Source organism: Desmodus rotundus, chromosome 4, assembly GCF_022682495.2.
Source record: "Desmodus rotundus isolate HL8 chromosome 4, HLdesRot8A.1, whole genome shotgun sequence".
Lineage (NCBI taxonomy): Eukaryota > Metazoa > Chordata > Mammalia > Chiroptera > Phyllostomidae > Desmodus > Desmodus rotundus.
The window spans coordinates 149,255,260-149,327,348 of NC_071390.1; the positions used below are offsets into that span (position 1 = coordinate 149,255,260).

At 41.6% G+C, this 72,089-nt stretch overlaps 1 protein-coding gene across 2 annotated transcripts; it reads left to right on the forward strand.

The window, feature by feature from the left end:
- Nucleotides 1–15,290: 15,290 nt before the first annotated feature.
- KDR (kinase insert domain receptor) lies at nt 15,291–57,115 on the forward strand. 2 transcript variants are annotated; one of them, XM_024573712.4, is made up of 30 exons: nt 15,291–15,477; nt 19,209–19,302; nt 21,273–21,469; nt 24,764–24,894; nt 25,126–25,294; nt 25,889–26,028; nt 26,699–26,876; nt 28,301–28,415; nt 28,501–28,664; nt 30,535–30,691; nt 31,756–31,879; nt 32,378–32,486; nt 33,159–33,479; nt 35,413–35,559; nt 35,886–36,017; nt 38,294–38,400; nt 38,824–38,959; nt 39,324–39,428; nt 40,761–40,874; nt 41,581–41,669; nt 42,242–42,395; nt 44,322–44,419; nt 46,642–46,764; nt 46,917–47,028; nt 47,300–47,399; nt 47,804–47,909; nt 49,024–49,175; nt 54,365–54,464; nt 54,947–55,032; nt 56,791–57,115. In XM_024573712.4, the coding sequence occupies exons 1-30, from the start codon at nt 15,411–15,413 to the stop codon at nt 57,011–57,013; spliced, it is 4,050 nt and encodes a 1,349-aa protein (XP_024429480.2). In that variant the 5' UTR covers nt 15,291–15,410; the 3' UTR covers nt 57,014–57,115. The 2 variants fall into 2 exon arrangements, with proteins under 2 accessions (XP_024429480.2, XP_045038915.2); XM_045182980.3 differs by lacking the exon at nt 15,291–15,477 and adding an exon at nt 16,504–16,586.
- Nucleotides 57,116–72,089: the final 14,974 nt, after the last annotated feature.

Consider the following 72,089-nt stretch of genomic DNA (forward strand, 5'->3'; position numbering starts at 1 on the left):
AAGCATACAAATTGGAAAGAGATAAAGCTGTCTTCATTTACAGAAACATGGTAATCTACATAGAAAATCCCAAAGAATCTACCAAAAAGTTATTGGAACTACAAGGGCACAGGTAATAAGAACAATATAAAACATAAACTGTATTTTTATATAGTAGCACAAAGCAATTGAAAATTAAAACAAAAAAAAATAGTAGCATATGCAATGATATCAAAAAACATGAAATACTTTGGGATAAATCCACAAAAATATGGTAAAGACCTAGATGCTGAAAACTATAAAACACTGATGAGAAAAATTATAGCCAAATCCATGGTGATTCTCTGTGACTGCTACCTTCCAATAGTTGAGCCCTGGTAGTGGCGCTCTCCCACGGGGAATCGGTCTGAACCGTGTAACTGGTAGGATAGTGTGGGCGTGACAGCACAGGACTTCTAATTCTACGTCGTAAATCGCACTGTGGCGTCCACCTTTGTGCCTGGGGTCACTCGTTCTAGGGAAACCAATTTCTGTGTCACGAGGACACTTCAGTAGTCCTGTGGGGACTCCCGACACTCAGCAAGAATCCGAGTCCTTCTGTCAAAAGTCATGCAGGTCACACCAGAAGTAAGTTTTTCAGCCCCAATCAAACCTTCCCATGAACCTAATTCCGGGGCTAGATCTCGACCACAGCCTCGTGAGAGACCTGGAACTAGAACAGCTCAGTAAACGGCCCCCAACTTCTGAACCCACACTCATGAACTACACAAAACCCCAGGATAATAAATGCTTGTCGTTTGAAGCCAATAGCCTTTAAAGTCATTTTCTCTGCAGTCACAGAAAACTAACACAGGTTTTGGTACCTGGAGGTGAGGTGCTTTGTGAACGTTTGGCATGTGGGAGTGACTTTGAATGGAGTGGTCAGAAGAGGCTGTAGGGCTTTGAGGAACGTGGTAATAAAAGACTGAAGAATACTGAGGGGGTGATCGTGTGATTTTTACCCTTCACGCTGTTAATGTGGTAAATTATATTCATTGATTTCCATGTGTTAAACCATCCTTGCATCCCAAGGACAGATCCCACTTGGGCATGGTGTGTGATTATTTTAATGTGCTGTCGAATTTGATTTGCTAGTACCTTGTTGAGGATTTGTGCCTCAATATTCACCAGGAATATCAGGCTGTCGTTTTCTTGTGCTGTCTATGTCAGGCGTTGGTATCAGGGTAATCCTGGCTTCATACAATGAGTTTGGAAGTACACTCTCCTGCTCAATTTCTTTGGAACAGCTTGGGAGGCATTGGAGTTCATTCTTCTTTAAATGTTTGGGATAATTACATTTCAGTTATGTAAAATGAATGCTTTGCAGAGATCTACTGCACAATATTGTCCCTGTAGACAAAAATGTTCTATTTTACATTTTAAAAATCTAGTAAAAGAATAGATCTCATGTTAAGTGTTCTTAATACAATAAAAAATAAAGTAAAATAAAATAAAAAAAGAAAATTGTGGCTCAGCATGGCTAAAATGTCCAGGTAGCAGAGCTGAGATTCTAATCCTAGTTCTTCTGGTACCAAAACTCCCATGCCTTTGTACTGCACAGTACTGTATTTTCCTTTCAAACAAACCTGGAAGACTGGGAAAAGGAAAATGTCTTTAGGAGATTCCATTTGAAACTAAATACCACAGATTTTATTAAATAGGAATCAGATTTAAAAATAGCAATTGCAGGCTGTACCTGTAAGCTAATGTGAATTCCCTATATATTTTGAGTATTTTCCCCCTTCCACAGCTAGGTAGAATATATTTTGAAGGATTTTTCACCCTTTTAAGTCATAGGGATAATTATTAAAGATCTTATTATGAAAGAAGGACCCAGGCTGAAGAATTGAATAGGCATCAATAAAAAAAAATCAATCAATCAATCAATGTGAAATAAAAAATATTTGGACCAAACCTTGTATATCAAATCTTCTTCACATAAAATTGTATTAAGCCATTAAAATATGTACATGTAAAAAATTATATGAAGAAAAGAATATTCATGAGATTTGAGTATGGTCTTAAAGGAAAATACTAGATATGAGGCAGGAAGTTTAGCAGAAAGATCTAAGATGTTGTCTCCGAGCTTATTTAGTTAAACAATTGGGCTTCTAGGAAACTTCAAGGTCATGGTTTCCCAGCAGCCTGAGCAGAAGTGCAAGGTATAGAAACTCTTATCTCAAAGAGATTTGTGGATGTGGATTTTGACTTATAGAGTGAATATCAAGCAAAGTTGTAAAAGAACTACAAAGTTTTTAAAAGAATCATAGACAACTCAGACCGGTATTCAGTTATTGTTCAAATTTCCTGATTACTTCACAATTTTAATTTCTTTTCTTTAATTTAAGGACACTGATTTGTGAAGCTAAAATTATGCAAACTTAGTCCCAGCTCTTCCATTTATTCGTGGTGTGGGCTGCCAAAGGTGCTTAAATTTTCTGAACCTCATAGGATTGGTTTGAAGATAAATGAGATAACATATAAGAAAATACCTTGCACAGCAGGAGTTTCGTATATTTTAGCTTTTAAAATGAATTATTATTGGAAACTTGTGACTTTTCTGGGGTCAAGATCCTGTTTTGACACTACCATAAAACACAGGAGGAAGCAAGGAATATTACAAGAGAACTACCCCATGCTGTTCGAGCAGGAGAGAGAAAGCCAAGCACTGCTCTTCACCTTCTCGTACCCATCTGGGCAAATGAGGTGTTGAGTGTAGCCTTTAATAGCTTTCTAAAAATTCAAAATTTATATCACATGTTTATTAATATTTAAAATACACATCGTCAAGAAAATATTCAAAAATATGAATACAGAGTAATACATAAAATCTCTTCTATCCTCCCATTCCAACCTTGATCCTAAGGGGTAATTACTTTTAAGTTCGATGTGTGTCCTTCAAGAATTTTCATCTTTGCATATATGTATGAAAAGTATTATGTGACTCTTGCAGAAAATTGGTCATCCATATTTTTCTCACCAAGGAATAGTCACTGTTAAATTCTGATGTGTATGTTTTTAGTCTATTTTCTGTGTACAAAGACACACATCCAGGTATTTTGAAACTTTTAGAAACACAAACTCATTAAAAATTTTAAGGATGGTTCTGGTTCTGGGGTTCTCATTTTAGACTGTGAATAATTCTTGTGACTGGATAGACGAGCTAGCTCTATATGTTGCTCCAATTCGTTGGAGTTTGGCTTTGACTCTGGGAGCTAGGAAGGGTGAAAGGCAGCATCATGTACTGCCTTGATTTCAACAGCGTTTCTAGATCAGAGAAACTAATTTCAATGATTCATCATTCTTGAAACTCAGTTTTGGTGTCTTCCTCCCTCTCAAACTCCCCCAAGCAGTTCTTTCATTCAGAATTGCAGTTAACAAAAAGCACAACTCGGAAGAAGCAGGAGACTTGCTTCAATAAACATAAAAGCTTATCTTCTGTTTGAAGCTAAGATCAGGGAAGCTGTAAATCTTTCTATCAAAATGAATTGTTGTTACCAAACTGGTGACTTCAGACTCTTTCATACCTTGACATTTTCTTCAGCAGCAGATAGGAACAATTCATACTATAAATACTGAATTGTAGTTTGAAATACTCAAGAATACTATAAGACCTTTTATTTTATTTATTTATTTTAAAAATTTGTATTGAATTCATTGGGTGATGCTGGTTAATAAAATTATATAATTTCAAGTGTATGATTCTATAATACATCACCTGTATATTGTATTGTGTGCTCACCACCCAAGGTCAAGTCTCCTTCTATCACCACTTATCCCCCCTTTACTTTGTCCTACCTATCCCTATCTCCTCCCTCTGGTCATGAGGCCTTTTTATATTGTAGGCACTCGTTTGGAAGACTCACCTTGAATCACAGCAAATATATTAAAATGCATTCACATCTCACATTACATATATTTTTGGTTGAAGAATATTTAAAACTGTTTTTAATAACTTTGAGTTTGCTAAGGATAAATTATTTTGTTCTTATGAGTTACTTTTTACATTTCTCCCATATTTTTGGTACTCTTGGGAAAGCTCACAGTGACTATAACACACAATGGGTAAAGTGGTCCTGGAGCTATAATGAATGTTCTTATTTCTAAGTTTTGGAAGGACCTTTTTTATTCTCATAAACAAGAGTTTAACAAGAGTTTAATGTGATTAGAACCACATTAGAACACACACACACATACACACACACACACATCTATGGGTCAGGTTTTCCTCCCAGAGATTCAGATTTAATTGGTGTAGGATGGTGCCAGGTACCAGTATTTTTTTTAAATGCCCCAGATCCAGGGGATTCTAATGTATAGCCAGGATTGAGAACTACTGGTTTAACATTAATAAATACTCTAGAAAATAAATAAAATAATAAATGTTTAATAAACACTCTAGTAAAAAACAAGAATAGTATAGTACATTTAGTTCATGGGTAATACTTTTTAAATGTCTAAATTTCTATTGTTTTCATAGATATGTCATAATTACCTTGTTATCAAAAAGAGATGGATAATTTGCTGAATAAATAGGGATTGCTTAGTAATTTGTCACTTGTACTTTAGGAGCAGACCTCTGGGCACAGAGTATGGGGCAAAACCTCATAGCGTTGACATTTTCGGAAGATTGTGACAGTCACACGCTAGAAGAAATTCGATGTTGCCAAGTGTGGTTGTGGAGAATCTTTTCAATACTTTTTCAAGGTGCAAATAATCAAGATCTGTCTTCAGCGGCTTATGACTTGTTGGCTGAAGACAGGAAACTTGTTTGTATAATCTCTTGAGGGCCCCCACAGTTCTAGGAGTTCCATCTCAGGAAGAACAGCATCAAGGAGTCAATTGACACACCGTCCCATAAGAACTGTTGTTAGGAACAACCCCAAATATGACCCAACATTTGTTTCTCATGATTTTATTCTTTTATGATTATGAGCTGAAAGACATTAAACATTTGAGATTGGAGATCAGGTTGGGAAGAAGAGTATTGGGGATTGGAGGATAGTTTTGGCTGAAGATATGAGATTGACTAATTCTCAAATATATGATTCTGGAAGTCTAGCCAAGAGATGGTCAGAACTTGGATGGTTCATTTAACAGAAGAACAAACTAGAAAGAACAGATGTTAGGAAAGAAGAATTGTTGGCAAGATTGGGTGATGCTCTGAATGAGAGGGCTGAAAAACAAGAAGTGGCTTTTAAGAGATTGTTTTTACGAAGGAGTGTATTTCATTGAGAGGTGAACCAGCATAAGAGTTTGCTTTAGAATGTAGCTTTGGATTTGTTCTGCATTGGCTCAAATCCTGGCTCCACCCCACACAAGCTACATGGCTTTGGGCAAGGTATTTAAACTCTCTGAGCCTTAGTTGCCACTTCTACCAAGTGAGGATAATAATAGTACCTACTTTATAGGTTGGTGGTGAAGATTTAGGGAGTCAACACCTGTGAAATGCTTACATTAGGGCCCAACACATGATAACTCAGTTATTGTTATGATGATACCAATGGATGAAGGGGAAGTATTTCAGAGGAAGAATGAAAAATATTTGTCTTCAATTGACTGGAAGTTTAGAGGAAATAATTATGAAAACTACACTAAGCCTGCTCTCTATCTCACAATATAATGAGGAAGACAGAAATACATATCCAACTAAATCTGATATAAAGTAGGATATCATATTCACTACACCAGATACTGAATAATGGGTTCTTGGAGTGTGGGGAATATAGTGGTTATTGGTTCGTTGTCTCCTTAAGATCTATTTTCCCTTGTTTTCTAAAAAATTCTTCACAGTTTTCTTTGGGAAATAGTCCCTTCCTCATTTTAATGGTGTGGTTTTGATGCTATAGACCACACTTTTAATTTCAGAAGCAGATTAATTGATCTAAGCCTATTGGCATCAATCCTGCCTGCTATATGGTCTGAATGCTTGTGTTCCTCTCTCCCCCAATTCATGTGTTGAAATCTTGGTAGGTGGAGTCTTTGGTAGATGGTTAGGTCATAGGGTAAAGGGCTCATGAATGGGATTAGTGCTTTCATATAAAAGATCCCACAGAGCTCCCCAGCCCCTTCTGCCAAGAGAGGACACAAGAAGAAGTCTGCAGAAGAGGGCCCTACCCTGACCATGCTGGAATGCTGATCTCAGACTTCCAGGCTCCAGAACGGTGAGAAATACATTTCTGTTGATTATGTGCTACTCAATCTGTAGTATCTTGCTATAGCAGCTGGAACAGACTAAGACACTGTCCTACGATAATTGATGTAGGAATGAGCAAATGAGATGAAAAATATTTGCTGAAGACAAAGAATCTTCCTCGTTATTCCTCAGGGGCTTCTGGCAAAGAGTTTTCTCTTTCTGCGGACAGTGTGTGTAAGTCCAGCCATTTGTTTTGTACTATGACGAGCGTGTGAGGGCTGAAGTCAGAGAATCACAGAGAAAATCAGCAGGATGGCAGGGTGAGACTGACAAAACTAGCTGAAGCCAGCCTGTAACTTACAGTATGGGATCTTACACACACAAGCCAACTTCAGTCGGTTTTTCTGCTGCTTAAAACCCAAGGAATCCTGAGTATTGTATCAGTGGGAGAGTATTCAGATGGGCTGGGCAGGAGGGACAGGGGAGGGGGAGACGTCTTGGGGTCTGGTTTTAAAGGAAGGCCAACCTCCTAGAGGCAGATATTGGAGTAAAGCACATTTTTCTTTTCTTTTTTTAAAGATTTTATTTATCCATTTTTAGACAGAGGGGAAGAGAAGGAGAAAGAGAGGGAGAGAAGTATCAGTGTGTGGTTGCCTCTCTAGCGCCCCATACTGGGGACCTGGCCCACAACCCAGGCAGTGCCCTGTCTGGGAATCGAACTGGCGACTCTTTGGTTCACAAACTGTGTTCAATCCACTAAGCTACACCAGTCAGGGGGGAATAAAGTACATTCTTAACTGAAAGAACACATTAAGTATGAGCCTGAGACAAGAGAGAATAAAGCATTTTCTGTAAGTGGCCAGTGGACCCTATATGACTGGAATATTGAATATGTTTATGGTACATTGGAAGGTAAGCTGAAAAAAACAGCAAATGGGCAAACAATGAAGCCTTTGAATATCAGCCTTAGGTGTTGGGGCTTTATGCTGTGTGCAAACGTCAACTGTCAAAGATAAAAGACAGGCGAACCTTGTGTGTTAGGAAGAGAACTTTGGCAGCAGTGGGATGAATGGATTGGAATAGTCTAGGACAAAAGCAAAATGGTCATGAATCGGGACAGGCTGAGAATGAAAATAGGGAATGGATATGAGCGATGTAAATAATGGCCACAAGATTGGATTTGGCTGGAGGGGAAAGGCAGGACAATAACACAGCTGCAAGGCATGGAGTCTCTGAGTCCGGAAGGTCTCTGTGCTTGACAAGGCTGAAAAGCCGGTGTAGGAGTGGGGACACAGAGTTCACTTTTGGACACTTTGAACTTAAGACATTGATAGAACATACAACATACACATGGAGATGTCCAGGAAGAGTTGGAGATCAGAGTCTGAAGCTATGGTAAGAAATCACAACTGGAAAGCACAGTTTTGCCAGTTGTACCGACAAAGAAGATAGTTGAAGACACAAAGGGGAATGAGATCTCTGAGAAAGTCAAGGAAGAAGACAAGGGATGATGACCCAGAATGGATTTGGAGATGCCCTATGTTTAGGGCTGAGCAAAGGAGCTTAAGCCACTGAAGGGTCTTGGCTGGATAGCTGGGGCTGTTCAGTGTAACAAGCATCAAGCTCTGCTATGGGGCTTCAGGAGGAGGTGGGCAATGGGATGGCTGCTATGGAGATGCTGGGCAGAGTCAAGACTGAGAAGTAGTTACTGTGTTTGAGGAGACAAGGTGAGGGATGACTTCTCTTTCAAAACATTTTCTGATGAAGGAAAGAAAAAAGTAACAGACAACTAAGTAGCTTTAGGGAGAAGTAGGGACAAGGTTTTTTATGATAAGGAAATGTGTTCTTGTATACAATCCAAAGGCCAATTTATTGTGCAATATTTTCGATGTGTTGCTTTGTTACTGGACTCATTTTCTCCACATCTGGAACTTCTATTTATATTATGTGGTCAGATGCATGAAATGACTCCCTTCTGGCTTTTCATCTGCCTATAACCAGCCTGACCAATTTTTGGATGATTATCAGTTAGATCTGAAGTTGTATTTTTCATTTTATTTATAAATTTCTCCCTGTGTGAGGTGTTCCTTGGTGAATTGTTGCATTTGGTTTTATTATGTGCACCAAGGTAGTGAAATATTAGAAATGAATGTTCAGAAACACTCCCGGAGAGAGAGCTTTTATTTGCGCCTCAGGGGAATACTCACCAATGTTTTGGAAACTCTGGAGACTAAATTTATATACAAAAAACATAAAACTCTTCTGCTGTCATTGACTAGCAATGCTAATGAAGTAATATTATCAGAAAACACTACCTTTATTCTGTAAAAATGTGAACAACACTGCAAACTAATACAACTAAGCTGGAAGTTTATATATATGAGGGGCGACCCAAAAATACCCTGGAAATATCTTCTGGAGGATGGGCCCCTTTAGTATAGGCATCCCCGGCTAGGTGAGTGTTCTAGGAACCCATCTGTATCAGTGTACCAGCTGGAATTGTTGTGAGAGGCTGTATTTGACTCCAGTGAATATTTTTTTGAAGGCTCTTTCAACGCATTTGCCCATTTCATGATGAGTGATTTACAAGCGCACCTGCCCACACCACGCTGAGTGTTCAGCAGTTTTTGACCAAAAATGCCATGACCCATGTGCCCTACCCTCTCTATTCACCCAATCTTGCCCCGAGAACCTTTTTTTGTTTGTTTCCCTGGATGGAAAAAGTCCTCAAAGGGAAACGTGTTGCCAGTGTGGAAGAGGTGAAACAAAAGGGCAGAAGCACTAAAAGACATCAAAATCAAGGAGTTCAAAACTGTGTTGAGCAGTGGAAAAAATGTCTCGATAGGTGAACTGCATCAAATGGAGAAAACATGTAAGAATAAATACACAATTTTTATAAATAAATTCTGGTTTTTGGGGGGGGTCCCCCCTCATATATCCTTCTGTGAGAGATGAGTAACTTGTAACAATTTGCTTGGAAACAAGAGTGATTTTCTTTTTTCATTATTTGGCTCTTGGAAAACTTGATAAGCTTTTAAGAGGGGAGATGGTATTAATTTGTTGGAAAATGGTTACAATCTGCAAAAGGCACAGCCATGAAGTTCAACGCACACATTTCCTATATAGTCCATGCACATTTTAGAAATATTCTTTTCTTTTCCTTCATTACTCAAAATCAAAAACAAAACTCCCATCCCCACTGCTTAATAAATGAAGGACTTGTTCACTGATTGTAACTATGTTGCTGTTGTATAGTTCTATTTATTCCAACAAGTTTCTCTCTGTAGATAATTGTGATGGATATGCAAGAGGCATGTGATTCTGGGGGGTGGGGAAGGGAAGAAGAAGGAAAGAGCAGAAGAAAGGGAAATGATGAAAATTATTTGAAATTCATCGATGTATTGAGAAGTGAGTACGCACAGAGACTGTGTTAGACACCAAGAACACAAAATAAATTCGACTGAATTCCTGCTTTTGAGGGAAAATCAAAAGTCATAAAACTACATGACTATATTATCATCTATCATCTATCATATTATGTAAGTGCTTTGTGTCTATAGAAAAATGAAAATAATTTCCTAGTTCTGTAAATAACAAAATAGTCCATATTAATTTGCCTAAAATAAAGTATAAATTCAGTACATTCCTGGATAGTTTTATTAAATGTATGACTATTATTTAAATATCAACTTAAAAATGATCATGTAAAGTACATGATACATAGCTAGCACATATATTTTTAACCCCATGGTATCTTTCATAACAACTGTATTTAATTAGACATAATCATGATAAGTCTATAGTGTACAAAATACTCTTTACTGAATAAGCATCATCAACATATATTTCGGCACTTTCATTATAACTTAACCATCCTTCTAAATCCAATTACCTGCTCAGGTAAGATTTAATCTCTGTCTATTTCTTCTGAATGGGTCTCAATTGAAGAAGACAGCTGGATAAAAACTAAAACATATCAGTTGGAAAGGGCATGGAGCTGGGTATTGAAGGATGAATACTAGTTTTCAGGAGAATAAGGACAAGAAAATAAGCCATAGGAGAAAAGTAGTCCTCCGGATGCACAAGTACTTAGGTGTATAGGAGCAATTGCTTTTCTTCAGAGGAAAAGACCAGTGTTCAGCGGTTGGGTAGAAGGTCAAGATCCAGTTGGGTTGGGATTCCTGGGGAGGCAGTGGGAGGATCTAATTATTTGCCTTTCATTCTTCCTTGGACATTTGTCCCAGAGTGATTCTCAGTGACTCTTGGCCTTCCACCCACCTAGGAAAATGAAAGTGGTTACCAGGAGGAGGCTGAGGAAGCCAGTTGTGCCAATTCACTCAGCCTCATTCCTTGAAAGAAGCCAGTCCTCTGCAAGAAACTGTCAGTACTGGAGGGGTGTGTCCTGGATGTTTCCATACTTCCCTGCTATTCGATCCTGGTTCCACCTCTTCATTTCTAAATCTTATCTCACCTCAGCCCCGCCTCTGAGAATACTGACAGTATCTTCTCCATTCAGTCCCTGAGAACCTTACAGTAAGATAATCCAAGGAAAGTACCTGGCACATCAGATCTACTTATTTTAAACAGCAAAGAGCGTCTGGGTTAGCATCGTGTCATTAATTAGTGGTGAGAAAACTATACATTAACTGTTTGAAAACAGATAAAACAATTTTTTTGCAAGAGTTTTAGGAAGGCAAAGAGAGATTCACTTAAATTAAGAATAAATAACTGACTGTCCTTACTCTCTTCTTTACTAAGGGCGGCTAGTAGTGCTCACCGCCCTCCCGGGGTGCTGTGGAATGAAGGAGGGGTGAAGGGAAGCATTCAGAACGGGGCCCCGATGGGTTTTGGCTACTTGCATTATTTTCTAACATCCTTTTCTGGTGCTGTGTGCATTTCCAGTTAATTATTTAAATTCCCTGCATGTTTCCCACCTTAAAACTTGTTCTATTTATCCTTATATGAGATATAACAAGAGACTAAATGGGAGAGCTTGGGAGGGCACATAGGCATACATATTTATCATAAGTGAGATTTTGCCTTTGCAAGTGGAGGTAATGAAGTTCTGTCTCATCTGTCTCCCACATAGGATGGGGAGTTTGTTTCATGTTTATTAGACTGTAAGGCTTTATGAATAAAACCAAACACTGAAGTACCCATCCAAGGCAAACCCGGCTTTGTGGTGATAACCATCTTTATCTTGAATCTACAAATACATTTTTTGATTGGTTATTTTTTATTGCTATTGTTATTCTATACAATTGTCCCCAATTTTTCCCCTTTGTCCTCCTAAGCCAAGCCCATGCCCTGCTCCCACAGCCCAGCCCCACACCGCTGTGCATGTCCGTGGGTCATTCAAACATGTTCTTGACTAGTCCGTTCACCTTCCTTCTGCATTATCCTCCTACTCCCTTCCCTCTGGCCGCTGTCAGGCATCCCGTGTTTCCATGCCTCCGGTAGTTTCAATTAAAAATATAAATCACACAGAGAGTAAGAAAATGGGAGTGTGTAAGGACAGTGGATAATGACAGAGAAAGGGCATGTTCATAATCTCTTAGTGCACGGTAGTGAAGGGTACACACCTTGCCCATGTCCGGCAAGGCAGTCACAGGTTCTGGTAAGTTACAGCACAAATAAATACTGAAAACAAAGGAAATGAAGCAAACATGAAAGAGGAGAGAGTGTCATGCAAATCCGTCATCAACAAATGGCAATATATGAAAATATAACAGGCACTAGAAGACAGAGTTGATCGTGATTTATACCTTTTGTTTGTAAAAGTAACACTTTCTTATTCTGACAAAATGTTATAGAAATATGTGTAGTCAAAAGCGCAAGTTTCCATCCACCTGCCTCTCTGCTTCAACCATTTCCCAGCGGTAACACTGAGACTCTGACAAAGTGAAAACGTCAGTGGTATTTTACTAGACCAGGTACCACTTTGATTCTCCTCTTAACGCACATTGTTTTAATCATGGAAAAACATGTAAAAGTAGAGAGAAGAGCAAAATAAACCCTTATGTACTCATCCTCCAACTTCCACAATTATTAACCTTTTGCTTATTTTCATATTTACTTCTTAAGCTGTGAAGTCCAAAATATTGGTGGCAATGGAACCAAATCACACAGAGTGTAACTTATGCAGTGTGCTTTGGTGATGTGAACAATGTATATTCTGTGTGCATAAAATCCAGAGAAGTGGCTGAAGAATACAGGGCACTCTCTGTGAGTAAGTTAACTTTGCCCTGAGAGGAGCTACTGTGAAGACCACTCACTGTGCTCTTATTACCTTTGTTGTCATCATTGTAACCTTAGTCCTTAGTTCAGTACCAGCACATTGTAGGTGCTCAAAGATTGTTGTTGAATGAATGAGCCTCATTTGCAGTTTAGATCAGGGCAGCACGATGGAGACCGTGCATTGTGGTGTAACAGACCTGTGCAGAATACTTCCTATTGTGTCGGGGGGGGACTTACTATGTGCTATGCACCTGTGCTTACCAGATGTCCTAGTCTAAGTGCCTTACAGGCAGGAACCCATTTAATTGTTCCAAAACCCTGCAAAAAAGGTACTATCTATGACCATTTTTGTGTGTTTTATAAGTACACAACCAGTAAGTTACTCGAGGCCACATGGATAGTAAGGGGTAGATCTGGGGGTCAAGCCCAGCCAGCGTGGCTCCAGAGTCTGTGGACCTAGTACTGCTCTTCGTTGTTTCGCCCTTGAATGTGTCTGAACACCATTTACAGAGCACTGAACACATGTGGGTACTTGGGTAAGAGGTGGGCTACCTATACTGATGGATAACTTCATAAAATCACTCATTTGCAGCAGTGCCTAATAATGGAACAGACTTTTTTTTAAACAGACTTTGTCATTTTTCATGAACACAAGGCATTTGTGAGTGCTGTGTGGGAGGGAATGCCCAAGACTCATTTCATTGAGACCCTGCCAACTTCTGGTCTTGTGGCCATCAAAGGCACATCATTTCCTTCCAGGACTTCTAAACGGGGCTATTACCATGGCCTGCAGGTTCTGGTTTGCATTCAGAGGAGACACTATCTTCTAAAGTGAGGCGTGGAAAAGGAAGTGTCATGAATTGTGACTAAGGCTGAGAGAGAAGAATTGTTTGGAGATAGAGATGGCGAAAAATTGCCTTCTCCAAATCAGGCTCCATCTCCCTCCCCCTTATCCAAGTTTGCCAGAGCCCATCCTGTTTTCTTTGCTAAGTTTACTAGCAGGAAATGAGGAGTTTCTTTAAGAATACTCCTGCCCCTGACAAATAAATAAGTCCTGGATTAAATACTAGTGCATGCACACAGTGGAAACCATGCCGCCATTAAAAAGCACAAGATGGAGCCTGAGGGTTGATGTAGAGTGGTCTGCAGGTTATATTTCAAAGTGAAGAAAGCCAACACTCAGAGCAGCTCTTTGTGGACTGAGGAGGGTGACATAGCTGTACTTACATATGCCTAGAATTTGCTAGGACAAAAAGGAAAGGTAGAAATGCTTGCCTCTGCCGAAGGAAGGGCTTTTCATTCTAAATCTTGTCATAGGAAAAAAAAAAAAACAACCTTTAATCATATATATGCATTACGTTTCAGAGTATTTCAATTGTTAACCTGGCAAAATAGGAGAGTAAATACAGTAAAGTATTTTTTTAAATAGCAGAACAAAGGCAACAGTTTACATTCATTGTGTATTTCAGAAGGGGTTTGGACTCGATGTAGAAATAATACTAATTCTACCTCTTCATGTCCCTGAAGGATGGTCCTTTAAGTTGTCATTCAAAACACCTGAGAACTAGGAGACAGGGATCCGGAACGTCTCTATTAATTAAGTTAGGGGACATCTAATGTCATTCCCCACATGTGGGGAGAAATGCAGAGGAAAGAAGGAGCGAAAGTGGTCAGGAAAGAATCCGAGTTCTCCTCCTGACAGCGCCACACGGAGTCTACACACGCAGAGAGAGTTGTGAGGTTTGGTACAGAGCGCTCTGGGCGCCAGGGGTCTGGGAGTTTGCGCTTCATCGCTTCTCTAGTGAAGCCGGCTGCTGGGCCTCGGTCCCCTACGCCGAAGGGTATCTTGGCTGGACGCTGTGCTCTGAAAAGGGGCCTGGTCTAAGGCCCAAGAACGGTAACGCTAGGGGCTCCTTGTGGGGTCACACGACGGACAAAAGCCCTTTCTCAAGGAGAGCCCCACTGACGGGACCGGGGACACTCTCGCCCGCCGCGGGTACGCCAGAGTCCTGGGCACCTCCGGATCTCCGGAGGCCGGAGATAGGTTTTGGAGCAAGCCGGGTTGGGGGAGGGGGCTCAAAATTAAATGCCTTTGGCGACTAGACAGATAACTGAAAACACTGGAAGCCGCCAGGTAGAAGAGAAAACAGCAGGAACTTTGGAGAACTGGGCAAGTGCGTATTGTGACTAAAGGCATTTAGACTCAGTTTTTAAACTACACCCGTACTACTGGAGTTCGAGATCCGGGTTCCCTTCCGCATAGTATCCGCTTTTCCCTCGTTGCTTCAACCTGCTGCCAATCCTCAACCTGTCCCCCAGCCACTTGAGGCTCGCGTAGCGCCTAAGACCGTACCAAACTTTGGCTCGCGTACTGAGGGCTCAGTGTCCCTCGCCGAGCTCCCAGTACTGCTCCCCAATCTTTCAATAGCCCAGCAACCGACGCTTAGAAACTGTAAATGGCTACATTTTATTTTTGCCAGAAACAGGGTTGTTGTGCCTGAGATGTTCTCCTCTCCCTCGGGTGACCCGGGGCCAGGAGCGATTCCGAGCCCAGTGGGGAGATAAGGTGATGTGACGGGTGTTCGGAGCCCGGGATCCAGGCCTGGTACCCGGCTAAGAGGCGGGGCGGTCAACAGGGTGGGGGAGCCCCGCCTCTTAGCCGGGTACCGGGTCCTGCCCCGCCCCTCGTCCTGCCCCGCATTGCCCCGCCCCCGGGCTCTAGAGTTTCGGCCCTGGCTCTCACCCAGCACTGAGTCCCGGGACCCCGGGAGAGCAGGCAGTATAAGGTTTTGTTTCCTCTGCCCGCGCGGTGCATCACTCGCGCGCTACAAGAAGTCCAGGGCTGCCCTGCAGCCGGGATATCAACTCCTACCTGCACCTTCAAACGCCCCTGCAGCCGCGCCGGGAGCCGAGACCGTGCAGTCCTGGGCTGCGGCGCGCGTTCCACCTCCACGCCTTCTTTGCGGGGCGGGCCCGGGGAGAAAGAACCGTGGTCACTGCGCCCAGCGCGAGGTGCAGGATGGAGAGCAAGGCGCTGCTGGCCATCGCTCTGTGGCTCTGCGTGGGGACCCGGGCTGCCTCTGTGGGTAAGGAGCCCGCTCTCTAGAAAGAAGGCGGAGAGTTCGGGTGCGGGCGGAGAGATGGGGATTCGGAGAGAACCTGGAGGCCGGATCTACCTCGGAATCCGAGAGCTGGAGAGTTCAAAGTAACCTGACATTGTGTGTTCTCTCATTTGCCAGTGAGGAAACAGGCTCAGCGACGGGCCCAAGATTACCTCGAAAGTTAATGGTCCCCTGAGCCCGGTTCCTTTTCCACGACTCTGGTCTCGGGCAGGAGCCTCTGCTGGAGCGTGTCCGACGGACCCGACGCACCCTAAGGCTCTCGGGAGGCGGGTGTGGGAAGGGGTCCCAGGCTGCCACGCAGGAGGTGCTCCAGCAGGCGGGAAAGGACGCTGAAACGTCGTCTGGCTGCTCGCACCATCCTGGCCCCGGCGCAGGGAAGGAAGCCTTGCAGGGAACCCCAGCCAGTTCGCTGGGATCGCACAGTGCACTTAGCTCTGCCTCCGTAGGAGGCGAGCGGCGACCTGGGGCTGCTTCCCTTTTGGCCCGAACTCACATACACACCCACTGTGTGAGGTGGAGTCCAGGGGGAGGAAAACATGTTTTCCCTTCTTGGTGCAGGACGCCACTTTCCTCGAAGAGAGAAGGAGAAATTATGGCTTGGACCCGGGTCTTCGACAGCTTCCCAAAGTGTCTCCAAAGTAGCAGTCACCTAGTAAAAACCATCTTTCAAAAATGCTTTGGTCCTTGCGGTAAACGCAAGGTCAGAAAACTTACTCCAGGGGAGTTAGTACCTAGATTTAGCCCCTCTCTGACTCTCCTTGTCAGCAAATATTTATCTCCTTCAACATTTAGGAGCATATATGCTCTTGATGAAATAAATTCTCTTTTCTTCTTTCTTTCTTTCTTTCTTTCTTTCTTTCTTTCTTTCTTTCTTTCTTTCTTTCTTTCTTTCTTTCTTTCTTTTTCTTTTCTTTCTCTATTTTCTTTCTTTCTTTCTCTTTCTTTTCTTTTTCTTTTTGTCCTCCCTCCACCCTCTGCCCCTATCTGTTTTCTGCAGCCACAGTTTGCTGATTTCCAGATTTGCACTCTTTGAAGGGTGAGAACGGGGAGAGGGTGGAGAAAATGGAAAAAAGGTAAATAATTCAGGAAATTCCTTATAACCCAAGAAAAGAATCAGGTCTTTAAAAAAGACACATGTATAAAGTAACACGATCATCTGTATCTAGTCATTGAATTTTCTTAATTATTTGGTTCACCAGGGCCAGCTACACCATGGACACTCATTTGTCCCTGACAAGCCCTCTCTCTTTGCCCTTTATGGGGAGAGAAAGAAGGTCTGGAGCATGTGGTTCTATATCCCACAAAGAAGTGAGTTGCGTGTAATCCTGGGGTGTTTCCTCACCCAGCAGCAGTGAACTAATGGCGTTGTCCTGAATATAATGATGAGGTTGCCCTTTTGGAGTGTGTGACTTGCTTAATTGGATTGGACTATAATTGGTGCCATCAAATTCTAGAGACAGAGGCACTGTTGTTTTTCCTTCCTGTCCTTGGAAGGGTAACAGTGCACAAATTAATTCATTTTGGCTATGGGATTTGAACATAGAGGGGCTTTTTACTGAGCAGTAGCATATGTACTTCTTCTAATTATTTCTTTGGAATTTCTAAAGAGTAGAGCCCAGACTTGCCAATGAAAATGAATGAAACTTAACGGAGCAAAAAATAATTGAGTGTTGGCTACACATACAAGTTGAAAGTTACCATTATTGATAGCCTTGTTGCGTATTTTTTTTGTTGTTGATGTGGCTTTAGAATAGTATGGTGTTGTTTGGCTTCCCATGAAAAATACCTCAAATGTTTTTAACATAGGAAAGTACATCTAGAGTGTGAGGTCATCTGTGGCAATAATTTGTGAGGATCTTCAGGGATCTCTTATTTTGGTGGTAGGGTGAAGAGCTTAGTCTTTACTACCCTTTTTTATTTTTCACACGAATGCGCCCAAATAGTGGATTCTTTCTCATTTGGATCATTGTGTAAATTATTTTAAGTTACTGTTTTTAACATGTTTCTCAAGTTGAAACACCTAGTGGTTTTCAGTCAAGTTTTATATCTGTGTTTATCCAAATGAATTGTTTTCATTTTCCTTTTCTGAGACAAAGTGGGACTCCATTATTGGAAGGTTTTTCTTTGGTTTTTAAACATTTTGCTTTACTGTTTATCTACTTTGGGGGTAGTTATTCCCTTCATATTGGAAGGGGCTGTGCTAATTAAATGAATATGACCATCCAAGACCAGTAGTTGTCCAAGAGTGGCCTATAGGCCATGAATGATCAAGTCACCTGAAATGCTTGTTAAAATGCAGCTGTATAGGCCCAGAGATATTCTGACACATCCTAAATTCTAGGGGCCATTGCCTGAAACACAAGTCAGTACCAGTGCCAGTTAGTTTCTCAGATTTGTTGACATAAGTTAATGTACAGGTTTTAAAGATTTTTTATTATATATTTTTAGTATGTTATTTATCAACAAATCTACAGTTATGCCAGCAACCTATTTTGCACGTCTGGGTGAGTCTGTGAGAACACATGCGATCGGTTGCTCGTTTTGCCTGCAGCTTGTTCACAGTGGGGTCCATAGATTCAATGCATTGGATATTTGCACTGAGTGTTTGCTCACACTCTGTTTACTCATACTCTCTCATATTTGTTAATACCCTCTTATTTGCCCAACAAGGTCAATGCCGGTTTAGGCCTAGAGAGTCATTTGTACTTAGCTGATATGAATTAACAATCATACTAAGCTTGGGTGCTTACCAAGCATTAATCTCTTTTTAAGGTGGTATTTTGAAGATCTGGATATCAGCTAAGCCTATAGCATCACGAACGGTTTTACTTTCTCTGATGCTTTTTCAACACCTTGTAGCTGGTTGTACTTAGTTGACAGAGAACTCGGTTTTCTTGCTGTGGAGTAACCTAACCCACGGTGAGGAATCTGTCCCACGGTATTTTTAGGTAAAATCAGATTTCTTGTGTTCCAAGCTCGGTATCAGGAGGAACTCAGAGCTTTGGTTATTAAGTTGAGATTCCTCAATTGTAGTTTATTACCATTATACTTTTTCTAGTCCCATTCTCTAAGGAAAAGTATATTAATAAGCATGTTATATGACATTGGAAAACATTTTCTTTTATTCAGTTCCTCTCACCTAGTTTTAATGTAGTCTTTCAACCTTGGCAGTTCAGTTACCAGAGGAAGTACACTAGAAAATTGATAAAGGAAAATGAGACAAGTTTGTGGATACTCCTACCCCCTCCAGGGCACACATGAACTACATAGAAATCTCTCTAAGTAGAATTCATTAATCAGCAATTTAGTCAAATGTGTGCATCCTATGTTTTATAAGAAATGTCGGTGGGTCCTTTCCCAGGGAGTGAGATCATCAGATGAAGGTTCATTGGGTTTCAATGTCCCATATCCTTTTGTAAGACCTTGAAGTTGGCAATGCAGGAAAACAGGAACTCCACCCTAGCTCCATGAATTGCAGAACTGTTGTGCTGGTTTATGACCATCTGCCCATTCTTCCTGTTATGACACAGCTTGTGAACTTTTACTGGGAATGGTGAAAAGTAAATTCACAGGTTTATACAATGATTTGCTGAAAAGGTCTTTTACATTTATGGAGTGTGCACTGTTTATGGAAGGTGTTTCCTATTGGGTCTGACTCAGTGGCAACTACATTCATTTATTTCATTTGTTTCTAGGTTTGCCTAGTGTTTCTCTTGATCCACCTAGGCTCAGCATCCAAAAAGACATCCTTACAATTGTGGCTAATACAACTCTTCAAATTACTTGCTGGTAAGGGTTGATTTTAGATATGTATTTCCTGTGTTAAGTAACTCATTATTGAGTGAAAAATAATTTCCATACAGTATAATTGATTTATATTAATAGTCTATAAGTAGCTGGGTTTCTAAGAAATGATGTAATAATGAAAAAATGAGAAAGGTCTTCTCCCAAAATTCTACACAATTTTGCTGGCATTTTTTTTCTAGTGCCCTCTGCCAACACACACACACACACACACACACACCAATGACCAGTATAGCACCTGGCATATAGTATATACTAGAAACTCAATAAATACTGAACAAATAAATGAAATTGAGTACATAACCTTAAGCGATAGAATTGAAGAAGTTTGGGGCCATATTTTTATAATAGCCAGAGTGGCTCTCGGGCATCTGTTTAGCTATTTTCAAGAACTTCATGTCATGATAAAATTCTGACTATCGTAGGAATTTAATATTCAGCTCTTAATGTTACCGAGTGCCTGTTCTGTGCAGGTAATGACTTCATAACGTGGCTTGATATTCCGGAATGCCTCTCTTCTCACTTGCTAGCAAGAAGCCATGCTATTACTGATTTTTGCTCGGTAGGGAAACAGGCCTTTATGCCAAGAAGAGGAGGCCTTTAAATATTGCCTTGCAGCTCCTACCCCAGAAAGAAAGTCAAAGACCTTGGGGTGTAACGCAGTGATTATTCAGAAGCTTGTCAGGCCCAGTGTGTTTTGGCAGAATGATGGGTAGAGGCAAGGTTGCTCCCTGAGAAGAGTGCTGGAGGTTCACCCAGAACCTTGGGCAGCTTATTGCTGTTGTTTACGATTGTAGAATATCGAGTGTTCAACACAATGACACAGATCTACTTTAGATTGCAGAGGGTAAAGGATACTGGAGTCTGTTATCAAGAGTAGGTCACTGACACCCAGCCCTTGGGGAAAAAAGCACACTAACAGGTGCTGTTTCTCTAGCTTTGCTATTTCAAGACACATTTCTCAGTAGATTTTCCTTTTAGCCTCAACAATAAAAAATATTTAAAGTCTTCAAGATTTCATACTGCTTTTTAAAACTCCGAATAAATATTTCTTATGTTCTGAAAAAGCTGTGGAAGTCCATGGATGTAGTTGCAACTTCTTGAAAATTTCAAGTTCTTTGGAAGAAGGGTCAGTGATGTCGCCTACCCCCTGACATGGACTGTCTCCCTGAGGACTTTGTAGGGAAATGCTGCAATGAAAGAAACCTGTGTCTCAGCGCACTCCTTACAAGGCCCCACGAGGCTCTTAGACAGCTGCAGCCCCTTCCTTCTTTCCTAACCTCTCTTCTTACTCTTCTGCTTACTCGGTCTTACCTGGCCACTCTGTCTTGCTTGCCATTTCCCTAATACTCCACATATGTACGCACTCCACAGCCTTTACGTTTGTGTTCCCTCTGCCTGGAATTCTGTGCCTTCCGATATTCATGTGGCCCACGTCATCTAGTCCCCTCCTTCCAGACCTCTTCACTCTTCTCTTTGCATTATCTGTATTTTGTCCATGGTTCTAATCACCACTGTTTAGAGAATACATATTAATTACTTTTTAAAACTGTCTGCTTTATTGCAGTTTATTTACTTTTTAATTGCCTGTCTCTAATTAGACTGAGATAGATTCCACAAAGGCATTGATCTTTGTGTGATTTGCTCATGGCTGTATCTCCAGTCTTTAATAATGTTGGGCACATAGCACATACTTAATAAATATTTGTTTAATAAATGAATGAGTAAATTAATAAAAAACTCACAAATCCTTATGAGTGATTTCTGAAGCTGAGTCTATGGCTTTTTGTCATTTGTTGATATAACCTGTCATTGTAGGTAAAAGTCTCTGTGACTGAGTATTTATAAGTTTGAGAACAGAACCTTCTGTGTTGTTGTTATTGTTGCTTCTTATTAAGAAACAGCCTCACAGTGTGGCATTTCACAGTATTACTTTCCTGGAATTAATTTTTCAGGGGAGAGAGGGACGTGGACTGGGTCTGGCCTAACAATCAGAGTAGCTTTGAGAAAAGAGTGGAGGTGACCAACTGCAGTGACAGCCTCTTCTGTAAGACACTGACAATTCCAAAGGTGATTGGAAATGATACTGGAGCCTACAAGTGCTTCTACCAGGACACTGACGTGGCCTCGGTTGTTTACGTCTACGTTCAAGGTAAGTGGTTAAAAGGAATTCCTTTCCTACATTGATTTGCAAGTTATAAAACACAATAGGCACAAAGAAGAATCAGAGTACAACAAAAGGCTCGTCCTAAAGGCTCTTGGCCAACAGGAATATACAGAATTCTTCTCTACCAAGGCTTCCTCTGGGAGTAAGACTTATTGATTTGTTCTGGAGCTTGGGCTCTGTTGCATCTCTTTTGTCCTTGCCCAATTAGTTTTGTTCTGATCTTTGTTTCTAAGGGAGATCTGTGTTCACAATTGGCTATGGGGATTTATAAAAAGTCTTCTGATGTTTGAGGGGGAAAAAACTCAGAAATACTTAAAAAGGAAGGTTCAGAGTGAATTATGGAGAGGTTTCTGTGGAGAGATAGGTTATCTGTGGTGGTAAGAGATTTTTCCGAGAATGCACAGGGAAACAGCCAAGGACTCTGGACCTTTTTTGTACATAGGAACTTTTCTTTTCCCTCTTATACTTCGTAATGAACAATTCCATAATCTGGTGCAAATGAACATGCTGCGTCCAAGGGCCTTCGAGGACAGTGTTTCTTTCCTCAGTTTGTGTGGTCTGAGGTACTGGACGATATGCCCCATCTTTCTAGAGTCCACAGTTGGGATTGACACCATGGAGGCCAACTTAACATGTGTGTAGGATCAAAACACAATGTTACATGTATTCAGTATTTGTAACGTGAATGATTCTTGCTTTTGTGTTTCAAGACTCTTCTACTACCCGAATTTCCCTAAGAAAACCTGTCTTAACTAACAACATACCTATCATATAACTTAGAGGAATGTTTAAGTGTTGTATGTAGTATTTTGCTTGGATGTACCAAATAGTTTTTTCAGTGAGGATGAGCTTTTCAGACGTATTATCTGTACATGTACACAAATCTTTAAATCTTAGAGGATTTGAGGTAGGTGAAGAGGGCTTCAACTTTTTTCCAGAAGCGTCTTTTACAGAACCAGAATTTCGTCAGCCCTGGAAACACGCTTGCATATTTCCACTTACATTTCGAGAATGCAGTATAGTCAGTGCAATGGAAACGTGGAAACCACATCAAAATAACGTATGTCATTCCTGGATTGTAAAATATTTGAGGATTATTTTTGCTCAGGGCGAGCACAATCCAAGACAGAATTCTGTACCCTCCTCTCCTCTGCAGAATTTGAAAAAGACAAGGCTCAGATCTTCGAGAATCTCTGGCTCCTTTTGATCCGGCAGCCTTGGGAGGCCAGGCTTTCTCAGAAGATGGCAAGGATTTCCTGCTTTCAGCCTCTCTGGAACTAGACTACAAGATGAACCTCTCCCATAATATCTCCTTATTTCCTTCTCCCTGGAGTCAGGAAACCTGGAGACATGTGAAAATTCATTTCATGAGTTTCAGTAAATATTTTATTTTGAGAGGATGGGTGGTTGTTTGCATTTCTTTTGTTTATTTCCTTTTCACGGGATACTGAAATAGAATTGATTTACCAAATAGCTTTAGTCTTACGTCAAGGGGTTAATTCAGTGTCCAAAGGCTTCTGTAAAGCAAGCAAAAGACTAGCTCTGTAAGTAAAATTTATAACATTTCCTATCATACAGATAGAAGGTAGATACTATGAAGAAGTAGAAGCTCTAGCGCTGTTTATTTGTACACTGGCCGTCTTTGGTACGCCATCAAATTCTGTTTCCTGCCTAAGAGGGGAGCTGTTCAAGATTTTGGTCATGAAGCTTAACAATGGGAAAGAAAACATTTAAGTATTCCCTATGGACAGCCCTTTAATGTCCCCCTTGGTCCCCACCTTACTTCCCTAGTTTTCTGACCCCACTCCTTCCAGCAATGGATGGAGCCAGGAAGTGGGTCCTGGCCTCACAAAATAATGGCTGTGGCGTGTGGTGGGCTGGACTGGCTGCCTTTCTGTGCTTTCCAGCTGGAAAGGAAATCAAACTTCTGCTGTTGCAGAGAATTAGTGGCCTTGTCCTTTTTGGCGTAATTAACTCTTCCTTCACTGGGACCAACTGTCTTGAAGAGCGCTGAAAATGCTCAGTCAGGTGTGCTGGGCATGGCAGCTTGAACCATTATCCCCTGAGGTTTGAAGCAGGACTTCGCACCACATCGACTCTGTCTCTGGGGAATGGAAGAGTCTCCCAGGAGCATATTAAAACATATGAATAATGTTTGAACGGCATTAAAATCTCTTTTGTTGTCTTCTCACTCTTTGCCATGGTGGCTTTTCATGTTGTTGTCATGGAAGATATTAATGACTGCTGAATCTTGAACTGAATGTAATAACTAATAAACAGTATTTTGTAAAGAACCTCATATGTAGTCTTCACAATTTTAAAATACCCACATAAAACATTTAAAAAATTGTTAGTTATTCCTTGTTTATTTTAAAGGTCTTTTGGGATCCATTAATTTTTTTTCATGGTATTCACATTATTTGCCTAAAGAAAGAAAGCATGAATTTTTTTTAATTTTATTTTTTTATTGTTATTCAAGTACAGTTGTCTCCATTTTCCTGGCACCACTTTCCCCTACCTGTCACCCTCAATCCTATCCAACTTTGGCTTTGCCCATGGGTCCTTTATACCTGTTCTTTTACGACCCTTTCACTTCTTTCTCCCGTTATTTCTTCCCCCCTTCCCCTCTGGTTACTGTCAGTTTGTTCTTTATTTTAATGTCTCTGGTTATATTTTGCTTGCTCGTTTGTTTTGTTGATTAGGTTCCACTTATAGGTGAGATCATATGATATTTGTCTTTCACAGCCTGGCTTGCTTCACGTAGCATAATGCTCCTCAGTTCCATCCACGCTATTGCAAAGGTCAGGAGCTCCTTCTTTCTTTCTGCTGCGTAGTATTCCATTTTTTTAACATCAGTAACCTCAGTAGGTAAAGTGTAGAGATTTAAGTTTACATTTACTTTAAAACTTATATATGAAAAATATAGTGCATATAAAAATGTATATGTGTATATAAAAATGAAGACATATGCTCCTTTATTTTGAAAAAAATTATAATGGTTGATCTGATTAAATGTGAAACCTATAAAATATACTCCAGTTATTGATGACCCTTGTGAAAGGAGTTGATCCCATTCTGAGAGGTTTCTTTTCAAGTGTTTCACACACACACACACACCCTCTCCTGCAGGATGTCGTTGGGGCCATATCTCGACCCTCAGATTGATGCGTGGACTCCTTTGCCTCGTGTGAAATGTCGTTCCCAATCATTCACTTCTTGGGTCAGAGTTTTTGAACCTGGAAGATAATCATTAACTAAATGGAATTAAATTTCTTTTAGATTACAGATCTCCGTTTATTGCCTCTGTTAGTAACCAGCATGGCGTTGTGTACATCGTGGAGAACAGAAACAAAACTGTGGTGATTCCATGTCGCGGGTCCATTTCAAACCTCAATGTCTCCCTTTGCGCAGTAAGTTACATCTTTAATCATCTCTTACGTTTTCATAATTTTAAGCTAATTTTAAGATGGGTAGCTTGTTTATTACATAACATCAAGAATGAGATTGAAAGATACTTTAGGAAGGCTCAAAATGACAATAAGCAAAACTAATTTGTATTCTTAAAAATGTCCATTTTTTAGTGATCATTTTACTTTTGGATGGCACTCGATTAAATATCTGATGTTTCTTCTTCTCTCCAGAGATACCCAGAGAAGAGGTTTGTTCCTGATGGGAACAGAATTTTCTGGGACAGCAAGAACGGCTTTACTATTCCCAGCTACATGATCAGCTATGCTGGCATGGTCTTCTGTGAAGCAAAAATTAATGATGAAAGTTACCAGTCTATTATGTACATAGTCGTGGTTGTAGGTAAGAGGACGGTTCCTTTCTAATTCATTATTACCACACAAAAAAGGTTGGTTTCCTATATTAAGATCCTGGAGATTAAAGTATAGGGTAAAGGACAAGGGATTTTAAAAAGGTGTTAATTCAAGACATGGTGTTGGGCAACTCGTGATATCTATTTTTTTTAAATCAAATAAACCTATGTGCAATCCAGGTTTTCTCTTCTCTTGCCAAGTCCAAGGGTGAAAAAGAATACTATTAACTAAGGCATATTTTATGGAAAATTTAATGTTTAGAGCATTGCTTGGCATCGATTATTTTAATTGGACTTGCTTTATGGAAAGGTCAGCAGTTTACTAAAGCTGGCACCATTGGCTATTGACTACTCAAATTTTACTATTTTTCTATCCACGGGGCTACAACATCTTTGAGATCCCCACAGATCTGCTTTATAGATCTTAATAGGCCATTTTTCCGGGAGTTCCAAAGTATTGGTGACGCCCTCAGGGAGAGAAGATGCGACACATTTTAAAGCTGCATCATTTTTGGAAAAACTTGTGCCAAGTCATAGATTTGTTTTCCTTCTCACTTTCTGTTTTTTCAACTTACTTGCTCCAGGGTCCAAGATTTATGATGTGGTTCTGAGCCCCTCTCACAGAATTGAGCTGTCTGTTGGAGAGAAGCTTGTTTTAAATTGTACGGCGAGGACTGAACTAAATGTGGGGATTGACTTCAACTGGGAATACCCTTCTTCCAAGGTAACACTAACAACTTAAAGCCAGATCTCTAAAGACTTTGATAATCAGTTCCAATAGAGTTTACTTGAGAGAGATAGGGATCTCTCTAGCCAGATAAAATGTAAATGCCTTAACTCTCTCTCTCTCTCTCTCTCTCTCTCTCTCTCTCTCTCTCTCTCTCACACACACACACACACACACACACACACATTTTAAGAGAATTGCAGGACAGCGTTAATGGAAAAGAAGGTGCAGTGCCAAGAGCTCTGTCCCACTCTGCTACACTCAGGTTGTGAAAATTACTTTTCTCTGGGTGATTGCATCTTCCCAGTTTGCATTATTTCTCTGTCCTGAAAAGTCCTTTATGCATTTTCCCTTTAAGGGAATTTCTCTTCAAGAAGTGCATGAGCCACACTTGTCCTTAAACAACAGTCCTGTTTGCCTGTGCTTCTGCAGTTCATACCCATCTCATTCCCTCTATCTCAGGTTTTAAAAACCCTAATTCACTTGGTTCTATTTATTTCTCCTGCAACTAAATATATTTGTTGTCTACCTATGTTAAAAATTCTGAAGTCTTTATTAGTAGCATTAAATAGTGTTCACCAAGGGCCAAGACTTGATGTTCTGGGTATCTAGAAGCTACTGGGTAATGTTATGCTGGACTTTGGAAGTTCAGTAAACTGTTTTTCAGCATCAGCATGCGAAGCTGGTAAACCGGGACCTAAAAACTCAGTCTGGGAGTGACGTGAAGAAATTTTTGAGCACCCTGACTATAGATGGTATAACCCGGAGTGACCAAGGGCTGTACACCTGTAAGGCTTCCAGTGGGCTGATGGCCAAGAAGAACAGCACATTCGTCATGGTCCATGGTAAGCTAAGATCTCCTTTGGGAGTATGCTGTATTTTGCAAAGTGAGATGATTTAAATAAATTTAGTTCAGCTAGTGATTCCTGTTTTGTTCATTCAGAAGATATTTTTGAACTCTTGCTAGGCAGGCCACATGACCTAGAGGTCAAGAACATAGCTTGGGTTGAAGTTCCAATTTTAATGATGAGATGAGCTAACATATCACTAATGCTCACTAAATAGTACTTGCAGTAGCTGCTGTTGCTGCTGTTATTGCTATAATGTGCAGAATGTTACTGTCTAAGGTAGTTTTTAAATTTTCATCTTACTGCGAGGCAGAGGATCCTACTTGAGTAAGCATGGACTTTGCAGTTGGAAAAACCTGGACTGAATTACTTTCTGTGGGGCTTTGAGCAAATAATTTAATTACTCATTACTCACTTATTCTCTTTCACTCACATACATGTCTCGGTTTAGATGATAATTTATGTGACACCCAACTTATGAACCTTGGTGGGGATTTGGGGTTTTATAATGTGGGAATGCATAGAAGGGTTTTAAGCCGAGACAGAGTTATGTTCCGGATTATGTTTTGATAGGATTACTGGTTGTTGTTTTTTAATGTGGTCTACTTTAGGGAGGTAAGGGCAAAAGTAGGGAGACCAGTTAGGAGGCTAACTGCAATAATCCAGATGACAGAGGGTGGGTGGCTTGGACAAAAGTGGTGGAGGTAGAAGTGGTGAGAAGTGATCTGATTTTGGATGTATTTTAGAAGTTAGAGCCAATAGAATCTGCCTGTTATTTTGTTGGCTATGGAGTGTGAGAGAAAAAGAATGGAAGATGACCTTTGGGCTTTTTATCATGAGCAGCTGAGTGAACGGTGATTTCACTTACTGAGATATGGAAGATTGAGAGAGGAGTAAGACTGGGGGAGACAGGATTGGGTGTGTTTGTTTGGAGATGCCCATCAAACATCCCAAGGGAGATATGTAATATGTAAACCTGGTACCCAGACGAGTCATGGCAGACGATGTAAATTTAGGAGTTTGAACCTGAGGCTAGAGGAAGGGTAGATAAAGAGAAGAGGCCTGAGGACTGAGTCCTGGGGCGCATGGTGGGTCATGGGTGGAGTGTCAGGAAAGCAGAGGAGAAGGAGTACCCGAGTGTCCTAGGGGGACATAGAGAAAGCTTCACAGAGGGAAACCTGCTTGAATTGAGACTTGAGCAGTTGGTAAGCTTGCAGAGTACGCTTGCGGAGAAAGAATGCAGACCCGAAGCCTGGTGGTGTGGGAAAAGCTGGGAAGTGACTGATAGCAAATAGTATGGGGAATCTCTGAACTTTGACCCCCAAGGCCTTTGACTCTTCACTTGCAATGAAATAATAGCCCAAATGACCACTTATAATAAGTTGACATTTTTGAGAATAACTATTTTTATTTTCTTTCAGAAAAACCTTTTGTCGCTTTTGATAGTGGCATGGAATCTTTGGTGGAAGCCACCGTGGGAGACCATGTCAAAATCCCTGTGAGGTGCCTTGGTTACCCAGCTCCAGAAATAAAATGGTAACTCGTGTAAATAAATGCAAAGCGTTGTTCTACATGAAAGTAAGTCTTTAGATTGTGTAATTCCTGGTTTTTTTCCCCCCAGGTATAAAAACGGAAGGCCCATTGAGTCCAATCACACAGTTAAAGTGGGACATTCCCTGACTGTTATGGAAGTTAGTGAAAAGGACACAGGAAATTACACTGTCGTTCTTACCAATCCCATCTCAAAGGAGAAGCAGAGCCACGTGGTATCTCTGATTGTGCATGGTGAGTGTAAGTTTTTTTTCTCTGCCCAATATTTATTATGAAGAGTATGATTACATTTTCTGAAACAGCCAGGCCGCCACTCCTTTGTTGCCTGCAGCTTCGCTCACAGCAGGAGTGGGGCTCCTGTGTATAACTGTGCTCCAAAGCAGTAGAGTTGAAATGAGGTGTAGGAGAATGTGTTCTGGACACGTTTGCTTAAGAGGCCATGCAGATGAACCGTTTGGTGGTCAAATGCAAGGTTGAAGTGGAAGGTACCCTCAATGGCTAAATGCTGAGAATGCCTGTGGGGATGGACAGCTGACAAGCCTAAGCGGCACCACCTTTGTGCCTGTCTCCCGGAATTGCGCCGCTGGCATTGCAAATGTGTAAGACACTTCTTGAACTTTGTGGGAAGCTTCCAGTTTGATTTTGTAGTGGGTGTATTAGTGAAGCCAAGGCAGGTCCACGCTGTTAGCTGGTTGGAAGCTTTTCCTTTTTTTTTTTTTTTTTTAACAGGAGTCTGTGATCTGACTCTGAGACTGTAAAAGGAAGATACTAAGTTTTTGTTTTAAGGATATGATTTGAACTTTGCTTTCCCAAACTGAAAGATGTAAATAAATTCCCTAGGTGGGGGAAAAATGAGTTTTATGGTCAAGTGAGTGTAGCAAATGCTAAGTTGATGTAAAACAGGCAGCTTTATTGCAGGGCTTCTCAGGGCCTTTATTACGCAAATACATATTGCGTTCTCCAAGGGGAGACACAGTCTTCCAGGTTTAACAAATTTATTTGACCAAAGCATCCCTCCTCCAGTAAACTCATTAATATCTTGTTCCAAACATGTTTGGGAAGTGATTCTCCGTTGTAATTCTTTGTTCTCCCTGCTGGCACGCATGCTCAAACTTCAGGATCTTCTCATGTGACATTAAGGTGCTTCCCCATACATCCTGCCTCCTCCCCGTGTGTCTCTTGAGGTTGGCTTTATTTCTTTGCTGGGACATCAGCTTCAGGGGGTATTTTAAAGGTCACAACTTCCAGAAATGTCCCTTAGAAGCCACTCGGGAGTAGGGGATTGAGGAGTGAATTTGAGAAGCTGCTAAGTTACATGGGGAGAAGGAAATAAACAGGAAAAAAAAAGATGTAAAAATGAACAGTGAATAATCCCATCTCATTAATTCATGAATTCACTGAACATTTGACTCACCCTGGCATTTACCTGGCTATATAAAATCAGCATAAAAAAAAAGAAGTCAAGTTTTGAAAGTGTAATCTAAGGCTTTAAGTTGAAAGTGATGAGAAAATAGTTTCACATTAATGATTTTGGAGCCAAAAAGGAAATTAAAAGAAAAACAAAGAAGGGAGAGGAAGAAGGGAAGGGAGACAGAGTAGGAGAAGAGGTGAGAGTGACTTTGGACATATCATTGATCTTTCTTATGTTTTATTTTTCTCATGCGTAAATTGGAGAACAAAAACAGTGGTTGTGTGGATTAAATGAATTAATCAATGTAAAGCACTAAGAACAATGCTTGTTGCATAATAAATGTATTCACTGTATTATTCACAACCATTGCCTTTCGTTTTTCCCTGATGCGCGACATTGGAAGGACTAGGAGAACTATCCCTGTAATATAGATGAGAAAAACTGAGGCACGGCGTGGGGAGATTTTCATTCAGTTTATTAGATTATTATTATTATTAGCGGCGGTGGTGGTAGTAGTATTGGCAGTATCAGGAAAAGTCAAGTCTCCTGTTTCCAAGCCTAGATGTTCTCTGAGAAACCAAATGGAGAAAAAATTACCTGCTTAGAAAAATGTGGGCTTCGTTTGCTCAAAACTTCTACTTTCCATTCTGCCAAGTTAATTGACATTTGAAAAGTTGTTTTTCCCATCTCCAGTCCCACCCCAGATTGGAGAGAAATCTTTGATCTCTCCTGTGGACTCCTACAAGTATGGCACCACCCAAACGCTGACGTGCACAGTGTATGCAGTTCCTCCCCCGAGTTCCATTCTCTGGTATTGGCAGCTGGAGGAAGAGTGTACCTACAACCCCACGTGAGTAGGGCCACACCCTCTTTTTTCTTGCCATCTGGCATTTCTTATAGCCAAGCTCTGCTCAGACTCCATTCTAAGCTGAGAAGGCTGTCTCTAATTAAAAAAAAAGTTATCCCTCAGGGGGTGCTCTTAATCTCCTTCCATCTTTCTCTGTCTTACGTTTTAGATGTCTTTCCATGGAGCACCCTGCTCTGAGGTTAGCTGCTCTCTCATCAGAGGTCAGTCCTGATGTACACCTCTCCACATGCAGGCTCTTGGCTCACTTTGCTAATCAATCACCAGTCTTTGGGTTTTCTCCTTATGCCAATTAACCAGTGAATGCCTCCTCTCTCCTTATCTGTGAGAAGGTTCATCTCAAGGAAGTGCTGCTGGATTCAAGGGAGCAATAGAACTAGCTGCAGCCAGCCCTCAGAGGCTCAGGCCCAGCTTATCAGGTTCTCACACAAGTACAGACATCCTTAGGGAAAAAAAAACAACCACAACAAGCCACCTACACCACCCTAAGCAGTTCACTTCCTGTTGTTGTTTTTGAGATGGCCACTACTAGATTCTTCCTCCAATGCTGACCGTTTCCTACCCAGAGGCCACCGTCCCACGGAGATTACTTTAAGAAGCCGAATGGTTTCTTAGTTTCCTTGCCTTCCTTTGAACTAAATTAACTTGAATTGTCTTGTCCATCCAATTTATGAATGGAGGTTTGTTGCCAGAATAGCTGCTTCCCTCCTGTATCCTGAATGAATTTACCTACACCTTCTTCCTTCATTGCTGAGACCTATTTTTAATTGGCACCAAGTCTTGTAGCAGGGTAGGATGCATTGGAAGTTATTTCTTTTTTAAAAAAATTATTTTTACTTACTTATAGAGAGAAGGGAAGGGAGGGAGAAAGAGAGGAAGGGAAACATTGATGTGAGAGAGAAACATTGATTAGTTGCCTCTCACACGCATTCACCTGGGCACCTGGCCTTCGAAGAACATAATAATGAAAGTGTGACTCTGTTCCTTACTATACATGTGAATTAAAGAAATATTTAATCATTGTATGATTTGTTATCTCTTTCTTCTAGGCAAGCTATGTTAATGGCAAACCCATATACCTGTAAGGAATGGAGAAATGCGGAGGACTTCCAGGGGGGAAATAAAATTGAAGTCAACAAAAATCAATTTGCCCTAATTGAAGGAAAAAACAAAGTGAGTTTGAAATGCTTTAATATGAAAATCTGTCTCTCTTTCTCTTATGGAAGGATGGCATGGAAGCACAGTATAACAATACGTGAAGAATATTGGAGACTGATAATCAAATAAATCAGATGATAAAATATTAGCATATTAGTCAGTTTGAAAACACCACTGACTTTTAGAAGCACCATTGACTTATTACTAGCTTAGAGTAAGATAAAACACATGTGTCATGAAATCTATACATCCATTGTAAGGTGACTCTGATTTTATAAGTATGAAAATGAGAAAATAATGTTATATTAAAACACATGGTTTCCAGAGCTCATTTTGTGTAACATGTGAGCTAAAATGACGTAATTATACTTGCACGAATGTGAGAGTGGTCAGTTGAGTCGTGTGAATGCAATAGGCAGGTCGTAGCTGTTGTGGGGATGGCTGTATTTTAATGAGTGCATGTGCATAAACACAGCCTCCATTGTCTATGGCCTGCCATTTGTTTTTTTTCAGACTGTAAGTACCCTTGTTATCCAGGCGGCAAATGTGTCAGCTTTGTACAAATGTGAAGTGACCAACAAAGCTGGGAGAGGAGAGAGGGTTATCTCCTTTCACGTGACCAGTAAGTGCTGCTCTCCAAGGGGTGGGCTGGATCTCTCGCCAAGGGGGTGCTAAGCTGTCTGACACTCAGTGGCCCTTGCTATTCCTTTGAGTGCCATGGTGTTTAGGAAGAGGACTTGGGCTGATAATTGATGCTTTGTTTATAAATTGAAACCCCTTAGGTAGCTCCAGGGATCATGTGAAGTAGGTATATCCAACTTCACTGGAGAGATAATGGTTTCACACAGGCGTTTAAATCACAGGTTGTGCATCATATTTTCATCAGAGTTTAGCACAGTGCTTGGCTTATTGGGGTTCACTCAATATTGGTAGGCTTGCTGCTGACCTGTTGACAAGGTTGGGTTTTCTGGAGACAATTGAAATGACATAGGAGCAGTGCCCTCCAAATGCTGGTGATTTTGTCTGTTCATCTTAGTTTTATGGATAAGCTTTAACTGATCTTTGATAAATATTTGTAAAAATTTGTAAAAATTTATTTACATTTCCAAATAATATATTTTGGTAAAATGATACCTGAATTGTCCAGTTGGGTTGTCTTCTTGTATTACTTTGTCTGAGATTGCTAGAGGTTTGCTTCTCTATACGCTTTCTAGTAGTCTGAAGGCAACAGGAAGACAATAGTGCGCTTCCCATGTTGAATGACTATCTTCTAACCATGGGTTTTACATTTCAGAGGGTCCTGAAATCATTCTGCAACCTGGCACCCAGCCAACTGAGCAGGAGAGCGTGTCTTTGTGGTGCAGCGCAGACAGAGCTACATTTGAGAACCTCACGTGGTACAAACTTGGCCCACAGGCTCCGCCCACACCTGTTTGCAAGAACTTGGATGCTCTTTGGAAAATGGATGCCACCATGTTCTCTAACAGCACAAATGACATTTTGATCATGGAGTTCCAGAATGCATCCTTGCAGGACCAAGGAGACTACGTCTGCTTTGCTCAGGACAGGAAGACCAAGAAAAGACACTGCGTGGTCAGGCAGCTCAGAATCCTAGGTAGGGAGGCAGCTCTGGATCATCTGGAGGCCTTTCGAATGCCTTGCATGTGTGTTTTCAGGGGCTGAGTAGAGATTACTGCACTCTGGAAGCTTATAAAGTCAACTGGTGCACACTTATCTCATTCACTGAAAGTCTTGGAGGCAGAAAGAAGCTAATAATGATGAAGTGATCCAGGGGTGTCCAACCTGAGGCCGGTGGGCCACATGTAGCCCAGGATGGCTGTGAATGTGGCCCAACTCAAAATTGTAAATGTGCTTAAAACATTATGTGATTTTTTGTGTGTGATAACATGTCATAATGTATTTAATGTATGGCCCAAGACAACTTTTCTTCCAGTGTGGCCCAGAGACACCAAAAGGTTGGACACCCCCAGAATAGCTTGGTTCTTTCCAGCCCTGAGGGTGGAATAACCCACTAGTTATCATCTCCAAGGGATTACCCTGAGATGATAATTTCCATGATTAGATAGCTTTGTGAATTCCCTGTGAAGCCACTGTTTGTACCTCATCTAACCCTGGGCCCTGCACGGCATCTCTAGGGAGAGCAGGCAAATTTGGCAAGTTTCTCTGGTGGCCTCTCCCTCCATTTTCTCCTATCCTCAGTGTCTCTTCCAAGTTTCTAAAGTGTATGTGTCCTGTTTGTTTGTTTGCTTATTTGCTTGTTTGTTTTTTGGAAGGAGAACTTCTCAGGTAAACTAATCTATACCAAAGTTTTAGAGGAATAATACCTTCAGAGGCCTTGGCATATTTTAAGAGGTATCTAGGACAGACTGTAGGATGGGTTTTGCTAGTGTTAAGACTCAGGTGTCAAAAGAAGAGACGTTTTTAGGTGAAATCCCTGGGCCTGTAAAAACCGCCACGTGTCATGTTTTCTGATCACCTTGGAGGCTGGGCTGGTGTTCAAGTGCTGGAGGATTCAGACAGAGATGCGAAGGAGGCTCCTGGCCTTGCCCAGGAAACGCGTGCTCACGGAGAGGTGGTTTGCTTCCCTAAGGGCTCCCACGTTGTTTCCCAAAAATTGTTCTTAGGAATTGACTAGCATCCAGAACATCTGCTAAACCCCATGCAGTTCACCACTGAGGTAATCTCATTTCGCTGCATGTTAAAGTAGATTATTTCAGCAAGATTCCTTTTGGCGTTTGATTGGTTTGGACAAGATGTTTCCATAGCACTTTGATGATTTATAAGAAAAGGGTAAATCTAAAGTTTTGCTGTGCATGTAACCAAGTACCCATGGGCTTACTTTTCTTTAAATCTTTGACTTTCCTTAGGGTGGTGTTTTTGTTTGTGTTTTAGTGGAAATAGCATTGGTCTGGACTTTTAGGTTCCACCAGATTCTATCAGTTCACCTATTCACTTAACTATTAAGACTCGGGCAAATTGTTTAACCCCCTGAGTTGCAGTTATTTCACTTGTAAAATAAAGCGGAAACTCCTTTCCTATCAATCATGGACTGATAGTGAGGAACAGAGGCAGTACAAATGAGTTCTGTAAAAAGTAACAAATAAATATAAGGCATTTTTCGTTTGTTGACTTCAGTGTTTGTTACACTGAAGTTTTGCACCTTCCAAGAGAAACATGGCAGAACTCTAGGGTGCCACCAGCTGGAACTTTGTTGGGAGGGAAGCCATGTCTAACTAGAGGAAAAATCCATAAAGGTGACAACCTTCGCTTTGGGATGTGATTACCAGCGTGACTCACTGATATGAAAGTTCGAAGAGACGCAATGACTGCCTGAACTGTGCTGACCTGTTGATTTTACTTCACTTTACTCGGTGACCAGCGGTCCTTCTGTCAATCTCTGTGTGTTTTCAGCTCAGTCAACCAACAGTGTGCTGTTTACTAAGTTTAAATGGTTTGAATAATTTACTGGTACTCAAACCGTTTTAGAAGTTGCACCTAAACGTCACATTTTCTCTCTGTGTGCATAGAGCGCCTGGCACCCGTGATGACAGTGAACCTGGAGAATCAGACGGCAAGTATTGGGGAAACCATCGAAGTTGTGTGCACAGCATCTGGGAACCCCTCTCCACAGATTTCCTGGTTTAAAGATAACGAGACACTCGTGGAAGACTCAGGTGAATGGAACATGTCTGTCTCTCTTTGGTTGCAGAATTTTCCTGGAGATGTTGTCTAAAATCCATATTATTTTTTGATTTGTTTGAGATAGAAAAAAGTAACGATCTAAGGGTCCATGTACTGGTTCATTTCACAGCCTTATAATGAGAGAACTCAGGGTCTCGTTGAATTCTCATGGAAGCCAGGGGTGATGAGGCGGCAGTTGCTTTGGAGTTAGATATAATAGCCCAAGATAAAGGACGGCATTTATAGTTTAAAATTTTTTCCTGAAAAACTCCACCAGGCCACATCGTAAATGAAAATCATCATTTTCCTCCTCTCTTAGGCATTGTACTGAAAGATGGGAACCGGAACCTAACCATCCGCAGGGTGAGGAAGGAGGACCAAGGCCTCTACACCTGCCAGGCCTGCAGTGTTCTTGGGTGTGCAAAAGTGGAGGCATTTTTCATTGTAGAAGGTCAGTGGGACTCGACAGGGGCATCAGGCAGCTTTTAACAATTAGCTTGTGTCTGATAGACACTCATACACTTTGCATGGGAAGATTATAGATGATTTTTGTAATATTCTTTGTATTTTGTAAATTTTCTATTATGAGTATATATTATTTGGAGCAGAGAACATAATTACTGTTATTTTAATTTTGTTTGCATCACATTTCTATCCCTCAGTTCTCATTGTGGAAAAATTCTTAGCCAGGCCGGCAGAATTTCTGCCTTTCCCTGGTTCTTTCTTTATCTGAATGGCTCAGTGAGCTTGTTATATGGAATTATACTCCTATGTTTATTTGGAAAATCACTAGAATAACTGCCTGGTCATGAAAATCAATACTATCTAGACAGTCACAAATGTTCATACTTTTCACAGGACTAAAGATAATTAAGATTCATTTGTGAACAGTAGACCATCGCTTCTCTGAAATGAAAAATTGGGGGTTCTTATCTAAACGTGAAAGGATACTTGTGTGTGTATGCAGGAATGATGTGAAATCTGGCATTTCCTCAGATGGGAAAGGTGATCTGTGACAGGATGTTTTATCTTCAGGGATGTATTCCTGTGCCTTTTTTGGTTAATAACCCATCAGGGGACAACGACAGTGTGTTATGCCGGTGAAGGGGTGGTATGCAAAGGGAGGGAAGAAGGGTGGCAACAGACAGAGGAATGAGGAATGACGGATCTCTACGAACTCCTCCTGGCTTTTCTCTCCAAGTCTAGATTGCAGGCTCTTTTATCTGTCAAATCTCTGTTGCCGAGTATTGCGTCTTGATACCTTGACTTATTTTGAAACCTGGGTAGGCTTATTACCATTTCACACGCTGCGCTGGCAAATAAAATTTCAAGTGCATGAAATAAGTAAAGATTTCAAGTGACATGGTGGTTTTGTCACTTCCACAGTGCTTCAAGCCTGGGGCAGATCCTAAGAGAGATGTCCTTTTCTCCCCCTTGCTCTGCCTCACCTTCACTAACTGCTGCTGGCTGCCAATAGCTAACTGGGTAACTTTGGCACAGGGATTAGATTTACTTCTCACCTGAAGAAAATACTCAGACAGGAAGAGGGAAATGTTTACCTCCCCTGCTAGGTTCCCAGATGTTATTGTGGGAATATTCATACACAAACTTATCTAGACAATTGAATCTCTGAATTTTTTACCTTGTATGAATTGACTTTTAATCTCTCCATATAGAGAATGACTTCAGTATGACCAATAGAGAAACAAAATCTGCCTCCAAGCATCTTTGGTGCTTGTCTCTCAACTGTGAACTCTAATTTTGCTAACGCATTAATTACTTGTCTTTCTGCCTTCTTGAGGCCCCCATGGGCCACTCACAGCTGGTGGCCAGTTTGATTCACACTGCTCTCAGCCACTGCGGACCCTAAGTGATAATTGCTTCCTTATCACCTCTTTGCTAATCACTCTGAGTGGAAAGCGCCCTCTGGCCTTAATTTCACCCACTCAGAGTTGTCCTCTGGAGCTCTGAGCTTCTGCAGCTTTTTCTCTTCTCTTTCCCTTCCTGAGAGGTTTCTTTTTAAATTTTTCAATTATAGTCGACGTACAATTTTGTATGAGTTTTAGGTGTACAACACAGTGATTAGACATTGATGTAAGATAGGAAGTGATCACTTCAATAAGCCCAGTACCCATCTGACACCATACGTAGTTATTACAACATTATTGACTATATTCCCTGTGCTGTGCTTCACAGCCTGCGACTTTCTGGAACTGGCAATTTGGACATCTTAATCCCTTCCCCCTTTTCACCTCCTTTTGCCAAAACCCCTCCCATCTGGCAAACATCAAAATGTTCTTTGTGACTTTGTTTCTATTTTGTTTGTTTGCTGTTAGTCTTTCTCAAACACTATACACATCAAAACATAGATTATCACAATAAAACTGGATGTTTATCTTCTCCCATTAGAAATACTTTTCTTCTCTGTAGAACGTGACCTGTTTTCTTTCCAGCAAAGTCTTCTTTCAAACACTTCCTATGGTTGTCTTTGAAGACATTAACATTTCTATCCTTCATTGCTTTAGAATTTTATTGTTGGAAGCTTTCATGAGCAAAGTTTTGCAAACCTTAAATTACCCATGAAGAATATTATAGACTCCATCCAAGTCAGAGGTGTGGGACTTTTTATTTAGGATGTTTCCCTATTGGTGAGCTTGAACTTTGTCATCTTATATCAAGAGGTATGAGTCTCCAACGGTTGATGTTCATTCAATTGTGTCTTTCCAGGTGCCCAGGAAAAAACGAACTTGGAAGTCATTATTCTAGTAGGCACTGCGGTGATCGCCATGTTCTTCTGGCTGCTTCTTGTCATTGTTCTACGGACTGTGAAGCGGGTAAAAAATAATTTTTCTTCCACCCCGTGCACTTTGGTTTTCATGATTAATGAAAGCTGACTGGGGCTCTTTGAGTTGTTTCTTCCCATTGTTATGGGCTCGATGAGCACAGTTTATTTCAATACAATAACATTCTTGCCCATTTTCTTTTGGCTGGACCACTGGGCTTTAATTGATAGAAGCCACTAGCGGAAAAACAGGCTGGTACTGTCTAGTGTAATTAAGATTTAAGAACTTAATTCCGAGTTCATTTAGTTGAGGGGTCACTGGAAATAGGATTATAATAGGACTACTCTCACACTCCATGAGTTTTATTTAAAAATGAGACATCAGGAATAGGGCTTCTACCAAAATAATAAGAAGCACACAAAACAACAGCCAAACAACGGAATGTGTGTCGCTTAAAGGAGTAATGCTTTCCAGGCCAATGGAGGGGAACTGAAGACAGGCTACTTGTCCATCGTCATGGATCCAGATGAACTCCCCTTGGACGAACACTGTGAACGCCTGCCTTATGATGCCAGCAAATGGGAGTTCCCCAGGGACCGGCTGAAACTAGGTGTGCTTTCAAGTGATATTGATTTGATGTTGAGTTTATCAGGCCATCTCTTTTTTCTTTAGGAGGATGACAAATCTAGTCTACACGAAGGTTGGATTCTAGTTCAGAAAGCATTTCATCTCTCGAATTTGAATAATCATCCATTTAGTCACTTAGAAGTAGTGTCCCTGTAATCGTCTAAAGCAGGGCATTTGGAGGGTGAAGGGAAGAGATATCTAAATAATTAAGCCTGGACCAAGAGTAAACTGGACTGTCCATGTTACACTGGGATGTATGGTTACCCTACCTAGTTGGAATCTGCGTATCACTTTGGTGGTATAATAGCCCAAGTCCGTTTTGTCGCCGCTGTTGTTGTTAACTGTAGGTAAGCCTCTCGGTCGTGGTGCCTTTGGCCAAGTGATTGAAGCAGATGCCTTTGGAATTGACAAGATAGCAACTTGCAAGACAGTGGCTGTCAAAATGTTGAAAGGTAAAAGCAAAGTTATGTGGTGATGTGACCCTCCCTCTGTTTCATCTGGTCTTTACACACGATGAAAGGCTTGAATCAGTGGCTCTGTGGTTGGGTGGGCCCACCAGCCCAACATGCAGCCAACCTGTATACCTTTGTGCAAATTGGAAAAAAAGTTCTCTTGTAACCTCATGCTAGGGTGCACAGCCAGGCAGGCAAAATTGGGGATGGGTTTCAGCTGCCCGCTCCCTCCTTCCCCACCTTGCCTGGGGGTCCTTGTGTAGGACACAGCTTGCACAACTGTACTGAGTGGCCTGGCTCTAGGGAGAGAAAAAACAAATTGTTTTGTACTATATTATGGTGCATTGGTAAGATAGTTATAGACCATCCAGAAACACGAAGAGAAATTTGATATAATAAGTAAAAATAGTAGAGTACAAGAACACTATGTTCCCTATAATTGGAATATGTAAAAGATTTCACAAATAAAAAGTAATATGCAAAATATGAATGGTTGTGCTAGGAAAAAAGGATTATGGGTGATATTTAAAAAATTCAAACTTTTGCAAACAATTGTTAATTTTAATAGTAATGGAATTCTGGTCTTGCCATTTTAATTTGGGGAGGTGATGCATACAACACCTTTGGCTCCAATTATGATGTGTTTTTATTGATGGAGGTGATGCTACCTACCCTTTGCCAGTAGGTCTTATGCATTTCAAAGGCATCTCCCTCCTTTTGCCTGTTCTCTTTTGTGGCCAAGGGGATATGTAATTTTAAGGTGGCTCATTAGGACCTGAGGTATGGACCATGTCTGTGAATTACAGGGAAGTTTACCAGTCAGCACTGGATCAAACTCAGTCTTAGCCTCATCAGCCTCATATGCCAACTGGCCTTACCAGCTGGCCCTTGTTAAGTTTCCTGCTTGGCACAGATTGGTGGGAACTTCAGCACAGCCCCGAACACACACGGATATTTGATACGTGGTATTGCTTCCTTACGAGGAAGTACTGAAGTAATCAGGCCCCAAGAAGCATAGTAAACCTGGTATATGAAAACCCAATTTTGTAAAAGAAGAGAATCTGGGCATGATTCCATTTGCAGATGGATTCTCCACTTGCAAAAGACTTCACTATGAATTCTTTTAAATATCAAACATTCTGAATGCACTTAAAGGAAGAATTTGATTTGGAATCAGAAAATACAATTTATACTTGACTTTTAGGAGAATGCACATAGTCTGTAAAGTGGGCTACAGTTGGTTTATCCCTGGAGAGGAGGTTGCAGAGGTGCATGAGTCTTCCTAAGGCAACACCCACATTTACGATGACCCTCTCTGCCCTGTATTTGCAGAAGGAGCAACACACAGTGAACACCGAGCCCTCATGTCTGAACTCAAGATCCTCATTCACATTGGCCATCATCTCAATGTGGTCAATCTTCTAGGTGCCTGTACCAAGCCAGGAGGTGAGTACCTGTGGGTGGCTCTGGTTCCCTGATTCAGGCATATGCATCTCTGCTGCTATTTGAGGGAAACCGCTCAACTACCATGGCTTCGATTCCCTTAACTTAGGATACTTGGCCAGATTTCCAGATACAGGGTGTGGCAAAAGGAGGTTTACAGTTGTGAGTATGCAAAACACAGGGTTGATTCTTGTATTATTATTTATGAATTATTGTGTGACTTTTCCATATGAACAACTGTAAACCTCCTTTTGCTGCACCCCGTATAAATGTATTTCATGGAGGTTATTTGGGCACTATAAATTGTTCTAGCGCTTGGTGTGAATGAAAAAAAGGTCACATCACTATAATACAGTCTGCTACTTGTGTAGCAGGTATTTAGATGAGCAAAGTAAACTTCCCCCAAAACTTGAAAGCAAAAGACACTGATAGCAGGTCTCCCTAAAATGGAGTCATCTTAGGTGATTATGTTGAAAAGCAAGTGGGTGTGTTCTCTTTTTAAATTTTTGTCAGTCTTGTGGAATCGCCTTTTAGAAAAAGCCAGGCTACCATATAAGTGGCTTATGACCAGCTGATTTCCATGATCCTGTCCCCTGTGAAAGGCTGTAGCTTTTTTATGATATTTTCTGGTTGAAAAATATATTAAACACTTAGGGAGAAACATGAGTGAAACACGTTCTCCTTTCCTGACATGCTGTGCTGTCTGCAGGCCCGCTCATGGTGATTGTGGAATTCTGCAAGTTTGGAAACCTATCCACTTACTTAAGGAGCAAGAGAAATGAATTTGTCCCTTACAAGGTATGGCATTCCCTAACTCAACTCTGGCTGCACTGTAAAATGGGGGAAAATTCCAAGTGGTACAGGTTAATTTTTTGGTTGAAATTCTGTGAAAAACTTGTGAGGGGTCTTCTCACATTATCTCTTGGGTGTCATAACTTCCTCTTTTACCTTCTGGGTGGATGTAGGCTTCTCATGATTTATTTTTGTGGCTTCATCTATGGACCCATGATAGATGGTGCCTGGAGAGGGGAGAAGATGGGTGTGGTTAAGGAAAGGAAGGGCAGCTCGGGAGTAGTCTCTGTCCCCTAGAGTGGGAATCCCTCTGCAGAGAGCACCCTAATGTTGGAAGTGTGTCTGAGTACAACTTGAAACAAGGCATCTATCTCTGTGGGCTCAAGAAAGAACGAGGCTTTATGGAAGAAAATCTATCATCTAAAATACTTGTCCAAGATTTTAGCCTGGAGACTGCATAATCCTGACGTTGATGTCCTTCTGGTCTGTTTTTAAGTAGTTACAACTGTTTTCAAAGTTGGCTACATTTCAGAGGTCCATTTTGTAGTCAAGGAGTGTGTTCATGTGCTTTTTCCTAGACCAAAGGGGCACGATTCCGTCAAGGGAGAGAATACGTTGGGGAAATCACCGTGGATCCTAAACGCCGCTTGGACAGCATCACCAGTAGCCAGAGCTCAGCCAGCTCTGGATTTGTGGAGGAGAAGTCCCTCAGTGATGTGGAAGAGGAGGAAGGTACCTGCCATTGCTTTCTCATGCATGCTCTTGTAGGAACAGACAAGGTGACAGGGTGCTATGAGAAATTCTGCCATGGGAAAAGTCTGATACTACCTAATATTTGAAAGACACCCAAATTTCTAGACTGGCTTCCTTTAGTCTCCCCAGAGGGGAAGCATGGAAGCTCTACATAATGGCAGGCGAGGCTGTAAGATGAAGCCTGGCTAGCCTGAGCAATCTCGAATCCTAGGAGATCTAAGAGGTTGGCAGCTATCAAGCCAATGCTGTTAAAATGTTGGTTCAGCATTTATTAGCAGGAGAGGCTCAGTCCTGTGTTCCAGAAGGGCAGAGAAGGTGTTTTGGTGGCTGACTAGTCTCCTCGTTGCCCCAAGCGGTGCAGCCCCACCTTGCTTACTTCACCAGCCCAACAGAAGTTGCTCAGTTAATCATACCCAACCTTCTCCAAGGCAGTGCAGGGGCTATCTGCTACTTCTTCCCCACTGTTTAAGTGGCTTATCAAGTCTTCCTTCCAACCATACACCCTCCGAGGTATCTTTTCTTTATCTGGTCATGTTTCCAATGACATTTTAGGGTTCTTTCTCAGTGGTGCTGCATTCCCAGCCTGACTTCCAGTACTTCTTCCAATTCCAGGATACATTATATACCTGCTTCCCCCAGAAGAAGCAGAGAGTGCTCCATGGAGGCAGAGCTAGGGCTTCCTGACATCTGGCTCCTCATGAAGCATGAGCTTAGAATAATCTAATCATGGAATAGTGGAAGAACTTGCTTCTCTTTCCCTGGATATGAGGCCATAGATAGTACTGGAATCTGACTTCTTGCCCTGAGAAGCCTAGTGGGAGGTGTGAGGCTGGAAGGTGGTCTGGAAGAGCGTGAGGAGGTGGTCTAGACCTCACAGAACTGGACCCACTCTTGAGTAGAGCCACCTCGGCCCTGTTCTTCTGTCTCCCAAAACGGTGGCCGGTGAGCTGCAAACCAAGGGGGTGGGCTCATGTGTCGGAGAAGAAGGAGTGCTGGCCTAGACTTTTGCCTCCATTTCCTCATTTGGAAAATGAAGAGCTCTCACTTGTTATTCATTGAGAGCCTTGTAGCCCTACGTGTAAAAAGTCATTGAGGAAACAGTTCGAAGTGTTTTTAATACACACAACGTTATTACAACTGAGTTTCCACTTATTGTACTTTGGCATTTGTCTCCAGGAAAGAAGCCATGTCTTATCCCATCTGACTAAAATTAAGAGATCATGTTGAAACACCCATTAATGTCTTAGTGGTTATTTGTACCAGTATGCACGGAAGTAAATACCCCAGTTTACGAAATTCATCATTTGTCTTCATGTCCCTGCATTCTCTCCTTCACGTCCTTGGAGAAAAAGCATCCTCCTAGGCCAGATTTATTGCATTTATGGCACTTTCTCACCTTGGAAGTGAGAGAAGTAAATCTGTTTCTGGTATTTTTAGTTATCCGTTGTAGATTATAATTTGACCTTTGTCATTTGTCCCAGGACAAAGCCTGGAGAGAAGAGATCCAGTGACCCTGCATATTGTTGTTTTATTTTTAGAGTTCTTGATATGAAACTATTGTTTACCCCTCTGGGTACAGGAAAAAAAAAACAAGTTTAAAACAGTAAATTTGAACAAGTTCTCTTTCACTCTGTTATCTGGGCCAATTTTACCTCTTTTCTGTCTCCTGGATTCGCTGGTTCAATCTGGCTGAAATGGAAAAAGTAATATTTTTGCTAAGGGGTAGGATGAAGGCTAATAACGCTGGTATTCAGCAAATTCACAGAAGATAGAGGCATTTTCTTTCTGCTTATATTTCCCAAATTTAACTCCCACATTTGAAAATGAAGATTATTCTAAAAAAACTTATAAATAAATCATTTCTATTGGAAATACTGATCTCTGTACTCCTGGATCCTCTGACAGCTTCTGAAGATCTGTACAAAAACTTCTTGACCTTGGAGCATCTCATCTGTTACAGCTTCCAAGTGGCTAAGGGCATGGAGTTTTTGGCATCTCGGAAGGTAAGAGAGCTCAAGGGAAAACAAAGTATCTCTACAGATCACAGATTTGGAAATAAGATCTCCAGTGCCAGGCACTGGTGTTTGCTTGGCACTATAATTCATTCACCACTCCTGAGACTATTAAAAGAATTCTACAGGGGAGGCCCCCATTTCTGCTCCCTAAGGGGGTATAAGGATTTCATGAAATTAATTTGTGTGACTTTTGAGCCTTTTATTATTGAGCATCCATGAGCTGTAAGCAGTCATCTAAGCACTAAGTGTGTGAATACTGTGTGAACAAACCGGTGAAACTCTCCAGCTTCGTGGAGTTTACATTCTATGGGGAGGAGCAAACAGTAAATATCAGCAAGTCAGACACATAGTAGGTTAGATGGGAGTAAGCGCTGTGGGGAAAGTTAAGCGAGAAGGGTAATGGAGTGTATAGGAGTGGTATGCTTGTGTGGGTGCATGCTCTTATGTCTGCGAATGTCAGTTTTAAACAAAGTGGACAAGGAAGACTGTATAAGAATGTGACATGTGAGCAATAACCTAGAAGACTGAGGGACTGAGCCTTGTGGATATGTTGGTGTAAGTCTATTTTTAATTTATTTTTACATTCATCACCATCCATCAAAAAACATGTGTTAGTAGTATAATTAGAAACCAGGAAGGACAGGCTTCAGATGAGAGAGACTAAAGAGCTAAAATTAGCAAAGTAGGCCAAACAAAGGCTGAGGTGGGGACGTGACAAGTTACAAATATTCTGAAGGTTGTAAACACTCCGGAGGGAGCAAGGTTAATTCAAGTCACTGCCCTGGAAAAGGGTATAGTGGATGGTTTGACATTAAACAAGAAAAATTCAAATTAAATTTCAAGAAAAATTGTTGTTTGATAAAATGCATTTGTTGCAGCCTGCTAGGGGAAGAAAGACAAAGAGTTTTGGAGTTTATTGTTTTTCGTTTATTTGCTTCTATATCAGAGCGACATCCCTAACCCACTTATTTTCCTGAGGTTTCAAGCTCGTCCCAGGTCACAGAGCTTCAGGATCTCAGATATTCCTGCCGGGAGTTCTTGTCTTCTTCCTCCTACGGGGAAGGGAGAGAGGTGGAGTCTCACAGGATTTTCTCAAAGAGAAAAGCTCTTTGCCCTTCTTGGAGATTCTGATTTTTTTAAATTACTTTTTTAAGGCCACAGCTTGCCATTTAGTCAGGGTCCTTTTCAGTGACTGGGGAAGGAAGCTAAAGATCCTTTAGCTTCCCCTGCTTTATTGAATGCCACCTGGTTTTGGGCAAATAACAGAAGCTCTTAGGTTGGAAAGAAAGTAGGAAGGGTTGTCTCATTTTTGGAACCTCCTGTCTTGCTCAGTTATGCTAGACAATGTGTTTTTAAATATGCCTCCTTCAGAGGAAAGTGCTACCCAGATGTGAGGTGCGGGTGGTCAGGGATGCTCTGCTCATGTGATCACCCCTACAATGACTTGAGAATTCTCAGCAAAGCCTTTCATTCATTTAAAAGTATCCCCCTTGACTTACTCTCTCACAATTCTACCAGGTGGAGCTGAAGCTGCTTAGCAGTAGGGAGTTAGATGATGTTGGGGGACATAGACAAGGGAGGCATGGGGGCGGAAAAGAATAGAAAGAAAGCCAAGGAGAGCTGGTTTTCCTTCGTAGTGCACCAGAGAATCAGCCTGGCTAGTGAGAAGCTGCAATGGCTTTAATAGACCTTTATGATAAGCCTCCACTTTGAAAACAGGATGAGCCCCACTGGGAACTGTTTATCAGAGCCAGTCCAGCTTCAGTTACATATGGAATGGGGAAACCAACAAATCAGTGAGAGCCCTTGTTTCTGGTTTCCGTGCATTCATTCAAAATAAATCCCATTCTGGGGCGTCCCTTAGAATAACATGTTTCAACTGTATATGGAGCCAGGCAAAAGGGATGTGTGGATGTGACCAGAAACACATTCCTAATTGTGTCCAAGAGAAGTCTATTTACAACTCCCTCCTCATACTATAACTTAATTATTTAACTCCACAGTCTGGGGCTGTTTGTGGAATAAGCAGATGTGCATCTCAACAAAACTCAGACTTTTTCCCTGAAGTGCTGATAAAAGATATTAACCCGGTGCTTGTTAATCAGTTGGTTTTCTGATGTGGGTTTGTTTTTTTTAGAGCATGAGGTCACAACAGATGTAGAAAAGATCAGCTGTGCTGAGACTTAACACACACACGATTCTTTTTGCAGTGTATCCACAGGGACCTGGCGGCACGAAATATCCTCTTGTCGGAGAAGAACGTGGTTAAAATCTGTGACTTTGGCTTGGCCCGGGATATTTATAAAGACCCAGATTATGTCAGAAAAGGAGATGTAAGTTTCAAAGATGAACCCGGGACCTCTTAAGTTGCAGAATTCAAACTCCTCTTAGCAAACATCAGAGCCTGTGTTCAGGAGTAAAGGAAGTATTTTTCTTCAGAAACTTGCCAAGTTGGAAGCTGATTCCCTGTCTTCTACCCTCTTAGGCACGCCTCCCTTTGAAATGGATGGCCCCAGAAACAATTTTTGACAGAGTGTACACAATTCAGAGTGACGTGTGGTCTTTTGGTGTCTTGCTCTGGGAAATATTTTCCTTAGGTGAGTCACTTCTCTTGGTCCTTCCATCGAGACTCCAAAGAGAATGATAACAGCCAGTGGCCCCTAATACACCTTTCCCTGTCTTGTAGTCAACCTTTATTGAGTGAAACTTACTTGCAAGCTTTGTATTGTAAAACCTAAAAAAAAAAAAAAAAAAAGAAAGGAAGAAAAAAATATATAGATGATCAGTATGCTCAAGAATCAGATTCAGGGCTTCCTATAAGAGAAAATCAAGTCAAATAACAAACATCCCATTCCTGTTTCATTCTAGGTGCTTCTCCTTATCCTGGAGTAAAGATTGATGAGGAATTTTGCAGGCGATTGAAAGAAGGAACTAGGATGAGGGCCCCTGATTATACCACACCAGAAATGTGAGACTTTAAAAGTACCCTTTTATTCTCCTTCTTCGCTCCCTGCCCAAAAGACTTGCCATCATAAACTCCTCCTTCATGGCCCAGTTTGTGCCCTTCCTCTGTCTCACAGTCCTTCCTTGATAATCTCAAGCCCCGAGCGATCTCTTCTTCTTGAAATGATGACATTTTATCTATACCAGCCAGTTAACTTTTATTAAGTGTTGATCTACCATTTTTCTTTCTGTACACACCTGACGCTCCAAGTGCAGGGAAGCATCAAATGTCTTGTGTGTATCCCTGTTTAACATCTTGCCTCCTGATGGACTCTCTGTAAACGTTTACTCATTCAAGTGCTTACTTTCAGCATCGGATCAGGAGGAAGGAGGCAGTTCATTAATGACATCAATATTTTGCTTCTCTAGGTACCAGACCATGCTTGACTGCTGGCACGGAGAGCCTAGTCAGAGGCCCACGTTTTCAGAGCTGGTGGAACACTTGGGAAATCTGTTACAAGCTAATGCTCAGCAGGTTTGTGACCTCCATCCAAGAAGCTTCCTAAAAGAGCACTCAGGTGTCAGGACTCCTCTGCTGCCTATACCTTGTCATGGCCACCGTACTGTTCCCTCAGCCACTGAATAAGAAGCTATAGTCTTCCAGATCTGAGCAGGGGTGGTTTTTTCCAAGCTATAATTACCCTTTGAGACAGATGAAATCCTAATTCATAACCTGGGAGCAGACCACTCTTAGTCTTAACAATGTTTCTTTCTGTTAAGTCTTCAGATGCTCTTCTAAAGTTAAAATGAACACTGACCAACTAGTTGATCCAAAGAATATCAATAATGGATGGAATTTCAAGGAATTTTTAATATATTCTGCAGGCAAAAACACATCTGAACCCTGCAAAATAGATGGCTTTCTTTTTCCCCAATAAAATCCCAGGCCCCCATAACTTCCAGAGGAGGATTTCAGACTTGTAGCCTTTGCCACTAGAAAGTTATTTAATCTCCCGTCAACACCTCTTACTACAGTGAATGGAAGCCAATTTCCTCCCGCTTTTCTTTTGAACAGCTGGGGGACAGTGGGTCAAATCTCTTTTTATCGTGAACCTTCCAAACATTTAAATGTATCATCTTTCCCTTCATTTCTTTCTTTTGATGAAATAATGTGAAGTGGTGCCACCTTTTTTTTTCAGAAGACCCGTTTTTCCTGCACATTTATTGCTTTTCTCTAGACCATCATCAGTTTTTCCATTGCCTTGAAATCCACAGGCCAACACTGGTTGACACGTCCTTTAAAGGACCTGGCTCGTGTGGATGGTTTCTCAGCTCTGCGGGGCTCCGCGTGCTCTGTTGCTGCGTCGGTGACCAAGCCCACTTGGTCTTCGTTGTGGCCACAGTGTTGTGTGTCCCCTCCCCCATCTCCCTATTCATGAACTCCTGTAATATACTTTCAGGCACCCATCCCTTTCAAATGCCCTTTTGGTTTTTGACAAGCCATTTTTAATGTTGTCTTAAAGTTTTATATTTCAGATATGAAGGCAACACCCCCCCTAACCAAGAAGGCCCCCTGGCCTTTGTTTCTCATGAAAAGGCCCTTGAAGCACTGAAGCCAAAACAATAGCACTCTGTGTTTATTGTTTCAGGATGGCAAAGACTACATTGTTCTTCCCATATCAGAGACTTTGAGCATGGAAGATGATTCTGGACTCTCTCTGCCCACCTCACCTGTTTCCTGTATGGAGGAAGAGGAAGTGTGTGACCCCAAATTCCATTATGACAACACAGCAGGAATCAGGTACTGTCTATGGCCAACATCCCCCAGGGGTTGGGCCTCAAGGTCAGCTTCGGGAGGGGGGTGGGAGGAAGACGTTTTATAAAGCTGCTGCATCCCCCTTGCACGCGCAGCCATAGCCCCGAGACTGACACAGAGGGAAGCGCTCCTCGAAGAGGGCCTGGTAGGTGTGTTTCCTCCCATCTGTAGCCCACATTGCTGCCATAGCTCTTCCTTTCAGGATTTTAAGCCCTGCAGCTGCAAATAGCTGGAATGCCACAGTTTGTTAATCTCCAGAAAAAGAGACCGATTTTACAAAGACATCTGTATTTAAATTATCCCCATGTACTCTTTTATTAATGTGAATTAAGTAGGTTAGGAACGATTCAGGATGGAAGAGTTCTAGGCATCTGTGAAAACAGTCTTGTGCCTCTGGGGCAAGGAGACAGTGAACCGTGGGGATGTGTCCCGCATCAGACTGGACAACACGACTCCAGAAGCCCCGCCCAAGTCTGATTTTCAGGGGTTTATTAGCATAATGAGGCTTCTGGGCTTATTTAAAACACGTGTACTGCAGCCCTCCCCTGATTTCTAAAGGGGTTCTGAAGGCAGCTTCCTTTTTTCTCTCTCCCAGCACCTGTGCATAAGGAAAAAGTTGATAAGGTTTTCTACATTATGATGTTAAAATTGCCTTTTTCTAAGCCTGGGACTACTTACCTTTGCTTTGTTTCTTTTCGCACCCATTTGGGTGTTTTCGTCCTGTAACTGGACACCATGGGTGGGGGGGGGGGATTGGCCAAGATGCCCTCTGGAGCATGCTGTGGCTGCAGGGAGGAGCTCAGGCCTTTGAGTACTTGGCCGGGTTGCCACGTAGCAGGTGAGGCGACCTGAGCAGTCGGTGCCCTGGAATCAACCACTCGGGGCAGCAGGGACTCTGTTACGAGTGAGAAGAAAGCTCAGAGTGGTTGGAGGCAACATGTGAACCCCCTATTCCATTTTGTCGAGAACTTTGGGTATTTTTCAAAGAGCTCTTCCTTACATTATCAGATTTTGCCCACAGGATAACTCTGTGTTAGGCAAGGTAGAAAGTGTGATGTTTTAGGATGTAGACGTTGAACGCGAGGTTCGGAGTGATTACCTGGGGGAATACAATATTCTGATTCAAGATCCAGATTCTGAGTCCGACAGAAGTGGCTCGGACTCCCATGTAAGCTTTTTAGCAGCTGTGTGACTTGGGGCAAGTCTTCATTGCAACCCAGGTGAGGTCACTGGTGTCATTCAGGGTAATTGTTGTGAGAATTACCGATACAATGCATTTCTAAGTGCCTGGCATTTAGGGAGCTCTCCACAAATGATAGCTCTTATGTGAGCTGCTTAAAATTACATCCCCAGAATGATTCCATTTTCTCTGATATTGAACTCTGTGCCATTTTCTTCCACACCAAGGAGGGCCTATCAGAGAGAAAGAGCCACGGAATGAAAGCTTACAGTTCCACTCCCATGTTAAAAAGTCTTAGTTTAAGTTCAGCCGGCATTCTGGTATGGTTATTATTCCCACAACACTATTGCCTCCTCGTATATCTGAAAGCCATTTGATCACGAGCTCTATTCCTTGGGTTTTCAGTGCCCAGGTGGGATGAGCACCGGAGTCGGCAGTGTCTTGGCTCACTCGGGCACTTTGCATATGGTGCTGAGAGTCGATGAAGTCATGTTTGTGTAATGGAAGTGCCAAATGCTGTGCTGGATCTGAGACAGGGCTGCTAACATTTATCCCCAGAAGCGTGGACAAATGTGACACCACACTCTGAACATAGGCCTGGCTTCTATTTTCTGCCTGTGATTTTTGAATTGGTCTTTCCAGTTCAGTTTCTCTTTTATCCAGCCACAATGTGAAAAATAAAATGGAAATTGGAATCTTTTGTCTGCACCCTTTCCCAATCACCTCCACCTTTTCTCCTCTTATAAAAATAAGACTCCATGGTCCCGTGTAAATCATCTGGGCTAAAGGAAAGGCATAATCCAGGCATCTGCGCATGACACACTTCATTCTGACGCTCTCTGTGGGTCTGCTTCCCTGGGGAGACAGAAATGAGGCTGGGGTATGCTCTTCGGACTTGTTTACTCCTCTTCCACATTGCCAGTCAAGTAGAAAAGCCGAGAAGTCGTTCTCACTTGCTCCCTCCTTCTAATTTTCAATTCATTGCTTTATAAATAGAGCTGGACAGAGACATCACTGTGGGAGCCAGCCTGATGATTTGTTGCCTGGTTAAAAATATGTGTTCAGCTGAGAGAGAGGCTGAGAGGTGTGCTGGGGGAAGGGTGGGGAGGAAGGACCACCAGTGTCTAGACTTAGCATTTACTCTCATTTCCCTGAGGACCAGCTCTGGCCCCAAGTTTGCATGCTTCCTGCAAGAAAACACATATTAATTGCACTCATCTTTCTTTGAAGGCAGTTTGGGGACCATCTGCGGTTGCTCCATCATTTTCCCTGGGAGTTTCATGTCCCACGCCAAGCAACTTATCAAAAATTTCTTTTCAATTCTCTCCCAGAAAAAGGTTTTGGCACATAGCATTTTCTTCATTTTGGTTAATTGTTGGTAATGACTAAATGTTCCTTGTAGAGTGATGTTTTCGGCTAGAGGTCTCTGAATTTGGCTCTGGTATTAGGCAGCTGGAAGCAAAACTGTCTTTTCTCCATCTTTTGCCTATCTCACACCCCACATGCCCTCTTCTCCCACCGCTTCTCATCACACAGTCAGGTCACACAAAGGAGAGAACAGTGCTGTGCACATTCTAGGTGCTTAATAAAAACTTGAACAATCATGCCCACTGCTCTCTTCTTTTTCCTTCCTGATACTTTTCCAGGGGAGTCAATAGGGAGTACGGTAAAGTGAAACAAGACAAAGCAAAACAAAAAACTCCAACAACAACCAAAAAATCACCTGCACGGGCTTTAGTGTCTTAAGACCAAAGTTCAAGTCTCAGTTCTAGCTGTTTCCTCCCTAAGGCTTAGTTTCCTCATCTTCAAATGAGAAATAAAACACTGCCCTGGCTGGTGTGGCTGAGCGGATTGAGCACGGGCCTGCAAACCAAATGGTCACCAGTTCGGTTCCCAGTCACGGCACATGCCTGGGTTGCAGGCCAGGTCCCCAGTGGGGGGTGATCAAGAGGCAACTAATCTGATGTTTCTCTCCCTCTCTTTCTCCTTCCTTCCTCCTCTGTCTGGAAATAAATAAATAAAATCTTTAAAACACACACGCACAAAACCTATTTTGTAGTTTTGGAAAGAGCATATACAACAGTGAAGGGCCATGCAACTTTTGGAGTTATTGTGCTCAGAAGTCAAGCAGCTGTCCTTTCCGAGGTAGCTGAATTATTGCCCAAGATCACCAACTTTAGTTGATTCTACATCCTGAATAGCTCTTGAATCTGTCCACTTCTCCAAACCCTGTGAGCATCACCTTTCTTTAGTCAGGCTGCCCTTCTTTGGGCAACTGCCCCCTCATTGGTCTCACTGGTTTAGATCTTACCCTTCTCGACTCAGAGTCGTCTTTCAAAAGGATATATCTGAGCTGGTCAAGCTCATGCTTGAAATTCTTCAGTGCTTGTTCATTATAATCCCAAATTATAATCCACACATTGCAGTTCTGTGATTTTGGACAAGTTCATTAACCTCTCCGTGCCTCAGTTTGTCATCTGAAGTTAGGATAATAATATCCTCCCCTAGAGAGGTACCATTTGTGAAGATGCCACAAGACAATGGTCGAGGAACATTGTGCACAGTGCTTGGCCCATGGAAGGGATTCCTGAGTGTGTGAGTGAGTGAGTGAGTGAGTGATCGACTATGCTACCAATAGGTTTTAGTAAGTGCCACTTTTAGGGACCGAACTTAGGAGAAGAGGGCTTTTCCTCTCCCTTTGTGTTTCCTGTCTTGTTTCTCATGGACTTTCCTGAGTGAGGATGTCACTGGTGACCTTCATTGGATTCTCTGTGTAGGAAGAGGAACCCACCTCCTGGGGCAGGGGTGGGAGACTCAGTTTCCATTCTCTACTTTCGGCCCAAGTGAGTCCTCACTCTACTCATTCACAGAAAACACAAGGAAACACAAGTTAGCATGTCCAGAAGACTACTTGTGGTGAGAAGTACGCTGGGAAGAGAGTGAAGAGTGAATTTTCTGTCCTTTCTTGTGAAAAGGACGTTCCTGCTCTCCACTTAGGCTATTAGTGATTTTAACCAGGTCACTCAGACCCACCCAAAGTCACAGGAAGGGAAGGAGCACCCCCTGGACACAGGTGATACATTGTCTGACAAGTCCTATTTGGACTCCTGAAGGAAACTGAGCCCCTTTGAATACAAAGGAGGACAACAAGCTTTGGTTGATAGAACATCACTCTTTCTGAGAACACTTACCATCTGCCATTTATTTCCCACTCTCATTGTCCTCATCCATCCTTCTGACGTAGGGAGGGAAAGCTATGGCCAACACATTTTAAAGATGAGGCACCAGAGGCATAGGAATATTTATGACTTTCCCAAGCTCAGGTAGACTCTGAAATTGATGAAATATCTCATGGCTCTTGGACCTCTGCCCTTTCCTAAGACCAACAATTCTGCGGGCTGAAAATAGGGGATAGTGAGACTCAACCCCTCCCCCGTCTACACACTAAGCCTTTATTACATGTAGGCAGAGCAGATTGTCTTCAGATCCTGCTGACTTCAGCATCCTTTAGTGAGAGTCAGTGAGATCTGCAGGTGTGTCCTTCACCCATCTCCCATTGGAAGTTTGTTCTGTGAACATTACCGAGAAAAACTTTCCTAGGAGATGGCCCGGCAGATGTGAAACACTGGGGAACATGTCGAGAACTCAGTGGAGGAGTCTCTTGCAATCAGGAAGCCAGGCAGAGGGTGGTTCATCACTTAGTTTGCTGTTGTTGTCTTCAGTCCAGCCCTGGACCTCAGAAGTAGAATTCAAAGGAAAAGGGGCTCATGTAGGCCCCTCATTTATATTATACTTTAAAATGGACTTTCACAGGAAATTAAGCCTTCAATGTGTGCTAGCAGAGAAAGATTTTTGTGTTGTTTTTCTTTTTCCAAAGGATGTTTTGAAGGTCACTATTAAACTTGTGGTTGAAAGATAATGAACTTAGGTATCACTTGTGGTATCTGCAGCCAAATATACCACCACTGAAATATAAATATTTTTTCTTTTGCAGTCAGTATCTGCAGAACAGTAAGCGAAAGAGCCGGCCTGTGAGTGTAAAAACATTTGAAGATATCCCGTTGGAAGAACCAGAAGTAAAAGTAATCCCAGATGTAAGTACATCTTTTAAAAATAGTCTTAAAAATTATGTAAAAGATGAAACATTAGCTAAGTAAATATTAGCTTAAGCATTAGAGACTTGGAGGCAAATTATATGGCTTTCCTTGAGGGTCTGTGTCATGGGGTTGCTACTGAAATGAGACTTATTCCGTAAGGAAAGCCCCTGGTACAAATTCAAGATACTCTACCGTCATGTCCAATTCCACTCAAGTGTAAATACTATCAAGGGAAAAGAAGGATGAAAATGGCTCCCTCAGCTGTTTCTTCCTAAACTCCTCTCTTCTTCCTGGCCTGGGCCTGCTTCTAGGAAGCTACTCTTTGCAGCTTGCACAGTTCCTGGTTCTGATACCTTTACCTCCCTCTGCAGAACATTGGGATGTATTGTCTGATAAGTGGGTTAAGTAGTCAGTTTGATTAAGTGGTTGGTCCGTGCACACACTTAATCACCTGTGCCATCTCATTGTCTCCTAAAAAGGACAACCAGACGGACAGTGGTATGGTTCTTGCATCAGAAGAGCTGAAAACCTTGGAAGACAAAACCAAATTATCTCCGTCTTTTAGGTAAGGCTCAGCCAAATAGAAAAGACTAATTTCAATGGGAATTTTTGGAAGGAACTTAGGATTTGGGATGTAGGTTCATAGTTTTTGCATTTTATGTCATTGGCTGGGTGAATTTACATCAAACTAATAAAAAACTTAAACAAGTCAAACAATTAAGTGTAAGTCTAAGAAAAATCTAAAATGAATCAGAGGATTTTTATGAGATTTGTCTGGTACCGGCTAAATAACAAAGAGGTCATTGGATGTGATCCCTGAAGAATTTTCAAACCTGTACATAAATGATGTGTCTGTCCTTGAGAAGTATAGTATATAAGTAAGGCAATAGCTACTTGTTTAGATTCTTAAATATTATTGGCTGAGTTCACCTTACTTAATTGTAGGAAAAATACTGTGTCGAATATCATTTTCTCCATGAGGTTCAATAGGAATTTGTAGTTGCTTTGAATAGATGCACCTGCTTTGATTTAACAAATAAATGAAAATCTGAACTTATAAAAATAGTAGGATGCATGACTGTAGGAGAAGGGGGTGGGCTTGATGCAGGAGGGCAAAGGGGGAAAAGTTGGGACAACTGTAATAGAAAAACGATAAAATATTTAAAAATTAGAAAAAGAATAGTAGCACACAGAATAATTATTTATTTGCTAGTGAGTTCACTGTAGGTAAGAATAGAGAAGATTTTGATCTACCTATAATCTAAATAAATAACCCATGGGTTATTGATGTTCATGTTGGAAAAAAAACATTAAAATGTTCCAGTGTGCTATTTTGTTTGCCTTAAGCCCAAGGTAAGACATTGTGAGAGCTAATCATGTTTTATTCACCGATTCAAAATATATCCATCGAGCAATGACTGTGATAATTACCGTGCCATTGATTGAGACACTAAACTTATTTTTATTGGGGTTGGATTAAAAGAAAAATTGCATTGCTAGTGATTAGAAATAACTTTTAAACCACATATTAGCACACAGTTCATAAGTCCTTTTTGCAATTTTTACTATGAATAATTTGGTAAAGCACTTATTAAGGGGAAAAAACCCACATCTCAGAATGATTCAAGCAGTGTAAATCCTAAAGCTTTAGGTCAGCACAGCCTGCACTTCTAGGCTCTGACACGATTACCATCTGTCCTGATTCTACACCATTGAAAGCATTCTCTTCTTGCTGCTGAATGATCCAGGTCCTCAGTCTTTCCAAAAGAATGTGATTTTGATGAGTAAAAAAGCAGTTTCTGACATGTCTGGCTTGATTGCACACACACACACATCAGCTTATTAAAGTTTAACGTTGCTCGAGAACTTTATTGACACCACACACATGCCTTGCGATCCTCTGACTGACAGTGTGGGGAAAGCACGAGTGGACTGCAGAACATCCCTATTTCCTCTCCTATCGTGAAAGGGTCCCTTTGGCTCCTATCATTGTATACAAACTTGTCAATCCATAAGGCCATAAAGACGTTCCCTGGTTGGAGCCTGTGCATAACTCAGGAGAGCTGCCTTTCATCTCATCTCAGGCTTGAAAGACTTGGACCTGAATAAGAGGACTTATCTGAAAGGACAAATTCATGCTAGTACCTGAAAATAGACATTGTCTGAGTAAACCTGATACGTTGATTAACAAGTGGGAGAGATAGGGGCTGGTGTCTCCAGGGAGATTACAGCCCACATGGGGCTGGGAAGGGGGTTAGGGTAAGAAGCAAAAGAACTGCCTTCTCTCTGCCAACTCTTGTGGTTGCATTTTTTTTCCCCACAGTGGACTGATGCCCAGCAAAAGCAAAGAGTCTGTGGCATCTGAAGGCTCCAACCAGACCAGCGGCTACCAGTCCGGGTATCACTCCGATGACACGGACACCACTGTGTACTCCAGCGAGGAGGCAGAACTTTTGAAGCTGATGGAGATTGGGCCGCAGGCTGGCAGCGCAGCTCAGATTCTCCAGCCTGACTCTGGGACCATGTTGAGCTTTCCTCCTATTTAAAGGGAGGCACCCAAGTCCCCCACTCCTGGAAATCACATGAGAGGTGCTGCTCAGATTTTCAAGTGTTGTTCTTTCCACCAGCAGGAAGTCGCCGCATTTGATTTTCATTTCAAAAAAAAAAAAAAAAAAGTGGATCTCAGACTGCAGGGAGCCAGTCCCGTAGGCATTTCCTGACAAGATGCTTGTGACCCAAGAATGTGTTTGTGTCTTCTCTCAGTGTTGACCTTATTCTCTTTTTCATTTATTTGAAAAACATGTATGATACTCCCTACTGTGGGTCTCCCCACAGGTTATAACAGAAGAAGTTCAAGAAATGGCTTCATCTTCCAAGATGTAGCTATACCTGGGGAGTTGACACCTCTGTAAAACTAGGTAATCCAGGCAATGAAAGTGCTTTTGGTGTTGAAGATGAGAAAGACCTTTAGGGCTGAGTCCATCTAAGAGGCTTTGTTTAGGATGTGGGCCCTGAGCCAAGCCTTACGTGTGGGGTTTGGACCCATAGAAAGGAAGATGTCGGCTTCCTTTGAGAGTGTACTGGAGCCTGCAAATGCATTGTGTAGGCTCTAGTGGAGGTGGGCGTGGGGTCTGTGAGGCAACGTAGAGGCTTCAGACGAGGTTACTGGTTTTAGAAGGTTGCGTGCTCTTCCCAGTTGGGCTAAATGAGAGTTCCTTGTGCTGTTTCCGACTCCTAATGAGAGTTCCTTCCGGACTCTTACGTGTCTCCTGGCCAAGCCCCAGGAAGGAAATGATGCAGCTCTGGCTCCTTGTCTCCCAGGCTGATCCTTTATTCAGACACCACAAAGAAAGGACATTCAGACAGAGGCTCCCTGTCGTGTTGAAGAATTCTGACTGTACAAACCGGCTTCTGGCTTCTCGTGGATGAATACTCACATGTCTGTCCCTGTGTGATGTGTCTGAGCCTGAGTGCAGCAGGTTCAGTATCAAGCTGTGGTGTCAAGGCTCCAGGAAGGAGTTCGCTCTGTGGTTCCTTCTCTCCTCCCTGTGCCGTGCCCCTCCCTTTCCTCACCAGCTAGCCAGTATTTTAGTCATTTGGCCTCAGCACCCTAGTAAAAGCTGATTGGTTTGTCCTCTCTCTGGATAACTTAGTCAGATTTCAAAATTATTTTATAGCTAAAGTTATAACAACATCTATTGTATTGTGTAGACTTTTAACATGTAAAGCTATTTCTACTGATTTCTGCCTTTTTCTTTTCCTTTAAAAAACAAAACAAAACGTATTTTTCATTTGGTACCATAGTGTGAGATGCTGGGAACCAGGACTATAAGACATGCTATGGCACATATATTTATAGTCTGTTTATGTAGAAACAAATGTAATATATTAAAACCTTATAGTATATATAATGAACTTTGTACTATTCACATTTTCTATCAGTACATGTAGCATAACAAAGGTCATAATGCTTTCAGTAATTGATGCCATTTTATTAAGAAAAACTGAAAAACTTGAAGGAATCCTTTTGCAAGTTATCATGACTGTATCTATCATTTCTCTCACTTCTAAAATGAAGGAGGGGAATCAGACGTAATTTCCATGTGGTAGTTTTTTATTTTTACTTGTTCTCCTATTTTTCTTATAAAGGATATTTTCATAAAATGTTTATATACTTTATAAACCAATAAATGTATTCTTAGTAAAAAAAAATTACAATGGTATAATATTATCCTAACTATTTTGAAGGTCTATACTTCTGGCTTGAGGTGGAATTACTTCTCTCCCTCCCCTTCTTCAGGACACAAATAATTCACACACATGCGCACTCTCATTATAGTCCAGGCAGTTGTGGGAGTCTTGAAACATGGACTGAGAGATATGCGATCAGTTGCCTAAAGTATCCATGGCCTCCAGTAAGCCCCATGCCTGTTAGAATAGCCAGCCATGAAGCCAGAGGGTGAGGCATCCAGAGATAGGTGGCCAGCCCCAGGCAGTGCAGGGAAGCAGGGAGCACATTAGTAGTTTTCCGTAGTATTTTACTCTGTACGTACAGTGTCAGAACATCAGATCCAACGATGCCACTTCTAATGATTACTTTGGCCCGAATTCAGTGAGTAGAATTATCTAACGAATCATGATACCAGCGAGTGGCCCTATTCTTTGTGATATTTTTTATACAAGATTTTGAAATGTTTGTATAGTCAAACATTTGCTTATCTTTTTTAAAAATAGCTTCTAGGCTTTTTAATCTTATTGAGGAAGGTCTTCCCAATTCTAAAATAACCCCAAATTCAAAATTTTCTTCTTTTTTCTTTACATTCAAATCCATGTAGGATTTATTTTTATACAGAGTGAGGTAGGTAGGGGTCTAGCTTTGCTTTCTTCAAGCAGTTGTCAATCATGGGGGCACCATTTATTCAGGGTACCTCTCCCCCCCCCCATGATTGGGAATATACACATTGTATCGTTCTTCAAACCCTATCACCTTCCTGAGACACTGCGTGAGTTGACGCTGAAGAGTGTGGCTATGGGTGTGTGTGGGTCCTGGCATTTACAGACTGGGCTGTTGTCTGGGAATAGTGGATTGGGGTTTCTGACAGATAGTAAACTATAGGTCAGGCCTGGCTTTGCCTTTCCCATTACTTACAGTGATGTCCAGTAAGTGAATAGAAGGAGAGTGTAGATTATTCCAGATAGAAAAGACCTCTCAGAAAAACAGAATTTTCTTCATTTTAGGAAAAAAAAGAGATTTTGTTTCTCATGAGCGGCCCCTGGCACCATTTCCAATGCCAGGAATTTGGACTCAATTGCAACTTCACACTGTAAAGAAATGCTTTCAACACCTCAGGCAGACTGATTAGGAGGTGAGGTTTGGCCCTCTCTTTCCTCTGCCATCCACACCCCTTGTTCTTAGCTACTTTTCTCTCCTCATTTGCCCCTGTATAGAAGAGAAGTCGGTGGCTTTTTGAAGTGTTTCTTGCATGGCCTTATTTTCAAAGCTTTAATTGGAGGCATTAGTTGTGTTTTAGATGAAGCCGTTCTGCCTCCCCTTGGCTCTTGCCCTCCCTCCCCTTACCCTTTACTTCATCTGCTCCTTTCCCTTCTCCCAAACTCCCCTGTCAGCTTCCCCTTCTGTTTCTCCCTTTGCCACCCCCTTCCCCAGCGGCCCTTCTCCTCAACCACATCAACAGGGAGGGTGAGAGTTGTGGGAGGTTCAAGTTTATTACCCGTGGACTAGGGCTCCTTGTTAATGCACATTTCTTTGTCCTCTTCAATGAAAGAAAGAAAAGTAAAAATCTCAAACCCACACTATGTAGTTAATGAAACCCAGTTTTTCTGTCTCTCTTAGCATGTCTTTCTTTCTGCTTCTTACTCAGGTATGTTTCACCAAGATGATAAAATGCAGGCAAACCCAGAAAGCTAAAGCCTTTGAATGAGTCACTTTCCATGCACGTCTTTCTGCATTTGCATGCCCCTTTCCCTCGGTTGCGGTAGTGCCATGCTCACGCCTTCCTGGGTTGGTAGCGAGTGCCTCAAAAGGGCTTCCAACCTGTTCCTATCAAATTGCATTTGTTACATGAACCTCTTCCATGGAAGGGCCTACACATAAGTGAAAGTCTAGGCAGTCTTTGTAAAAGCAATTTTAAGTCCACTTTTGGTGGGGGCAGTTACAGAATGATCTTAGGTGATGAAGAGATTAAAAAAGTAAAAATAATTTACTCTGTTGTGATGCAGAGAAGTGGGCAACTCTGGGAGGAGCAACTCAGAGAGAAATTTAACAGCCAAATTGGCCTGACATTCTGGACTGAAAATCTTAGAACATACCAGTCCCAGCACAGGTCTGACTCAGAGATAAGGACCCTGAGTCAGGGGAAAAGTTTCTTAAAAAAAAAGGAAGACTACTGATAAGACGAGGGTTACAGTAAACTGTGATTGACATCAAGTGAATGTGAGTGAGAAGACCTCTCTCTTACCTTTCTTGACAACACAACATGTGACCTTTTAATACAACTTCCAGACATCTCTGAAACAACATTAAATTCAGTAGCCTCACTCATTTTTTTTGTTTAAAAATGAAAGAATGGAAATATATGGCTTGGTTGTTTATTTTAGCCTCATCTTTTCATGTATTCCAGGGACTTTAGAACCTATGCTCAGTGTACTTCCCAATAACTGGTGATAGTGGACCCTCATACCTTAATTATTTGATGCTCTTTACTTTCAGATGCATCAGCAGGGAGTAAGAAAACTGGACTCTGCTCTGGTTTTGATCCACTCTCTGTTCTGCTTGTGCCTTCCCTTTGTCAGGAAGCGACATTTGGAGGAAATAAATGTAGGAAAGTGGGTTGAGTTCTTCAGTGTTCAATGAACCCTCATTCCCTGACTCTCAGCCCCTGTACAGCTCACCGGCTATGGGACATGCCGTGACTCCTCAGGAGCCCTCTGAACTGCTCTAACCAGGAGAGGTTTAATGGGAGCCTGGTGCTATGTTGTGTGGATGATCTTTTGAAGCTGAAATGACTTATCTTGACAAAGGGGATTGAAAACATTCCGTTCATCGCCACAGAGAGAACGTAAATGGAAATGAAAAGCCAGATGCAAAGTAGAGAATTCAACCCAGATAGACGGTGACCAAACACATCCCACATTCATTCCCCAGGTTAAGGAGCAAGTCAGCAGACGGAGTCCTGCAGCACACATTGCGGGGAAGCTCGGCCTCCCATGGAGTCACGTACCAAAGATTCGGCCCTTAGTAGTAAACGTTAAGCGAGCAATTTTTTATGTATGTGTTTGTTGTTTGCTTATATTTAACTGTACGTATAAAATGCTTACAGTGTGCCAGATACTCCTTTAAAGGGCTTATTAATACTCACTCAGTTAATTAATAGGGACCGTAAAGTGAGATGTAGGCAGCACGGTATGGACCAGATGGCAAGCCAGAGGATCATAAAAGGGTCCTCTCTGATGTTTTCACAAGCATTTGTTAGGCATTTACTCTATACCAGGCACCTTGGGAGGCAGTGGTCAAAACCATGAGTATTTCCTTAGTTGCATGGGTTAAGGGTTAGCAACAGAACCATAGAGAGGAGCAACCCAATCTTATTTCAGGGCTCTATGTATTATCATGGCCTCACCTTAACGAATTGAGCGTAGTTCTCATTATTGACTCTATACAGTCATTCTTGGATAAAGATCTGAGTTCAAGAACCCTTCTAGGTGTTGTAATACATAGATTGCACCATGGGGACACTTAACCTACTTTAGAGTCAGAATGTGCATGGGAACAACCCAGTAAGAAGCCATCTTACAGAAGGTTGAGAAAATTAGGCTTATTTTTGTCTGGCTTACCTCATGTTGCACAATTTGCCTTTCACTTGTAAAGCAAGATGGGGTTCTGATAGTGCCCCAGAAGAATGCCATGTTGGAAGACATTATATAGAAAACAGAAGGAATCTTTGGTTTTATCATAAATAACACTGTGGTGTCTTTATATTACTATTCTACATTTTAAATGTTTCCAGTGGCTGCAAATCCAAAGTACAGAAAGAGTAAATTTCAACATTGTCCTTAGTTTTACTAGGGGTTCTTCAGCAACTAGGGCTGGTTTATACAATGACTTCTCCTTGGTCACTATGAGGTATTACATTATCACGTGCCCTGCAACATTTCTTCCATACATCAGTCTTACAAATCAAAGTGTGATCCCATGTAAACCTCCTCGAGAATCTTTCAAGCAGCCTGTACTTCAAATCAATAGAAATGAATTTTCTTTTAGTTCAATCATCGTGGATAAATCATGATACATTGCTGTGCCTTTTTTCCCATCCCCTGTCCAATATGGTTGGCAAATCGCCTTGAGGACCTGTCATGAAGAGAGAAAAAGATCCTCATTCTTCCCTTATCACCTTCCCCATCAGTGAATTTCAGTGTCCTGCCCCGCTTTCATGCTTGTGGTCCTTTGTGCTGGAGGAGAGCTTATTGCTTCGTTACCTGAGGAGCAAGACAAGAGGATGTCATGCCAGAAACCACCCCTGAGTCAGATCTTACACAATTAGTTAATACTTTTCACTTTAAAATGTACCGATGAGTGTTAATTTTGGATGACATATATTAGAGCAGGTTTAATTCAACATAATAGAATTTTTAGATAAATATACTTTATGAACTTTAACTTTTATTATGTTTCTATGTTTCATAACAATAGATATTGCAAGTACCTCTGTAATCACCGAGACCTGAGCAGCTAGAAGGGCAGAGAACTAATGAGCATCATGCCAGGCGTTGAGCTACGCACACCTTGCATATTACCTCCTTAAATTGGAGACAATATTTGAGGACTGTATTGTTCATTCCTAAACTTTCCACTCTCCCTTGTCCATTAAAGACATGCATAAGGATTATCTTAGCATGACGAACAAAGGGCTGAATGGCATGTGCCTGGGAAGACTGTGGCATGAAAGACTCAGGATTCAGAAGGAGCTCAGTTGTGCATTGCTGGTTGGATTGCAAATTGGTGCAGCCACTATGGAAAACAATATGGAGTTTCCCCAAAAAACTAAAAATAGAACTACCATATGGCACAGCAATCCCACTTTTGGGCATCTATTTGGAGAAAAATAAACCACTAATTTGAAAAGATATATGCACCCCCAGATTCACAGCAGCGTATTCACAATAGCGAAGCAACCCATGTCCAACGATAGATGACTGGAGAAAGAATGTGTGAGACACACACACACAGTGGACTGTTACTTAGCCATGAAAAAGAGTGAAATCTTTCCACTTTTAACAGTATAGATGGGCCTAGAGGGTATTATGCTAAGTGAAATAAGTCAGACACGCAAGGATAAATACTGCATTATTTCAGTTATATGTGAAATCTAAAAGCCAAAACAAACAACCAAACAAAGAAAAACAGAAACAGACTCATAGATACAGAGAATGAACTGATGATTGCCAGAGAGAAGCAGGGCGAGAGGGTGGTGAAAAGGTGAAGGGGAATAAGAAGTACAAACTCCCAGTTATAACATAAGTATGTCACAGGGATGGAATGCCTAGCACAGGGAACATAGTCAATAGTATTATAATAACTTTGATCGGTGACAGATGGCTATTAGATTTATCACAGTGATTACTTCACAAGGTACATAAATGTTGAATAACTGTGTTGTACACCTGAAACTCATAACATTGTGTGTTAATTATACTCTAGTAAAAGAAAGAAAGGGCTCACTGGTCAAGATCGAAGGCTGACTCAAATCAATTTGATTTCTGTGCACAAGTTTTGGGATGGGGCACCATGGCTTTCTCCATGGCTTGAAATGAACAAATATCAGTTGGCCAAGATCCATTAGACAATGACCAATTTGCTAAAAATCAGTTTTGTCAAATGGTCAGTTTGCACAATGATTAACTCATCCAATTAAATTCATCAATATTTGCATATCTGAAACCTTAAGAATTATTTATAAACTTTACCACAATTGATATTGAAGTTTTCTGTGAAATTGTGACAAACTGTTTCTTCATGTCTTTCAAGCAGAATTTTATGGAATTTTCTCACCGAAGAGATTTTTTCATTGCTGTTAGAGAGAGGGAGGGAGAGGGAAGAGAGAGAGAGAAACATTGATGTGAGAGAGAAGCATTGATTGGTTGCCTCTCGTATGTGCCTGGATGACGGATTGTACATGCCAGGAATGGGGGCCAACTTGCAACCTAGCTGTGTGCCCTGACTGGGAATTGAACCTGCAACCCTTTGGTTACAGTATGATGCTCCAACCAAGTGAGCCATACCGGCCAAGGCTGGAATGTTCAATTTTTCAAAGGGCTTAAATTTCTCATGAAAATATTTAGTCACTTCCAATGATTAATTCAAATTCATCAAATTCCGCATAATATAACATTATATTATATATTTGCCATTAATTTCAAAATTCTACAAAGGGATCCAAACTAATCACATCAATATGAAATGTTGAAGTTTTCTTACCAATAGCTAGAAATGTAAAATTAAAACTTATATGACATTTGAGGCATGTCGAAATGACAGTCAAGGGAATCAGAACTCAAAAGTAGCAGGAGCAATTCCATTATACCAAGAGTGCTAGTTCCAGCCAGACAGGGATTTCTGTCTCATTCACCCTTTATCTCCAGTGCCTAGAACAGGGCCTAACAATAGTAGGCACTCAATATCTGTGGAATGCAACAATAAAATTGGTCATTTGGCAAATAGAATTTCAGCCAACTGACTCTCAGCAAACTGATTTTGGTATTTTAGCCTGCTCTCCTAGTCACCAAGAGGAGCCAAAAAAAAAAAAAATCCAGGTGCTTTTGTTGACTGTATTTCAGGGCATATTGGTGTTTCCAAAGAGTGAGGGAAATTTTAAGCTGAGTAACTAGATAAACATGTGGAAATCAAGGGAGGGAGATGTCCCACTGTTTCCAAGCTCATCAGACCCACTTGAATTCTGTCGCTCCATTTTTGTAACCACATTTAAGAGATAACTTGACAAATGGCTGCATATCCAGAGGAGGGAGACCAGATGGTCTTACATAAGGAGTGGTTGGGAAACTGGAAATAGGCATATGCAAGGGTTCTCTTTTAATAAGTGAAGAGACTTCCATGGAAAGTACTCTGATTCTCTTTTGTCTTCTGGAAGGGTGAATTTTGTCAATGGTCAATGGATAGAGACCACGAGAGTGTCAGATCTTGGATCCTCTGATTTCTAATCACATGCTCTTTTCTTTGTGACTCATGGGCTCCCCCTTCCTTAGAGTAAGTAGAGATTGTTCTGCAAGGTTGTTGGGGAAAAGCTAAGAAGATGTGAGGAGTTAAGGAATCAGAGCACCAGTTGGACCAGGCGGTCTCCAAGTTCCCTTTCAGCTCAGCATATCAGAGATCAAGTAAGACGTACCCATGTCTGGATCCATGTTTGGAGCTGAGTGATCATGTGCAAGTTACCTGACCTCTCTGAGCCTCAGTTATTTCATTCATAAAATGGAGATAATAATAGTACATACCTCACGAGGTCGTTGTGAGGGTTAAATAAAGTAATGGATGTAAATCTCCTAGTATGGTGCCTGGGACAGTGCACACAACAATTGCCTTACCTATTATTATTATTATTATTATTATGAATCAATTAAAAGGAATGTACTGTGTCTACTTTTCTTTTTTCAAGAAGTGATACCCAAGGTTTCAGTCTCACATGGTTAAAGTAGGCTCTTCCAGGAGTTCACCAAGTTCTTCTGAGGGCAGGGAAGTTGTTTTTTTGTTTTCCAAATAGCTGTTTCCACAGATGACACCCGAATACATACACAACACTTCAGTCTTTGCCGTGGGTTCCAGACTTCTGCTTTGTTCAGGGGTCTGGGCGGACTGGAGACAGGAAGAGGTGCTGAGACACAGTGGCCCGGGAGCTGGAGTCCAGGCTGGGTTAAACAGGGAAGTTTCTTCATGAGTCACAGGCTGGGAAGCTCCTTCGGGGCCCCTCTGGCTCTTGGGCTCCTCCCACTGGAAGACATTTCCTGCTTTTTGCAATCCTCCGTCCCCTCCCTCCACCCCCAGGAGTTCCTTAAGACAAGGTCTTTCACTGAATTGTTATAACCCAAGGGAAGGAGTGTTTTTAGTGTGTGCCAAAGCTGGGAATCTCCCCAGCCTTGAGAAAACTGTGTGGTGGCAAATGGTTCTCCTGCTGGGGTGTACTTTCCCGTCTTAGCAAAAGGAAGCCAGTAGTGTTGACTTGTGTCCTCAGGGGGTGGAAGGGTGTAGTTAGCTTGTGAGTTAAAAAGCCAAGTGTCACTACCAAAATAGTCCTCAACACCCCTGGAAAGGGCAAAGACTTCACTTTGACTTTGGATAAAGCGCCCATAATCCCCTGGGATTTGCACACTGAAGCTCCACGCTGGAAAGAGGTCAACATAGGAAGCCCTGGTTGCCTGGGAAGAGGAGATGACGTGGGTCGTCGCTGTCCAGACTCAGCCTTTGACAGGTTTATGGAGGATGGAAGGCAGGGAGCAACCTCCCTTGGCTTTGGACTCTTAGCTGGATCAGGGTGGAGCTCGGTCAGGCCCCTCCTTGAGCCTGCAGACTGATTAGGCCCCAGACTTTCTTGGGGTTGTTTGGAAACTGCTACAGGCCCTCTAACATATGGCCCTGATAAGGATCTCCCTCCCAGAGATAAGGAGCTGTTTAAGGGAATCTGAGGAAGCCCAGATTTTGTTTGCATAAAGCTGGACAATGTAAAGTGTAATCCCTACACAGATGTAATTAGCTGTTAAACATATTAAGTCGTGAGGAAGGGGTGCTCTGCCAGTTCATAAATTACTGTGAATTTGCCCCAGAGGAACTGAAGGCAGGTATCTTTTCCTGCCAGATCATTAGAATGGCCACTGATGATGGCTGAGCTTATGTAGTTTCAGCAAGCCCTAGGGTCCAAAGGAAGAGGGACCTATGGGGGAGCGCAGCCATAAGCGACCAAAGGCCCTTGGCCTTTTGTTTCCCTAATATAAGGAAAAGGTCAATAGAGTTGCCTCTGAGAAAGGCCTTGAAGCAGTCACATCAAGGCCCCATAGAGCAGCCAGCTTGCTTAGTGTTCTCTGCTGACACAGGGTTTGATGCTGTGGTAAGTTGCCAGGTGACCTTGGTGAAGGCTGAGTGCCCCCCAAAACTGCCAGGTGGACGCCTGGCAAGGCCATTAAGCTGCAGTCTGTTAAAAGGAAGGGGACTCTAAGTCTCACTTCTGGCGAAGTAACTGCTAAATGGCCCTCACCGTATGTGCCAGTGGCACCTCCAAATTCCTTTCACTGATTTAATACAAATAACAACAAGAACAAAAATAATAATTGATAATTATTATAGCTTTCTCTGTTCTAGGCACAGTACCTCAGTTATATATCTATAATTTAATGTATATCTCATAATGTACATCTTAGACATACAACATATGTCTAAGAGCTAAGTACTAATATTTTCACTGATTTAAAAATAAGAAAATTAAAGTTCAGGCAGTTTCATTTATTTATATAAAACTATACAGTTAATAAGTAGTAGATCCAGATTTTAATCCCAGAAGCTGATTCAGGAGCTTAAACTCATAGCAGGTATTTTAGGGCTCATCAGAAACATCTCTCCATAAGCTGTATAGAGAACTCTGCCATTCCTGATTGCAACTGGGATCAAGATCCACCAAAAGTAAAATGTAGTAGATGAATATGCTGATGGAGCCCGTAACAATAAGCTCATTTATGTCCTCTCTCATTGTCTGCCTGGTCTACCCGGATCTTTGGAGATGCATTTGGGGCTTTCCTGTCACAGCTGACTTTATGTCGTTGGGGAACTTTCTGAGATGGTGAAAGAGCAAAGCGATCAGTGAACAGCATTTATGATCATGCCTTTGAGTGTCTTCAAATTTTATAAACAGGGCTTTTCAGGCAAATAGCCAACAGTTGGGGTGGGATGCTGGGAAAACTGCTGCAATTAAAATTTGAGTGTTTATCTTTCTAGGGACTTTAGCTGTTATTTTTTCTTTTTTAATTAGAGATGAAATTCAATATTATTTTATGTTAGTTTGAGGGGTACAGCATAGTGGTTAGCTATTTATATAATTTACGAAGTGATCCCCCGGCAAGTCTAGTACCCGCCGGCACCATGAACATTTGCTATGTGATATTACTGACTAAATTCCCTATGCCGTCCTTTACATCGCAGCGGCCGCTTTGTAGTTACCAATGTGCATTTCTTAGTCCCTTCCACTTTTCCACCCAGCCCCCCACCCCACCCCCTCCAGTCTGACAACCATCAGTCTCTTCCCTTTATGAGTCTGTTTATGTTTTGTTTGTTCATTTATTGCACTCCTTAGATTCCACATCTAAGAGGAATCAAATGGTATTTGTTTTTCTGTTTGACTTGTTTCACTTGGCATAATGCCCTCTAGGTTCATCTGTGTTGTCACAAGTGGCAAGATTTTATTATTTCTTCTGGCCGAGTAATATTCCATTATATATGTACCGCATCTTCTTCATCCACTCATCTATTGATGGACACTTAGGTTGCTTCCATATCTTGGCTATTGTAAACAATGCTGCAATGAACATGTAAACAACTCATACAATTTAATGCCAAAGAACCAAACAATCCAATTAAAAACCGGGCAGAGAACCTGAAGAGACATTTCTCCAAAGAGGACATACAGATGGCCAAGTGACAAATGAAAAGATGCTTAACATCACTAATCACAGAGAAATGCAAATTAAAACCACCATGAGATATCACCTCACACCTGTCAGAATGGCTACCATCGGTAAACCAACAAACAACTAGTGCTGGTGAGGATGTGGAGAAAGGGGAACCCTTTTGCACTGTTGGTGAAAATGCAGATTGGTGTTGCCACTGTGGAAAACAGTAAGGAGGTTCTCAAAAAATTAAAAACAGCCCTGGTTGGTGTGACTCAGTAGATTGAGTGCTGGCCTGCAAACCAAAGGGTTGCAGGTTCGGTTCCCAGTCAGGGCACATGCCTGGGTTGCGGTCCAGGTCCCTAGTTGGGGGTGTGCCAGAGGCAACCACACATTGATGTTTCTCTTCCTCTCTTTCTCCTTCTCTTCCCCTCTCTCTAAAATTAAATAAATCAAATCTTTTTAAAAAGTTTAAAACAGAAGTACTTTATTACCAAGCAATTCCACTTTTGGGTTGTTATCAGAAGAAATACAAAGCACAAATTTGAAAAGATATATGCATCCCTGTGTTCACATTTGGGGTTTTAAAGCAAAATCTAGGGAAAGTCTCTTTCCTTTGGGTTGGCCAGCTAGCATGCCAATAGTCAGGCTCTCCAGAGTGTGTGTGCCCAAGCGGGATAAGATGCTTAAGGGTGAGTAGTTGGCATACTGCCTTCGTGGGAGCTGGCATTCTCTTTCTCTTCTGGTCTCCTCTCTGCATCTTCCAGTCAGAAATATCTGAACATGGAAAATGTCTGATCTGAGATTCCAATTTGCATCCGCTGCAGAGGCAAATTGTGATGTAATTGCTCTCTTTCAGATGCCAGTTGGATCTTTGATCCACTGACTTGTGATGGGACATTGCTGGAGACTGAATCACTCTAAATGGAAGCTTTAATGATTTCTTGTAAATGACAAGAGATTCTCCCACCAGGAACTTAATTAAAAGTTAGTCTCAGGCTACTACTGACCTGGGCAGCCTGCTGGGCCTCTCATTCCAGTCTTCCTGGGGCCCGCACTGCACAGTGTTGAAGGGAGCAGCATGACTCCCGAACATTGAGTGCAGCAGATGACAGGGTTTGGGCAACAGACTTAGGATGGCAGGAGAGTAAGTGGCTCTGTGGCCAGCAAGGACCAGGTGGGACTGGAATAAAGAGTGACCAGGTCAGCCAGGATATGTTGAGACAAAAACACAGCTTACTCCATATCTTATCAATTGCCACTCTGTGTGATTTAAGACTTTTTTTAAAAAGCGCGTGTGTGGGTGGAGTGGGGCAGGCATGGACAGAACTCTAAATGCCGTGGTACTCATTTCCAGAGTTTCCAGGAGATAATGTCCCCCCAGCAGCAGTGTGGGGGCACTTAGGGTAGCCTTACTCTAAGACAAAATAATAATTACAAGGTGATCTTTACATTTTCTGATAAAGCTCTCCCTCTTGCTTACTGGTGGAAGCTGACGAACATCACATTTGAGTTAAGGGCTAAAAGCAGCAGGGAGTGTTGAGATAAACCACGGCAATTATGAACTTACTTGCTGTTTAATGGCACAAAACCCATCAGTGGTGTGGTGGGCCTGAGCGGCTCCCACAGTGAGCCTGCCGTCTTGTGAGCCTGGCCTATTACGTTTTATTGGCAGCCAGCGGCTTGTGTTAATTGTACAGTCATCTCCACGAAAGGGGCACAGTCGTCTTTCCTCAGACTAGTTTTCGTCTGAGCACCTGAGCATGAAAAAAAGTATTATATGTATATTTAGGATATATATAGTTAAACCTAATAGTAAGTGAATATCTATTCTACTAGTATAAGCATAGTTAAACCCAAACAATAATGTTATCAGGTGGAAAGTAATAAGTGATTTAAATTTCCTATATATACACACATATACATATTTAGAATATATACATTTATATACATATGCATATATATATGTATAATATATAATATATGTAAATATATGTAAATACATATAATATATAATATATGTAAATATATATACATATTTAGCATATATGTATAGGTTAGTAGCCAAATATTAATATCAATAACACATATATAGTGTGTATGTGCATATGTTCTTATGTACAAACATATTATACATACATATGTAGAGACATAATGGGGTTAGACCATGCGTGGTGTTTTGTGGATCTGCTTTTTCAGTGCACGTGTCCTGTGAGCATTTCCCCATGTTATTAAATACGTCTCTGAATTGTGACTTCCGATGTTCATATAGTATTCTGTACCGTAACAACCAGTCCCTGTGGTCTGACATGTGTTTCTTTTCCAAGTTTTCTTTATTTTAATTAGTAATCTGATAAACATTGCTGTGTCACTCTTTTCTTTCTTTTGGAGACCGGTTCATAGAGATGGAGTTGAAGAATTAAGGTTAAGAACATTTTTAAAGCCTTTATTAACTCCTGTGAATTTTTCAATTCATACAAGTGATACAACACCCTAGGAGAGCCATTTAGAGAACATATTTTGTCGGTTTTATGGAAAGCCTTAAAAATATTTATACCTACTAATCCTGTTTCTGGGAATTTATACTGAGGAATTTATCTAAATTAAACAAAGGCAGGAGGTAGCTATCTATACAAAACTGTCGTGCAGCATCTTCTGTAAATAGTAAACTTTGGGGAACAATCTAGATGCTTTAGAAACACGAAAGCTTCTTGGAGATTGTCTCACATTTTTCAGACGTAGAGAACTAACATCCAGAGAGTGAAAGTGGCTTCCTCAGGGTCACACGGCAGGTTCAGGTGCCCTGACTCTTGTCCCAGACTATAGCTGGCTCCTTCCAAAAGTTTAACCTACTCCTCTCAAAATGCTCCAACCATGGGCATCATAAATATTCAGCTCTTAATGTCTTAATCTCCTTTGGGGATAATAGAATTTTCAAAATACTTT

What these genes read in the sequence shown, in the direction of transcription:
- KDR (XM_024573712.4), top strand. Translation starts at nt 15,411, where the DNA reads ATGGAGAGCAAGGCGCTGCTGGCCATCGCTCTGTGGCTCTGCGTGGGG. An exon ending in GTACATAGTCGTGGTTGTAG is followed by an intron (nt 25,295 to 25,888) that starts GTAAGAGGACGG and finishes TACTTGCTCCAG; the next exon opens with GGTCCAAGATTTATGATGTG. An exon ending in GGCTGTCAAAATGTTGAAAG is followed by an intron (nt 39,429 to 40,760) that starts GTAAAAGCAAAG and finishes CTGTATTTGCAG; the next exon opens with AAGGAGCAACACACAGTGAA.